The 71,215-nt window shown below is 40.8% G+C and overlaps 5 protein-coding genes, 1 non-coding gene and 1 pseudogene across 6 annotated transcripts in view; 5 read left to right on the top strand and 2 right to left on the bottom strand.

Annotated features, from left to right (window-relative positions):
• The window catches only part of LOC126030006 (uncharacterized), a 13,134-nt gene extending 1,905 nt beyond the window's left edge, over positions 1-11,229 (top strand). The window contains exons 2-12 of the mRNA XM_049788220.1: positions 1,104-1,164; positions 4,812-4,895; positions 4,980-5,127; positions 5,547-5,635; positions 6,590-6,639; positions 7,250-7,314; positions 8,335-8,376; positions 9,893-9,970; positions 10,338-10,467; positions 10,604-10,638; positions 11,011-11,229. Coding sequence (XP_049644177.1) covers positions 1,104-1,164; positions 4,812-4,895; positions 4,980-5,127; positions 5,547-5,635; positions 6,590-6,639; positions 7,250-7,314; positions 8,335-8,376; positions 9,893-9,970; positions 10,338-10,467; positions 10,604-10,638; positions 11,011-11,229 — 1,001 coding nt within the window. The remainder of the gene's footprint in view (positions 1-1,103; positions 1,165-4,811; positions 4,896-4,979; positions 5,128-5,546; positions 5,636-6,589; positions 6,640-7,249; positions 7,315-8,334; positions 8,377-9,892; positions 9,971-10,337; positions 10,468-10,603; positions 10,639-11,010) is intronic.
• Positions 11,230-11,765: 536 nt separating this feature from the next.
• On the top strand, positions 11,766-13,537 carry TLE6 (TLE family member 6, subcortical maternal complex member). The gene is made up of 6 exons (XM_049788219.1): positions 11,766-12,044; positions 12,124-12,374; positions 12,496-12,637; positions 12,882-13,032; positions 13,271-13,347; positions 13,433-13,537. The coding sequence occupies exons 1-6, from the start codon at positions 11,766-11,768 to the stop codon at positions 13,535-13,537; spliced, it is 1,005 nt and encodes a 334-aa protein (XP_049644176.1).
• Positions 13,538-19,047: 5,510 nt separating this feature from the next.
• On the top strand, positions 19,048-19,894 carry LOC126030003 (olfactory receptor 7A10-like; annotated as a pseudogene).
• Positions 19,895-24,244: 4,350 nt separating this feature from the next.
• On the top strand, positions 24,245-25,093 carry LOC126030002 (olfactory receptor 7A10-like). Its single transcript, XM_049788218.1, has 2 exons — positions 24,245-24,599; positions 24,885-25,093. Exons 1-2 carry the CDS (start codon positions 24,245-24,247, stop codon positions 25,091-25,093), a joined length of 564 nt encoding a protein of 187 aa, XP_049644175.1.
• A 17,937-nt stretch (positions 25,094-43,030) lies between these two features.
• LOC126030001 (putative gustatory receptor clone PTE01) lies at positions 43,031-44,107 on the bottom strand. The gene has a single exon (XM_049788217.1). The coding sequence runs from the start codon at positions 44,105-44,107 to the stop codon at positions 43,031-43,033; it is 1,077 nt and encodes a 358-aa protein (XP_049644174.1).
• Positions 44,108-56,038: 11,931 nt separating this feature from the next.
• LOC126030000 (olfactory receptor 7D4-like) lies at positions 56,039-56,980 on the top strand. The gene has a single exon (XM_049788216.1). The coding sequence runs from the start codon at positions 56,042-56,044 to the stop codon at positions 56,978-56,980; it is 939 nt and encodes a 312-aa protein (XP_049644173.1). The 5' UTR covers positions 56,039-56,041.
• A 778-nt stretch (positions 56,981-57,758) lies between these two features.
• Positions 57,759-57,865, bottom strand: LOC126031650 (U6 spliceosomal RNA). Its single transcript, XR_007503482.1, has one exon. It is a non-coding gene; the product is annotated as a U6 spliceosomal RNA (small nuclear RNA).
• Between the last annotated feature and the right edge of the window lie 13,350 nt (positions 57,866-71,215).

The raw sequence follows: 71,215 nt of genomic DNA, 5'->3' as shown, positions 1-71,215 counted from the left end.
TTCCAGTTCCAGTGATAAAAACCATATCTAGTTATAAAAGTATGTATGTTTCATAAATTGTAATTTATGTCATTATTTTGTTCTCAAGGTTTCTTCTTGTTTAGGATTGAATAAAATGTTTCTCTTGGCCTGCACAACATTATTACTATGTCTTAATATAAATCACCAACAGGGATTTTCTGTGACAAAAGCAATGTGTGAACAGGAAGGACAGTGTTCAGGAAGCCATGTGATGCAGGCATTGAGTCTGCCCCTCCTGCAGGAAAAGTCCTTTGACTCATCCTAGGTCCCAAATATTATTTACCATAAAGGAATGCATGACTATTTTAGTGAAGCACAGGGCTTAAGCATTTTTTTCATCTTGTTCCTCACATCTTTACAAGATGAATACAACAGAAGAATGGAGTAAATGTCAAAGAGTTCTAACAGAACACTTGCAACAAGCAAGAAATATAGCTAAATGGTATGAGACCTCAAGTGTGGTTACTGTATTAATCTTTTGTTTAGGGACTCAGCAAAACTCTGGGTTTATTCCTGGTTCTGAGTTTGGGAATGACCCCTGGGGTGATTAGGAGACCATATGGGATTCGGGGATTGAACCTAGGTTCAATGCAGACAAGACAAGCAAGCACCCTACCTGCTGCATTATCTTTCCAGCTCCCTTATCATATTTTCAAAATGCTTAAACTAAAAAACAAATAGACAATCCTGGACTGCGCCCAGGATCATTGATTTTCCCAAAGGTAACTCTACCTAGAGGTTCACACAATGTAACAGGGGCTGTGGAATTCTTCCCGCTGTAGCTCAGCTAATCCACAAGTTCAGCCTCTATTCTGCCTCTTCCTGTCCATGTACCTGGTCACCATCACAGGAAATCTGGTCATCACCTCTGACATCCACCTATACACCTCTATATATTTCCTCCTTTCCATCCTATCCATTGCTAATATTGGCTTTACCTCCACCAGTCTTTAATATGATTTAAAACATTCACACTCAGAACAAAACCATTTCTCATTCAGGCAAACTGGTGCAATTATTTTGTTTTTACCTTTTTGCATATTTGGACAGTTCACTGATGATTTTGTATGATTGCTTTGTAGTTATCTGTCGCACCCTGTACTACCTTGTCATCATGATCCTTCATCTCTGTGGCCTGCTTCTGTAACATCTGTTTTCATAAGCCTATTGGACTCCCAACTGAATTGTATGATCGTGTTACTTAGTTTTTGCAGCACAAATTCCTCACTACTTCTGTGAACTCCCTTAAATCCTCAAGCTTGCCTGGGATGGGAGGCTACCTTCACTGAAAATCTATTACTGTATTTGTTCATTGCCATATTTGCTGGTATACAGATCTCAGAAATCCTTGTACTCTTATTCCAAATTTGTGTCCTATGTTGTTTGGTTTTGGGGGGTTGGGTCACACCTGGTGATGCTCAGGGGTTACTCTTGTTTATGCACTCAGAAATCACTCCTGGCTTGGGGGCCATATGGGACACCGAGGGATTGAACTGACTGCAGTTCGTCCTAGGCTAGTTCGGGGCAACACTTGCACCACCACTCCAACCCGTGTCCTCTGTTTTTTTTTTTCTCTTGGTTTTTTTTTGTTTGTTTGTTTGTTTGTTTTTGGGTCACACCCAGCAGTGCTCAGGGGCTACTCCTGGCTCTATGCCCAGAAATCACTCTTGGCAGGCTTTAGGGACCATATGGGATGTCGGGATTCGAACCACCATCCTTCTGCATGCAAGGCAAATGTCCTATCTTCATGCTATCTCTCTGGCCCCTGTGTCCTCTGTTTTTAAAAATCTCATCCACTGGTGGGAGGTACAAAGCTTTCACCTGTGGCTCTCACCTATTGTTTACTTATATTATAGAACAGGTATTGGGATGTACTTCAGCTCAGCTGTCACCCATTCTCCCAGGAGGAGGGGGTGTCTTCTGTGGAGTACATAATTCTTGTCCCCAGCTGAATCCCTTCATCAGCCTTAGAAACAAGACATCAAGAGGGCTTCTGGAAGCTTCTCATTAGGATAGCCTAATCACTTTAATGTGTTGTTTTTTTATTTTTAATTGCGTTATTTAAGTACTGCAGTTACAAAATTGTTCATTGTTGGGTTTCAGTCACACAATGTACACCATCTTTCACCAGTGCACTATTCCCATCACCAGTCTCCCATTTACCTCCCATCTCTGCGTTGCAAACAAATTGCTTCTCTCTCACTCTCTCGCTTTCACTCTCTTTCTCTTTCCTTTTTGACACTGTAGTTTGCCTATTGTTAATGGAGTGGTGCTTTGCCTATTAGTTTCTCCCCTTTCAGTGCCAAGTTATTGTCCAAGAAATTAGTTTCATCTATCATTGTCCTAGTAGACCCTTCTTTACTCTAGCTACATTCACCACTCTGTGGCAAGCTTTCTACCCTGAGCTAGATCTCATGACCTCTGTCTTTATTGTCTCTAGGTATTATTACCATACTATCTCTTGTTTTTTCTTGTTTTTGGGCCACACCCGGTGACGCTAAGGGGTTACTCCTGGCTATGCGCTCAGAAGTCGCTCCTGGCTTGGGGGACCATATGGGACGCCGGGGGATCGAACCGAGGTCCGTCTCCTAGGCTAGCGCAGGTAAGGCAGGCACCTTACCTCCAGCGCCACCGCCCGGCCCCCTCTTGTTTTTTCTTATATCCCAAAAATGAGTGGCATTATCCTATGTCTATTTCTTTCCCTCCTGCTCATTTCACTCAGCATAATAGTCTCCATGTCCATCTATGTATAAGCAAATTTCATGACTTTATTTTTCCTAGTGGCTGCATAGTATTATATTATATAAATATATCACATTTTCTTTAGCCATTCATCTGTTGTCAGCAAGGTTCAAGCCCAATTCTGTAGCAAGCTTCCTGTTAAAGCTATTGGAAACAGAGTCCAACGAATGCTACATTGCTCAAGATAGCCATGCACTGAAAAAAAGAAAAAAAGAAAAAGTATTAAAGTTGGACTGATAATACAGTGATCAGGGCACTTGCCTTGCATGTGGGCCAACATGAAAGGATCAATCCATGACATGCCATATGGTCCCCTCTAGCACTGCCAGGAGTAATTCCTGAAGCACAGAACCTTGGGCACCACAGGGTGTAACCCAAAAATCAAATATAATAACAAAAGTAATAATAAAGTATAAACCAATAAAAATTGATCTGATTGCAGGTTTAAGACTCTCAGAAGGTGACCACAGCCAGTGTTCCATTTTCCTGTTTCCAGTTGAGATTCCATATGCATGGAAGGGGGCCAGATTAGCCTATACTCCTGGCTTACTCCTGACTGTACACTCAGGCATCGCATCAGACCCACTAGAGGGCCCTCCAGGCATGCAGTCCAGGACAGGCCAATGGAAGGTGCCAGAAATAACAGAGACACCTGGATGCCCAGAAGTGAATCCAGCCCTCCATGTACACGCAAAGATCATGCTGTCCCATCAATTCAGTATCTACAGGAACCAGGGCTGTTCCCCAGGCTTTCTAGGGGCCTCAAAGTGGAGACAACTGGAATTGGGTGCCTATCCCATTCAGCCCAGCGCACCATCCCTGTGGCTATCCCTACAGTCAGACACTCAGTAGGGGTTTGTCCTTCTAGAAGCTTCTTGGCTATGCTCTGACATTTGGTGGTTGACACCTGCTCAAGGGGCTTTCTGGGGATGAGGGTACAAGGGGGGAATTAAGTTTCCTTACTACCAGCTATCACCTTCCTGTAACCCTCATGCAACCTGTCTGCACTCATATTTCTCTGGGAATCTACCTGGCCCTTGCACACATCCCTTGGTCTTACAGGTACACAGAATAGAGTCTCACCAACGGTTTTGTTGGGTTTTGTTTGCTTGTTTGTGTTGTGGTGCTTGGGCATGCTCCTGACTCTGTGCTCAATCATAATACCTGGAGGGCTCAGGGGAGCCTGTGAGGTTCTGGGAATTGGAACCAGGTTTGTTGTGAAGGTGAGTGCCCCCATCTGCTCTTCTATCACTCAGGCCTGTTCCTCCCCTCTGCTCCTCTTCCCTTACCTTTCCTCCCCTCCTCTCTCTTTCTCTCTCTTCCTCTTACGCTCCTGTTCCTCCCTCTTTCTCCCTCCCTCTCTCTCCCCCCACCATTATAGTGGCTAGATACACCTATACACTCACACAGAGTAAATAAAAGATGACTAACAGGAATAAAGGGGCAAGATTAAGTGATACAATACAGCAGGCAGGAAATTATCCTTAAATGCAGCCAACACAAAAACACAGATTTGATTCCTGGCATCCCATATGGTCCCCACCAAGCACAACTAGAAGTGACCCTGAGCACCTCTGAATGTGACCCAAAAATCAAAACCAACAAATAAAAAAAAAAACCATGAATAAGACTGCTGTAGTTTTTTTGGGGGGGAGGCATGTACTTGAGGCTGATTAGAGGTTAAGAGGTTACTCCTCACTTTGCGCTCAGTGGTGGTGCTCAGAAGACATGTGGAGTGCAGGCAGGCTTGTAAGGCAAAGGGTTTTCCCCTGACTAATGCTTAATGCTCTGGTCCCAGACAAGGAACATTTTTGTTTGAATTTTGGGCCACACCTGGTGGTAGTCAACACTTAATTCTAGCTAAGCACTCAGGAGATCCTATAGGGTGCCAGGGATTTTAACCCTTGGCAGAGCAAGCACCATCTCTTCTCCACTGGTTTATGAGTCTGGTTGGGCATTTTCCTTCCTGAGACCCAGGGTTGATGTGGGTGGTCGGGTGACGTGGCCTGTACAGGCCTGGAGGTTCACCCTCATTCCTTTTCATCCAGATACCGCAGGTCCCAGGGCCTTGAAGAGCAGATAGCCTTTGGTAAACTGGTGCCTGGGCTGCAATTTTACAACCGCAGAGCTGAGTGCCAAGTACACAGAGGGAGGCAATTAGCAGGCTGGCCCATAAATAACACAGACTTCAATTAAGGGTCAGCTGCCCATTGCAGGTGGCAGCGAGGTTGCCTCGTGGACCAGGGCGGGGCCGAGGAGTCAAAAGGACCCCGGATAGGGTGGCCAGGGGAAGGCGTTTCTAGGGTCCTGAACTTGGCCAAAACCCTGCAGTTCCTGCCTGGCTTTTCCAAGGGCCTCAGAAAGGTGGGTAAGTTGGGACCTGTTCGTGGAGGTCACCAGGGAGAGAAAAGGTTGAGCTGGGGGGCTCAGGAAAGTTGAGAAGCTTGACCATGCAGGGGGTTGGAGCTGCTAAAGAGAAGCTTCAACAGGGATGCAGGGAGAGTTCATTCCTCCCGGCTCCTCACCTCCTTGCCAACTTCTATTCATCCTTCAAAACCCAGTCAGTAACTCAAGGTCAACTCAGGTATCATAACTCCAGCCCAGCAGCCCTGGAATGTCTGTCCCCCACACCACCTCCTGGGGGTTCTACCATTAACTAGTGTTCATCTGTGAATGAGATTTGTAGAGGAGGGCTGGAGTGTGCTTGTAGGGGTGCAGAGTGCTGAAAGGGGAGGGGACCTGTCTGGCTCTGGACCTGCCCTTCTTCCTTCTCTAACCTCCAGCTAAAGCCTCGTGACTCCTGCATAAAGATGGCCTCTCAGGAGCCCCCAGAGTACCACAAAGTGCCGGTGAGGTTACAGGATCTTTTCTGGTAATCCTTGAGGGAGGGGGCTCGCCAGCTCCCGGCAGAGGGAGGGCCACAGGGTTGGGGCTGTAGGTAGGGTTTGGGGCACTAACCCCAACCAGATGGGGCACCATGTTTAATTCAGCATCTCATGGGTTCCTAGTTCATCAACAGAAATCCCCCCCCAAACCCAGGTCTTTTCAAATAAGACCATTTCTCTGCTTCCTTTTGGGGGTACAGAGGCTTGTGCTATGGGGTCACTCCCGGAGATGCTCCAGGAAGTGGCCCTGAGGACTGACTCAACCCTACACTTGTGCAAAGCCCAGGATGGCTTTGCCCTGATGGCATCTTCACAGCCCCTCAGAGAGAACCAGTGTGTTTGTATGGGGGACCACCCAGCAGTGCTCTGCTCAGGGCTGATTCCTGGCTCTGTACTAAGTAAGGGATCCCTCCTGGTGGGGCTCAGGAGACCATAGAGGTGCCAGGGTTCAAGCCCAGATGGGCCTTGTGCAAGGCAAGTACCTTCCCCACTTTATTTTATCTTAGGTTCCAAAGAGACCATTTCTGAGCCAGAGATAGCCCATAGGTTAGGGTGCTTCCTTTGCACACTGTGTGATTCCTGGCCCTGCTGTGTGTACCTCACCTACAGAAATAAAGTTGAGAAAGATTGTTTCTAAGAAACCAGAGTGAGTCTTCTCATCCAAGAGGCCCTAGAGGTCACACAGGGGTTATAGTGCTTGTTTTGCACCAGGGACACCCCAGGTCTGTCCCTGGCACTACATAGAGTCTGCTGAGCTGCAGTACACCCGAGTAAGTTCAGGGCACTGCTGGGGTGAGCCAATTTACCCCATACCCCCCCAAAAAAGTAAATTACCTTTAGGATTTAGGAGAGCTCATCCCACCTGGGTATTATTAGTAGACCTGGGGGCTTCCTGGAGGCAGTGACAGGTGTGAGTTTTAACTCTCCATGACTTTTTCCAGGCTTCGCCTGAACCTGCAGACACGAATGAGACTGAAATGGAATTCTCCAGGTGAGACTGATTCTTGGGACCTGAGGGCCCCGTGAAGGGTCAAGTCAGAATTTCACCTGGTCCCCTGACCCAGGTGGCAGGATGGTTATTGTAAAGGGGGAAACTGAGTCCGAGAAAAAGAAGGAAAGCCTCTGCTGGTGTTTCTCCTCTGGTTCCTGCATTCTGAGAATGGCTTTGTTTACATTCAATTGTGGCTTAAACCCAGGGCATTACAGCTGTGCTTCCTGGGCCAGGAGCTAGGCCTGCAGATACTTAGGTGCTGTCTGAGCACTCTGGTGTTTCCCAGAACATGTGCACACGTGTGTGCCAGTGTGAAGCCCAGGCTTGGTCTCCAGCACCACAGTACTGTACTCTGCAGTACAGCAGAGGCAGGCATTGAACAATTTACTGGCCTGTGGCCTGATAGTTGCTGGTGCACCCCCCAACCCCCTGCGCACCTCACAAAATCTTGTTCCTGAAAATGTGACATTGAGCTCCTTGTTCTCTTGGGGAATGGGGACCATAGATCATAGGGGGCAGGCCCAGATCTACTGGAGGGCTAGATCTGGGGCCAGGACCCATCTAGGGGCAAGCTATGGACCTCCCCAATCTTCTGGAACTTACTCTTCAGCTCGCTCCAGCAGGTTTTTCTCCTCTCTCAGGTTAAGTGCACAAGTCCAGAATATTCAGAATTCGGTGAGTCTCACCTGCAGCCCTCCTCTCCCTCCTGTTGGGCCTTAGCAGCCCAAATGGGCAAACACCTTCTCTCCTTGTTGCCACATACTTTGGTCCCCAAGGCCTTCCTGTGAGTTTTTCCAATTCGTGCAGAAGTTCACGTGTAAAGGAGCTGGTTCTTTGGTCCTGAACTGGCGCTTCCAGGTTTGAGCCCAGGCCTGGATTCCCTGCACAGGAGAATGCATGCCATAATGGGCTGCTGTCTTCTAAAATATTCTTGCCTGTAGGAATGTTCTCTGTCTACATTGGCCAGCCTGGCTCCTGCTGGCCTCAGGGTACATTCATCCAATTAACTTCAGTTGTGACCTCATTAGAGACTGCTTGGGGCGGGGGGGGGGGGGGGAGAATAAGAGGGAATGGAGTGAGAGCTCAGCAGGTTGGGTGCCTGCCTTGCAGGCAGCCAATCCAGATTCGATTCGATCCCTGGCATCTCATATGGTCCCCCACTGCCAGGAGTAATTCCTGAGTGCAAAGTCAGGAGAAGTAACCCCTGAACATCACCAGGTGTGGCCTTGAAAGAGAACTAAGTGGAAGAAGGTGCAGATGGAGTGTCTGCAGGATAAAGGGAACAGAGAAAGTGTGAGGGTGAAAATGAGCTGTCGGGAGGGTCTGCTGCTGTCTGGAGGCTTAGAGACAGACTTGGACTGGGGGTTCTGCACCCCAAAACCTCAGATAATGAGGGAAGGTTGAGCATTAGGGGCCATAGGCACAGATTGAGCTAAGGCCCTGGGTAGGACCCAGACTGGTGGGTTGGGGCAGGAGATGGGACAGTGTGCTGGGCTGAGCAGGGGTAAACAGTGAGCGTCCAAGACTATCTTTGCCCTTGCTGGTGAGAATGATGTCAAACTCCTAAGTCACATGAGTGGTGAACAGAACCCCCAGATGTATCCAGGGCCCAGAGAAGCAGAATGACCCACCACAGGTCACACAGCATTCAGTCTTTCCCCTAATTGATTTCCATCTTCCCTGCTTTCTTCTCAGTTTCAGAAGATTAATGACAGTGTGGGTCACCTTACTTCAAAGGTGAGTGATATTGGGCACTCGAGGACCTTGGGCAGGGGGTTGACCAGGCAGGTGTTGGGGTGTCCTGTACCATGAGGAAAATGGGACCCTGTGACATCTCAGAGTTATCTACCCCCTCCCTCAGCCTCTTCCCGCCACCACCACCACCTCCCCCCAACCTGTTTCCAGGCTCCATGCAAGTGCTTGGAGTTTGATTGCTTGGGGGCCACATCTGGCAGTGCTCAGGGCTGACTCCTGGCTCTGCATTTATGAATCCCTGCTGGTGCACTGAGGACTCTGAGATCCAGGGATGAACCTGGGTCAGTCACTTGGAAGGCAAGAGCCCTACTACTGTATTATCTAGTCCCAAAGGCAGCGGTTTGAGGGGTTTTTTTTGGATTTTTCATTTGGGGGGGCTACACCCAGTGTGGTTATGGATTATTCCTGGCTCTGTACTCAGAAATTCTGGCAGGCTCGATGAACCATATAGATACCAGGGATAGAACATGGGTCAGTTTCATGCAAGGCAGATGCTCTCCCCATTATTTTATATCCAAACACTGCATTTTAACAGCAGGGAGGTCACTTGCATGAAGCTGACTTGGGTTCAATCCCCCAGTACAGCAGCATGTCCTGAGAAGCCCCTGGAAGTGATCTGTGAGTGCAGAGCTGGGGCTAAAATCTGAGCATGGTCAGATGAGGCCAAAAAAAAAGAAAAGAAAAAGAAAAAAAATTTACCTTTGAAAAAGCAGGTAATTGGACTGGAGTGAGTGTGAATATAGTTAAGGCATTTGGTGCTAGTGCTGAGGCTGAGCTCTGTTAGGTTCCCCAGTCTGCAAGGTCCCCTAGCATTTATGGTTCTGAGCCCTGATCCCCCACAGAGTGTGATACAATCCCCAAATCAGGCACACTGGGCAGGGTTTGAAGGTCTCAGGGCACAGATCCAGCTCTGGAAGAGGAAGGGCTGGACAGTCCTGGGCTCCAGCCTGCTGGCTCTGGGCTCTGCCCTGGCTGCTAGCCCTTCTGTCACCTGGCCCCTTCCTCCTTGCTGCTGGTAGAACTTTCTGCCGGTGCCAGATGTGCCTGGCAAGGGGTCAAACTCACATCTAAGACGAAGAGGATCATGAGGTGTCAGCTCAGGCACAGAGATGGTTCCAAATTGGTGGCAGGGGGCCTGGCCAGGAAGCCCCAGTAACATGATTCTTTATTCAACAGATATTTCTCCATCTTCTTGCCAAGTGTGAATGTAGGTGCCAGGGAAATAGCAAAGAGCTAAGACAAGCCCTGGGACACAGGAGGGACTGAAACGTACGTGTGTGTGTGTGTGTGTGTGTGTGTGTGTGTGTGTGTGTGTGTGTGAGAGAGAGAGAGAGAGAGAGAGAGAGAGAGAGAGAGAGCAGGGGAGGGGGAAACTGGGATGTACGCCCAGATTATCTCTCTCCATAGTTTCAGCACCCAGGGCTGCCCACATGTGAGGCGAACACCCTCACACTGGATTCACTCTGGCCCCTTGAGTGCTTACCCTCCCCTCATCTAGGTAGAAGAGTTGGTACTTCACTTGACAGCTCGTAAAAGGCAACTGGAGGATGAGGATCAGGATCGTCAGTCCAGACTGGTAAGTTCTGGGGTCCCCTGGAGGCAAGGGGCAGGCTGAAGGCAAAGGCCTGGACATTTCTCAGGGCTGCAGGGACAGGCACTAGCCAGGCCACTCCCCCAGGGAATAGACCAACAACTTGGGGTCGCAGGGGCCACCTTGGCTTCACAGCACTTGAGGACTCAGGGTCCTGCTGCCACCAGCCTCAGCTGCCAGATTTCTTTTCTTTTTTTGGCGAGGGGACATGGAGAGGCTGGTGCTCAGGGATTATTCCTGGCTTAGTGCTCAGGGGTCTCTGCTGGTAGGCTCAGGGGAACTTACCTGCAGGGGATCAAACCTGGGTCAGCTGTGTGCAAGGCAAGCACCCTATAGCTGTGCTATCTCTCAGGTTCCTCAGCCACTTGATTATGACATAGAAGAGGCCCTAGAAGAATTCAGCTTGTATGAGCAGCCACTCAGAGAAGTCAAGGCTGGGGACCCGCAGCCAGAAGTCCAGCCCGACGAGAAGCAGCAGCTGGGTCAGAATCTTCCTGCAGTTTCCAACCAGGATGCACAGACAAAGAGTTGAGTAGCCCCCAGAATAAAGGGGGGAGAGCCGGGGTTCTCCTGGGGCAATGGGAGGGCTGAACTGTGTCCTCCTACCTCTGACCCTAGGTCCATCCTCAGTGTCCGAACAGGAACTGACCCTGGTAAGTCCATAGTCCCAAGGGCCAAGAGTCACATGGCCCCGCCCTCATCAGGCCCCACCCCTGAGTCAGCCCCGCCCGCCTAGATGGTCCCGCCCCTTGAACATGCCCCTTGAACATGCATCTCCACTACCCAGTTGACTTGCCCCCTTGGTTTGTAGCCCCACCCCAAGGATTTGGCCCTGGTCATGCCCCTCGCCCTCAGCAGGACACCCTACCTGGACCTCCATAGGGTTTTCTAGTCTGAGACCAGTCTAGGGCAGGTGCTCAGGCTGAACCCCAGGCCCTTCTGAAATCTCTCCAAGGTAGTAAGGCCAAGTCTTTGGATCTTCCTGAGCTGCAAAGCTGTCAGTACTCTGGCACCTTCATTGACAGCGTTGCTGGGTGGGGATCCAGCCAGCATCTTGTCCTCTTCAGGCTCCCCACCCAGCACCCATAGAGGCAGCACAGAAGGGGGTGGCCAAAACTAAGGGATTTACCTGCCCTCTCCACCCATCCACAGGAGCCGCCTTGGAATTACCAGCAGCTCATAACGTCCATGTGAGTTCTCCCCCTGTGGCACCTGGCTTCTGGGCAGGGAAAGCAGCTAAGTAAAGTGTGGCATTCCTTCTGCACAGCGGAGGAGCCTTCAGCCATTGTGGCTGAGAGTTAAGTTCACACCGGTGCCTCCTCCATGCCCACATTAGTTAGCTCTGGGCTCAAGAGTTTTGAAAAAGGAATGTTTGCGGAAGGATGGAGTCAGGTGTGTCAGAACTTGGTGCAGAGTGTCCCAACCTTTTAGTGTGAAGTTTGGAACAGGGGAAGATGGAAGTGAATAAGGAACATGACAGCTAGGGTTTTGAAGGCTGAACTGGAGTTTGCTGACATAGGGCAAAGGTTTCTGTGATTGCCCATGCCGTACTCAGTGGTGCTCAGGGCTTACTCTGGACTTTGTGCTCAGGATCAGACTACCCCTGTTATCTCTCTGGCCCCAGTTTTCTAGGCAGAAGGGAAGCAGTTATGGGAGAGTACAGTATTTGTAAATGTATACATAGGGCAAGTGTAGTATGATATCCAAAGGGGTCTAAGAGAGGACCCTAAAATCTGAATTAAAATCTCCTGAGGGTGAGTAGATGCCTCACTCTGGCAGCATGACCCCAAGTCCTCCCCTTCATAGATGCTGGGACTCTGAAGACTTTGAAGACACGTGGCAGATACCGCATTCTGTCTGCTGGCAGTCAGAGAAGATGGATGTACCCCGGAGCCTGCAGAAGATGTGGACACTCAAACATGGGGCACCCGTAACAGCGACTGCTCTCAGCAGCTTTCTCCGCCACGCATTTACCTGTGGCAGGGACGGCGTCAAGGTGTGGAGCCTGGTGGGCCAGGTGGTGGAGAGAGGATCCCTGGAAAGTCACCTGTGTGTGCAGGTGAGAGGCAGGGTAGAGAGGTCTCAGAGGGTGGTGTGGACTCAAGAGGCGCGCTTGAGCCACCTTGACTCTGTTCCAGAACCCGGGTGCTCTTGTTCGCACCAGTCACCTTTTGTCAGACAACACAGCCTTGCTGATGGCAGGCAACAGCCTGGCAGGAGTGAGCGTGTGGGACCTGAAGGCACCCACCCTGCATATGAAGAGCACCTTGCCCTGTTCTGGCCTCTCCTGCCAGACCCTGGCCTCCAGCCTCCTGGACACTCTGGCACTCGGTGGCTTCTCTGATGGCACCATCCGAATCTGGGACTTCAGGCAGAAGCAAAGGGTCAGGTAGCGTCCCAGGCATGAACCAGATCCCCATTCTGTCCCCTGGAATGAGGTGGTTGTGGGTGTCTGCCTCCACGTAAGCCTTAAGGTCTGGACCAGCCACTGACTGGGACTCTCCTGGCAGAGACTTGAGCAATACTCATGGTGCAGCCACTAGGCTGCTGGTGAAGGAGCAACAGGTGTGGGCAGGAAGCCTGGAGGGCACCCTGCAGTGCTGGGACCTACGAAACCCCTCGGAGCCCCAGAAGTACCAGTTGGATTCCCAGGTGTGTGAGTCACAGTAGAGGAGGAGGTGGAAAATGGGGACTCAAATTCCTAGAGATGGGCCCTAGTCCAGACCCTACTGCCAGGAAGCAGGAGCTGCCCAGGTATCACTGGGCTTTGTCCCCCAGTATTGAAACTGATTCCTCAGGACAGATGAGAGACTGAGAACAAACACCAGTGTATCAGTGAATCCCACAATTCCTGAGGTTGGTGAGGACTAAATGCCTGTCTCCCCTGTCTCTGCAGATCATGGGCCTTTCCCCCCATCCCCATGAGAATTTTATACTGGTGGGTCTGGGCAACGGGCAGCAGTGGCTACAGCCAACATCAGGGGACTTGAAGCAGATGGTGGGGTGCAGGGAGAACACCATCCTGGACCTTGCCTTCTCCCCAAGAGGTGAGAAGCTGATTGGGGGACCAGGCGGGGGGTGGAGTTTCTATGGCCCCTTTCTCGCCCCTCCTGGCCCTACTCTCTCTGATGCCTTAGTCAACTCCCCCAAAGCCTTTTCCAGCAGGATCCACAAGGGTAAGAGACTTCTTCAGAGTCCAGACCTAAGGGGCTCCTATTTTCCTGGAATTCTGGGAGCCTCAGTCCCAGCTTTCACCCATAACTGGCACCTCTCTGTACCCCACAGGCCACTGGTGGCTGAGTGTGGGGATGGACAGACTGGTCAGCATCCACAGCATGCCTGAAGGAAGGGCCTGCCTCCAGGTACCTCAGGCGCTAGTAGGGAGGCAAGCAGGACTGGAAGGGGAGATTAGGAGGTTCACCCCAATGTCCACTCTGTCCTGCTCAGGTGCCGGAATCCACTGGCATTATGTGCTGTGATGTGGCTCAGAATGACCGATTGATCATCACGGGGTCCTACGACAGTGCCACCGTGTACCAGGTGTTGTATTGAGGCTCTGTAGGCCACGTGACTATGTAATAAAGCATCGAAAAAGCAATGCTGGGTCTCTGTGCTGCCATCCTTCACCTTCTTGCTGGTGGGAAGGTCCCGCTACACTGAATCCTCTCCAGGGTTCACCATCCTTATAGACACACAAAGGCTCCATGCTATGGGCACATTAGGTCCTTGCAGACTTACCCACTCCTGCTCTCTGGTGCTCACCATGGCTGTGCTCCTGGAAACCAGGAACCTTGTGAGATTATTCATGGCAGAGCTTCATCCCCAGAGCCAGGCAGGTCTTTAGCCTCTGGGTCATTTCCTGGACATCCCAACCCCCAACTTTCAGACCCATGTTCAGAGAAGTTTTCTGTGGGGGTCCACACCTGGTCGTGCTCAGGGTTTACTCCTGGCTCTGCACTCAGGGATCACTTCTGGTGGGCCCTCCCCACTGTCCTATGGCTCTGGCCTAAGAGTTTTGAGAATCTGACCCAAGCCACCTGCCCCCCAAGTCTCCTCCACATCCTCACAGCCTCCTCATTCCTGTTTACACAGGACCAACCAGCTGCTACAGTTGGGTTTCCTGTACACAGAACAGGTGGGGGCAGGTGTGCTGTTCACAGTATACTGAGACTGGGGGGTCCATACCTGATATTGTCACGTACAACCCCTGATTCCCAGATGGGCTTCCCACAGTGAGCGTGATCCTGCCCCCCTGCCAGATCCCATCCCCCAAGACCTGATTTCTCCTGTCAGGTCCCACATACAGCTATAATGTCACACACAGCTGGACCCCTGTATGCTGCTCAGTTGCACCCAATTCAACTGAAGGGCATCTGTGATAAATGCATTGCCCCCAAAGAACCCCCTACACCTCGAGCCTCAAACCCAGCAAGGGAAGCTGAGGGGGTTCCCCAGGAGGGGAGATGTAGAGTAATTGATTACTTATGTGGCCTGAGAAAGAAAATTTGGGGTGTTGTCCAGGAGAAAGGACCTTGTACTTTTCCTACATTTATAGGCTTTTAAGGTCTGACTTAAGCAGTCATAGGCTTAGGGGTAATGACATATGGTTTTCTTTTTTTTTTTTTTGACATGGTTTTCTAAAATCCATCACCAAAGGACCCTGCAGCCCCACTTTACTGTCCATATTATTAGGGTAATTTTAATTTTTTTCATTTTTAAAAAACTTTCTGCTGATTATCATAATGAAGGAAAAAATGATATTTCTCTGTAAACCCCAAGCATCTTTAAATGTTTTGTTTATATTCTGCTACTATTGGGAGGTGTTCTAGGAGATGCTAGGGGCCAGACTATACCATCACTTTAGCTCCAAATAAAGAGATCCTGATAAACTGTCTTCTGAAGTTCATTTCTACAAGGAGCAACAAAGAACTTGGGACAGGGGCAGAAACTTAAATCTGCCTTTCCTTTACTTCCAAAGAGCATCTCTTTTCTTTAGCCTGAGGACCACCCATCCCTGAAAATTCAGCCAACTCCCCTGCCATGTAAATCAAGTAGGTCTCAGGGTATAGCTCAATGTTACTGTAGTGACACTAGTGAAACTTTAATATGTCTGGTGATAAGCACATACAACCATCTACCTTCCTGACTTCTTCAGCATTCACTTCACCAGCAAGATCTTGGCATCCAGAAAGGAACAGCAGTGTTTTCTGTTGAGATTACTTCTTCGTCTATCACTCCCATTTGCAGTCACTGGCAAAATACAATCCTTTTAAAGAAACAGGAAAGAGAATAATACTCAAGGACAATAGAAAAGCAAGGAGGGCTGGCTTGCCAGATGAGAGAAGGCAAATAGGTCAGAGAGGAGACCATTATGACAATAGTAGGAGTTGTTCTTAGACAAGAACTGGATGCTGAAAGAAGATAACTTGACATGCCTACTACCACTACTATCAGTAACTACTGCAAACCAGTTTCTAAAAGGGAAAGAAAGGCACTTTTAAAGGATGGTGTACAGCTTATGAATGAAACCTCAATAGTGAGCAATTTTGTAACCACATTGCTCAAATAAAGCAATAAAAATAAAAGGAAAGAAAAGTATCTGTCAAAGAGGCAGGCTGGGGTCATGGGAGGAAATTGGAGACATTAGCAAAGGAACAGAAGTAGATGCACATTGTATGACTGAAACTCAATCATGAACAACATTATACCTTTGTACCCACATTAATTCAATGAGCAAAAAAATATGTAAAGAATCATCCTAGGGGCTGGAGTGATAACACAGTTGGAGGGCATTTGCCTTGCACATGGCCAACCCAGATTTGGTCCCCAGCATTCCCTGAGTGCTTCTAGGTGTATCCCAAAAACCAAAAATAAAAAAGGAAGGGCTGAGATAGCACAGCGGTAGGGTGTTTGCCTTAGACACTGAAGGACGATGGTTTGAATCCCAGCATCCCTTATGGTCCCCCGAGCCTGCCAGGAGTGATTTCTGAGCATAGAGCCAGGAGTAACCCTTGAGTGCTGCCGGGTGTGACCCAAAAACCAAATAAAATAAAAAAGGAAAAATATTCCACATCTCACTTTTGATTATAAAGTCAAATGAATATAAACTATCTTAAAAGAGTTCTGCAATCCAATTTATAACAGTCAAGTTTGAGAATTTCAGGTCCATCTTTAGATGGCTTGACAAAGAATGGGATTTATCTCTATAGAAGTTCAAGTAACATGCAGAGAAAATTAGAGATATGAGACAGGTGGATTCATTGAGAAGAAGCAAAAAAAAAAATTGGTCTGACTCAATTTCTACCCTCTAAGGAACAGCACACCAGTAGGAACAATTGTCTGACTGTCCAGAGGCACTTGCCATGGGGAAATCACATGTTTAGAGGTTGTGGAACAGAGTGGAAATAGAATTAATGAGCACAGAGCAGGAGCAATAAATATCTTCTTGACACAAGACTCTCAGAATATGCTGGGCTGGAAGGGACATGAGTGCTTTGTGTTTCATTTGGTTTGTCCTGATTCTGACCAGAAAACTCATGATTCAGGTACATCTTCTGGGAGAAGAACTGTAGTTTCCATCTCTTTCCATCCAGGGAGATATTCTGGCTTCCACTCAGAGATCCTCCTCTCAAAGTTTTCTTCCAGGTGAGTCCAAACACCTAGATAACTTTTCAGGAGAGAGGCTGAGAGAATAAATACTAAAAGCATCAACCTGTGATTTCCTGAAAGCCAGGGCAATTCAAAGTCAAGAAATCACAGTGGGGCCGGGCGGTGGCGCTGGAGGTAAGGTGCCTGCCTTGCCTGCGCTAGCCTAGGACGGACCGCGGTTCGATCCCCCGGCGTCCCATATGGTCCCCCAAGCCAGGAGCAACTTCTGAGCGCATAGCCAGGAGTAACCCCTGAGCGTCACAGGGTGTGGCCCAAAAACCAAAAAAACAAAAAAACAAACAAAAAAAAAAAAAAAAAAAAAAAAAAAAAAAAAAAAAGAAATCACACAGTGTTTGCTTGAATGTAAAGGCTCAAATTTTGACAACCTCTGTGTAATATTCTTTCATAAAATGTGGGTCTATCGCTTGGTTCATTTTCTTGGTGTGCAAAATGAAAGAACAAGAGATCTCCCAATTGTCTTGTGCATATGTTTATTTTGGGAAATATTATTTTTGCTGGGCAAGAAGGTCACACACTTAGTCATGTATTATCACCAGAACTAACAATATTTTTCTTCCTTAGTTTTGTAGGGAGTCACTTGACCTTATTAATTTTTGATCTTCTTTATCTATATAAACCCTCCCTCTCATCTTATACTGAGCAATTTTGGGAGGTATTTTGATACAAGATAAAAAATTTTCTGTGTTTATTTGTTTACCAGAGGGTTTAGAATTGAAATTTCTGGGATATGTCTGCATTATCTGCTACTCTGGCCATGAGAATTGTATCTCTTTCTACTTTTATAATATTTTCTGGAGCTGGCAAAGACATGGACTCAATCCTCCACATGGCCACAGTATCATTTGCCTGTGTGTGGATGTATGAATGTGTGTGTATGCACAAGTGTAGAAAAGGGACACAAGACACAATATTACAAAGTGACTCACAATTAGGGCCAGAATGCATCAAGTGACCGTGCGTTCAGGAATTACACAGGAAGAGACTGTGTCATTCCTGGGACAACTTGGTAACAAGAGCAAGAAACTATTATATTCAGAGAAAGTTTCTGAGGTTTGGGCTACAACAGGCAGAATGCCCTCAGATTTCTCAGCTCTCATTATCTCTCCTCAGCACTCCTCAGGCTCATTCACTTTGTTTGCAACATGGATTCACTTTCTCCAACCTGAGCAATTGAAGTCAGCATCTTCCTCCCAGATTCTTTATCACCTGTTCCCTAGACTAATCCTCAACTCCTTCATAATCTTGCATGTCTCACCCTCTTGATCTGTCACTTTATTTTCATGTCCCTGACACGTGCAGGGACTGCTAGAGACTCATGGAAATAGAGCACAAGTCTTTCCCCTTTGGAGAAGTTTCTGTTCTCTCTTGAACATCTCTCTCTTTCATTTCTTTCTCCTTACCTTTCTCTAAGAAAATTCCTTTAAAGCTCGCCAGGAAGAGTAGTGAGAGCATTTCAAGTACAGAAGGATCTACTAGGACAATAAAAGTTGGAATTAATTGCTCTGGACAAGAACTTGGTGCTGAAAGGAGAGAAAGTGACAGTCAAGGCACCCCTCCTTTATAATAGTGCAAACCACAGTCTCAAAAAGGAACTAGAAAGAGATAGAAGCAAATTGCCTTCCCCAGTAACAGACAGCTGTGGGGGTACTGGGAGAGAATGGGAGACATCAGTGGCAAAAAGGGTGCACTGATGAAGGATGGTGTACATTGTATGACTAAAACCAAACAGTGAACAATGTTATGACCACAGAGCTTAAATAAAGAATTAATAAAAATTAGAATAAAATGGAAAAACCCTAAAAAAGGAAATTCCTTTCTAGAAGCATTTATTTCATCAAAAATATAAAACAGCAAACATGTTTTCTTAAACATTCCTGTTTTCCTCTCTTAAACATCACCTGTCACTATCTAAAAGGTTCAGTTTGAAATTGTAGCTTAGATGGTCATTTGCTTTCCTTCCGTTGAATTTAGGAATGTTTGTTCCTCTGCATATAATACTTACTGCAAAGACAGTGCCCAGAACAAAGCCATGGCTTTCTGTGTATTTCTCATTGGCATGAATAATTACCATTAACATATTAAAACAGAGAATATTGGGCTCATTGGAACCAAAATTCTATACTGAAAGTAGCATGAGAGCATACCAAAAGGGAGTCAAATGCATCCAAAATATTAAAAGTAGTTTACTAACTGCAGGAAAGAAATAGAAAGATGTCAAATATGTGAACAATGCAAGTTTGTGAGAATTTTGATCATGTTGCTTCTTTTTGTTTTTCTTAAGTCCTGTCCACCCCATGGATCGAGGCAATGGTACACACACGTCAGGATTTCTTCTCCTGGGATTGTCTGAACAAAAAGAACTGCAACCCCTCATATTTGGGAGTTTCCTCACTATGTACCTCATCAATGTGTTTGGAAACCTGCTCATCATTCTTGCCATCAGCTCAGACTCCCATCTCCACACACCCATGTACTTCTTCATTGCCAACCTGTCTTTTGTGGACATCTGCTTCACTTCCACCATCGTTCCTAAGGTGCTACAGAACATTCAGACAGAAGACAAAAGCATCACTTATGCTGGCTGCGTTGCACAAATACACTTTTACCTCCTCTTTGTCGGACTGGATGACTTTCTCCTGACTGTGATGGCCTATGACCGCTTTGTGGCCATCTGCCATCCCCTAACTACTCGGTCATTATGAACTCCCGACTCTGTGTATTGCTGGTTCTGGTGTCTTGGGTTATTAGTGATATGAATGCTTTATTAGAAAGCTTAACATTGTTACGACTGTCCTTCTGTACCAATAGGGAAATCCCCCACTTTTTCTGTGAACTTGGGCAGGTGGTGCAACTTGCTTGCTCTGATGTATTTATTAATAATATCTTTTTGTACGCTGCAACTCCCTGCTAGGTGGTGGACTATTTGTGGGGATCCTTTACTCCTACTCTAAGATTGTCTCTTCCATACGTAGCATCTCATCAGCTCAGGGCAAGTATAAAGCTTTTTCCACTTGTGCGTCTCATCTCCTGGTTGTCTTTTTATTTTATAGCTCAGTCCTGGGAGTGTACCTGAGCTCCGCTGCTACCCACAACTCACACTTTGGTGCCACTGCCTCCATGATGTACACAGTGGTCACCCCTATGCTGAACCCATTCATCTACAGTCTCAGGAACAAAGACATCAAGAGGGCTCTGAAAAGATTCTTTGTGAAGGAAACCACAAAAGGGCGCATGGCATAGGACCCAAGAGGTGCCCCTAGCTGCAGAGCTTGGAAACAAAAATTCAAAAATGAAACTTGCCTCTATTTTTCTAGCAAACATTTTATTTATTTATTTATTTATTTATTTATTTATTTATTTATTTTATTTTATTTTATTTTTTGGTTTTTAGCACCTGGCAGTGCTCAGGGGTTACTCCTGGCTGTCTGCTCAGAAATAGCTCCTGGCAGGCACAGGGGACCATATGGGACACCGGGATTCGAACCAACCACCTTTGGTCCTGGATCGGCTGCTTGCAAGGCAAACGCCACTGTGCTATCTCTCCGGGCCCTAGCAAACATTTTCTAATTATTCCACTTTACCTATGCTGTTTTGGTCTTTATTTTCCATGTATGGAATCCACACATATCAATTTTTTTCTTTGTTTCTCTACTTTCCCAAACTTAGCTTCAAGTGCAACTAAATGACATTTGGAAATTTCGTGGGGCTAACGGTAGAATGTTTTTAAAAATAAACTTGACAATAATTTATCTAATTTGAGCTTATCATGCCAATAGCATTTCTGTTACTTGAAAGAACTGTTATGAGCTACCCTAGTTACTCTGAAACACTTGGAGACAAATGTGGGAAATCTTACTCCACTGACTGACATTTTTAGCTCTAAAGTTCCTATGTGTATTGCTCTCACCCTTGTTGTGTATATTTGAACATTAGAGTGTATTAAAGTGCAGTGTGTATAGCTGGTCTCAGGGTTTTGTTTGCATCATAATTCTATCCTCTTTCAGAATTCATTAAGGTTTCCTAGGTCACTGGAACTATGATATTAAATGACAGATTTTAAGAGGAGTCTTCACTATAAGAAAAATTGTAAAGTATTGTTTCAATTCATGTGGATCTCTCAATTAGTTTTAGGGAGCCTGGAGTCTCTATGAATTATCAGCCAAAGGCTGGTGATTGGGTTTGACGATCTAAAGATGTGCTGCTTCTCAGGGTCTGCAGTGCTAATCCACTGCACCCTGACAGTGATGCTAGAGGAGCCAGTGAAATACTGGGACTTGAATCAAACATGGTGGCATGCAAAACATGTGTCTTAGAGTAGAAGTGATGTCACAGTGGAGAAGGTTCCATCTCAAGCATTCCTAAGATCCACCAAGCTTATTAGGAGTAATTTTTAGGCACAGAGCAAGGGGTAATACCTGAATGTCATCAAGTGAGCCCCCCAAAAAAGAAACAAAGAAAATAAAAAATTGTATAATTTGCTTTTGATATACAACCAAATAAATGAATATAAACTCTCTTGAAAAGATTGTGCAATTCAATTTATAACAGTCAATGTGAGAGGAAAATTGGAGGTCCGTATTTATTTGGATGGCATGACCAAAAAAGGGGGAGTTTGTGTATATGGAAGTTGAAGTATTATGCAGAGAGAATTAGCGATATGAGACAGAGATGAATTCATGAGGAAGAAGTGAAAAGCTTTGGACTAACACAACTTCTACCCTCAAGGGAACAGAGCACCAGTAGGAACTATCGGCTGTCCAGAGGCACCTGCCAGGGGAAATCATATGCTGAGAGGTTGAGGCACAGAGTGGAAATAAAATTAATGAGCAGCAAGAGAGAGTTGTAAATATTTTCTTGACACAGGACTCTCCATATATGCTGGGTTGGAAGGGGCATATATGTGCTGTGTTTCATTTGGTTTGTCCTGATTCTGTCCAGGGAACTCATTATTTAGATGCATCGTCTGGGAGCAGAATTTTAGTTTCCATCTCTTTCCATCTAGGGAGATATTCTCAATTCCACTCAGAGATTCTCCTTTCAGTGTTTCCTTCCAGGTGAGTCCAAACACCTAGATGACTTTTCAGGAGAGAGGCTGAGATAAGAGATGCTAAGAGGATCAACATGTGATTTTCTGAGAGCCAGTGCAATTCAACTCAAAGGCAAGAGATCACACAGTGTTTGCTTGAGTGTAAAGGCTCAAATTGTGAGGACCTCTGTGTAATTTTCTTTATGAAATGTGGGTCTATCACGTTATTCATTTTCTTGGTGTGCAAGATGAAAGATCAAGAGATCTCCCTATTGCCTTGTGTATATTTATTTTGGAAAAACTTTTTTTTTTTGCTGGGCAACAAGGTCACATCAAATTGTAAGGACCTCTGTGTAATTTTCTTTCATGAAATGTGGGTCTATCACTTTGTTCATTTTCTTGGTGTGCAAGATAAAAGATCAAGAGCTCTCCCAATTGTCTTGTGCATATGTTTATTTTGGGAAATATCTTATTTGCTGGGCAACAAGGTCACACACTCAGTAATAAAATATCACCAGAACTAGTCTCTTAGAAGTCTCCTTAGTCTCTTAGAAGTCATCTGATTTTATTGATTTTTATCCTCTTTGCCCATTTAATTCCTCCACCCCCCTCTTTTATACTGAATAATTTTTAAAGGTATTTTGATACAAGGGAAAAGATTTCTGTTTTTTGTTTGCCAGAGGGTTAAGAATTAAAATTTCTGGGATGTATCTGCATTATCCATGTGATTATCATTCCTCTGGCCACCTGAATTGTGTCTCTTTCTACTTTTATCATATATTTGGGACTGACAAAGTCATGAACTCAGTCCTCCATGTGGCCACAGTATCATTGGCTGTGTATGAATGTGTGAATGTGTGTATGGTCAAGTACAGGAAAGGACCACAAGACCCAATATTCCAAAGTGACTCATAGGTAGGACCACAATACTTCAAGAGGTAGTGCATTCAAGAATTACACAGGAAGAGAAAATTATTTCTGGGGCACTCTGATTACAAGAGCAAGAAACTATGAGAGCTTCATCATATTCAGAGAAAGTGACTCTTGTTTTGGCTGTAGCAGGTAGAATGCCCTCTGCCCTCCCAGCTCTGATCATCTCTCCTCAGCATTCCTCGGGCTCATTCACTTTGTTTGCAAGAACATAGATTCATTTTCTCAAACCTAAGCAATTGAAGTCAGCAACTTTCTCCTGGATTCTGTATCACCAGTCCCTTAGACTTACACCCAATCACTTCCATAATATTGCATATTCCACCCTCTAAATTTCTCACTATATTTTTTATGTCCCTGACATTTTCAGGGTCTCCTAGAGATTCATGGAAAAAAGCTACATGCCTTTCTCCTTTGGACAGCTTCTGTTCTCTCTTAAACATTTCTCTTTCTCTTTCTGTCTCCTTATATGTATCCAAGGAAATTTATTTAAACAAAACTTTATTTCAAAAAAAATAGCACATATATATTCTTAAACATTCCTGTTTTCCTCTCTTAAATATCACCTATCACTATCTAAAATGTTCAGTTTGAATTTGTAGCTTATATGGTCTTTTGTTTTCCTTCCATTGAATTTAAGAATGTTTGTTCCTCTGCATATAATACTTATGGCAAAGACATTGCACAGAACAATGCCAGTGCTATATATTTCTCATTGGCATGATTAGTTACCATTAACATTTTAAGACAGGGAATACTGGGCTCCTTCTGACAGAAATTCATTGGAACTAACATTCTTTTTTTTTTTTTTGTCTTTATGTAAAAAGTGTCTCTTTTTTTCATTTTTTTCTCTTTATTTGAATATCTTGATTACATAAATGATTGTGATAAGGTTTCAGTCATATAAAGATCACCCCTCTTCACCAGTGCAACATTCCCACCACCAAAGTCCCAAATCTCCCTCCATCCCACCCCACCCCCACCTGTACTCCAAACAGGCTTTCCAGTTCCCTCATTCATTCACTTGATTATGGTAGTTCTCAGTGTAGTTATTTCTATAACTGTGCTCACCACTCTTGTGGTGGGCTTCATGGAGTGAGCTGGTGTTCCAGCTCTCCTCTAATTGTCTCTGAGGATTGTTACAAAAATGACTTTTATTTTTCTTAAAATCCATAGATGAGTGAGACTATTCTGCGTCTCTCTCTCTCCCTCTGACTTATTTCACTGAGCATGATAGATTCCATGTACATCCATGTATAGGAAAATTTCATGACTTCATCTCTCCTGACGGCTGCATAATATTCCATTGTGTATATGTACCAGAGTTTCTTTAGCCGTTCGTGGAACTAACATTCTATATTGAAAGTAGCATTTAAGCACCCCAAAAGGGAGCCAAATGCATCTAAAATATAAAAAGTACTTTATTGATTGCAGGAAAGAAATAGAAACATGTCAAATATGTGAACAATGCAAGTTTGTATGAATATCGGTCATGTCACTTTTTATTTGTTTGTTTTTCTTGTCACATTCAGCCCATGGATCAAGGCAATGGTACACACATGCCAGGATTTCTTCTCCTGGGATTGTCTGAACAAGAAGAACTGCAGCCCCTCATATTTGGGAGTTTTCTCTCCATGTATCTCATCAATGTGTTTGGGAATCTGCTCATCATCCTCGCCATCAGCTCAGACTCCCACCTCCACACACCCATGTATTTCTTCATTGCCAATCTGTCCTTTGTAGACATTTGCTTCACTTCCACCACTGTCCCCAAGATGCTGGTGAACAGCCAAACAGGAAACAAAGGCATCACCTATTCTGGTTGTATCGCACAAATACACTTTTACCTCCTTTTTGCTGGACTGGATGACTTTCTCCTGACTGTGATGGCCTATGACCGCTTTGTGGCCATCTGCCATCCCCTACACTACTCGGTCATCATGAACTCCCGACTCTGTGTATTGCTGGTCCTGGTGTCTTGGATTATTAGTGATATGAATGCTTTATTAGAAAGCTTAATGTTGTTACAACTGTCCTTCTGTACCAATAGGGAAATCCCCCACTTTTTCTGTGAACTTGGGCAGGTGGTGCAACTTGCATGCTCTGATGTATTTATTAATAATATTGTTTTATATGCTGCAACTCTCCTGCTAGGTGGTGGACCATTTGTGGGGATCCTTTACTCCTACTCTAAGATTGTTTCTTCCATACGTAGCATCTCATCAGCTCAGGGCAAGTATAAAGCCTTTTCCACTTGTGTGTCTCATCTCCTGGTTGTCTTTTTATTTTATAGCTCAATCCTTGGAGTGTACCTGAGCTCCGCTGCTACCCACAACTCACTCTTTGGTGCCACCGCTTCCATGATGTACACAGTGGTTACCCCTATGCTGAACCCCTTCATCTACAGTCTCAGGAACAAAGACATCAAGAGGGCTCTGAAAAGATTCTTTGTGAAGAAAACCACAAAGGGGCGCGTGTCCTAGGACCCAAGTGGTGCCCCTAGCTGCAGAGCTTGGAAACATAAATTCAGAATTGAAACTTGCCTCTTTCTAGCATTTTCTGGTTCTTCCACTTTTCCTTTACCATTCCATGTATGGAGCTCACTTGAGTCAACTTGCTTTCTCAAATCAAACAGATTTTCCCTTTTGTTTGCCTATTTTCCCAAATTTATCTTCAAGTGTAACTAAATGACATTTGGAATTTCCTGGATTTAATGGTAGAATATTAAAAAAAATAAACTTGACAATAGTTTATCCAATGTGAGCTTATCATGCCAATAGCATTTCTGTTACTTGAAAGAATTGTCATAAGCTACTCCAGTTACTCTGAAAAAAGTGTGGACAAATGTGGAAAATCTTACTCCACTGTCTGACACTTTATTTCTAAAACTCCTATGTGTATTGTCCTGATCATGGAACTGCCTCATTATATATATTTGAACATTAGAGTATATTTAAGTGGTGTATGTGTAGGTGGTCTTGAGTTTTATTTGCATCATAGTTCTGTGCTCTTTCAACTCAGAATTCACCAAGGTTTCCTAGGTCACTGGAACTATGATATTGAATGACAATTTTAAGAGGATTCTTCACTAGAAGAAAAAGTGTATGTTATTGATTTGATTTGTTTTGGTCTCTCCAGTGTTTCTAGAGGGCCTGATGTCCCTGATAGGGATTCTCAGTCAAAAGGGTGGTCCTGAGTGTGAGGGTCTGTGGATGTGGTGCTGTTCATTGTCTGCAGTGCTAGATAATCCAATGTACCATGGCAGTGATACTAATGGTGCTAATATGGTACTAGGATTTGAACCATGCATGGTAGCAGACAAGTCATATTTGTAAGGGCCAAAGCAATCACACAGTGATTAGTGTGTTTGTTTTGCATGCAGCTAATCCAGGTTCCATATAAGGTCCCTGCTAGCCTTTCAGGAGTAATTTCTGAGCACAGACCCAGTAGTAAACCCTCAGCACTACTGAGTGTGGCTCAAAACTAAACAAACAGAAAGAAACAATATGTGGGGGCCGGGCGGTGGCACAAGAGGTAAGGTACCTGCCTTGCCTGTGCTAGCCTTGGACGGACCACAGTTTGATCCCCCGGCGTCCCATATGGTCCCCCAAGCCAGGAGCAACTTCTGAGCTCATAGCCAGGAGTAATCCCTGAGCATTACTGGGTGTGACCCAAAAACCAAAAAAAAAAGAAAGAAAGAAACAATATGTGTCTTAACCTCAGTAAAAAAGTTCTAATCCTATAAGACATAGTTCTAATATCAGAACTATAAACATTAATACTGATTGTAACATAAAATTAAATTTTAATTATAATATAAACGAGTGAGATTTATATGACCTGAGAGTCACAAGTGAACTTAATGTGCTGTGATTAATCTTCAGTTTATGCATTATATTTTATAAATGTCTTTATCATAATTCACATGCATTGGACTACAGAGAGCTGATGTCTATCTGTGATTTATTTTAAAATATTGGGGGTTTCCATCCATGACCATATGATTGACTCTCTTAACCCATTTTCAATTACCCTTTAATATCTCTCTTACCTGATAATCTTCAATCTGTTTGCAAATATTGTAATTAATTTGTATGTTTGTTTGGGTAAAATGGCCCTTTCCTTCTGGTTCATTATTAGAGTTGATTAAGGGACATTGTTTTTGTGGGTTGTTGTTTTTTTGTTTTTTGTTTTGTTTTTTTTTTTTTGGATCACACCTGGAGGTACTTAGAAATTATTCCTGGAAGGCATGGGGATGATATTGGATGCCGAGGATCCAACCTGGATTGACCACTGGCAAGGCAAATGCCCAATCTTCTGTGCTATTTCTCTGGCCCACGTTAAAGTACTTTAGTACAGAATTTGGCAAGATTAAAATTGCATCATAAATTTAATTGATGGGTATTTCCAATTTCAGAATTCAGCTTTTCCACAAAATCTTTCCACTTTATCTTTATTTATGTTCCAATACATAGGAAATTCTTCCCCTTTCCTGTTTTTCTCCTTCCTTTAAATTTTCACAGTGGGAGTTTGGAGCAATAGCACAGCGGTAAGGCATTTGCTTTGCACACAGCCAACACAGGACGGACCCCCCGGTTCGATCCCAGTTCAATCTCCAGCATCCCATATGGTCCCCTGAGCCTGACAGGAGTGATTTCTGAGCTCAGATCCAGGAGTAATCTCTTAGTGCTGCCAGGTGTGGCCTCCAAAATTTTTTTTACACTGGAACAGATTTTGTGGTTATGTTTACATCTATTAAAATTTAACTTTTAGGGGCTGGAGAGATGGCATAGAGGTGGAGCGCTTACCTTGCATACAGAAGGACGGTGGTTTAAATCCCGGCACCCCTAAGGTCCTCTGAGCCTGTCAGGAACGATTTCTGAGTATAGACCCAGGAGTGACCCCTGAGCACTGCCGGGTGTGACCCCCCCCCAAAATTTTACTTTTAAAAGAATTTCCCTTCATTTTACTGCAAGAACATTCATGAGTTGACTTGGTTACATGGAACCCTCTACACTTAACAGCTAAGTCATTAGGCATTTCCATATTTCATGTGATAATCTGAACTATATTTTCATGCTGATTCCCCCAATTCTTAGAATTCCTCTTTTTTTACATTATATGACATTAGCTTTTCTACTGCTAATATAGACCTTACATGATGCTATAGTTTTTTTTTAAAAGCCCTCCAGGTTTTCTTTTTTAATGAAGACAATGTGCAGTAAGCTATGTTATTTCCTCTCTAACAAGGAAATTGGTGATACGATGTGTCTGTTGTGGAATGAGCAAGAGTCCAAGTTTGATCATCATACTCACTCTAATAATGTCACAGAATTCAGAATATGAAAAAACAGAATTATATCACATTTTATTCCTAAGCAAACAGGCACTTCTTATACAGTAATTTATTCCTAATGTATAGAAACTGGTGTCTATGAGTAAAAGCTTTTATTTTGGGAAGAAAAGATCTGACTGGTGTGTTACTGATTTATTACCTTCTAGTGATACCTAGAAATATGACTTCTCTAAGCCAATTACCTTCCAATTTGTGAATTTTTGGTCAAGTATGGGAGAGAAGTAAAAGAACAAACAACATTTTCTTCTTGTCTTTCATGGTCATGAGCCTTTGATCTTCATAATGATATGAAGAACCATCAAGTCATATTAATTTAGGGTAAATTTCATTTTTCATAACTGTGATTTTCAAATATCTACTCATTTCCTGAAATAGAAGCTCACTATGTGTTACTCAGTATAGTTATCAGCAATAAAGTTGAATAATGTAGGGGCCATAGAGATAGCATGAAAGCAGGGTGTCTGCCTTGCATGCAGAAGGACAGTGTTTCGAATCCTGGCATCCCATATGGTCCCCCGAGCCTGCCAGGAGCAATTTCTGAGCATAGAGCCAGAAGTAACTCCTGAGCGCTGCAAGGTATGGCCCAAAAACAAGCAAACAAAAGTTTAATAATGTAATGCTCATGAATTCTGACTATATAATATATTCCAAAAAATAAAATTATAAGTTTACTATAATTGCCCTTTTATTATTGCACCAGCTAACCAAAATTGCATGCCCACCTGTCCTAGTGAAAAGTAATATATATATTATGCTTAAGTACTAACAAGACTACAATTAGAAAAGCACAGATTTTTGCTTCAAAACTCAAGTATTTTGAGGCTAGGTTGTATAGTAGGTAGGGTACTTGCATTGTACACAGCCAAGCTGGGTTCAATCACCAGCACACTATGTGGTCCTAATGAGCTGACCTCTGAGCACAAAACCAATACTAATCCCTGAACCTTTCTGTGTATAGCCCAAAAACAAAGGAAAAAAAAGAAGTTCAGGATTAAGGAATAACTTTGCTCTGCTTTTATATAATATGAAGCTGTCAATGGAAAGAATATAAAAGTATTTTTCACAAACAAATCATCATTCATACATTCAATTTTGGTGCAGGTGAATAGACCAAACAATTTTAGTTTGATCTAATTCCAAATTCAAAATCTCACAAATTATGCATGATTATGACTCAAAGAACAATTATATGAAAGCAATCAAAAAGTAAAATCACTTTCTCACAAAGAAATGCCAAAACATGCAAGAAAATTGTGAAATACTTGATACAATCATTATGCACGTGTGTATAGAAATTACATTAATAGCTGATTAATTTGCTGTTTTATTATAATCTCACTTTTTATATTCTTATGATGTCATAAAATATTCAATTGGTCTTAATAATAGACCAAGTAAAACTCAAAGAGAAAGAATCAGTTGTGACTTCTCATATGACTAATACAGAAAAGAGAAGTTGAAAGCCCAGTCCTTTTTTAAAAATATGTATTTTGGTTTTGTTTTTGAGTCAGCAATGCTTAGACTACAAGAATGAAATTCTACATTTAACATGTTTCAGTCAAGATATATAAACATTGGAGCTGAAGCAATAGCACAGCAGGAAAGGATTTTGCCTTACACAGCCAACCTAAATTCGATCTCTGGCATCCTATAGGCTCCCCTGAGCCTCTGAGTGCAAAGCCAGGAGTAACTTCCTAAGAACTGCTGGATGTGGCAAAAAGATATATAGGCAAGTGCTGTGTGCTTGTACTGAAACCCAAAGACTGTTCACATGGTATTATTTATGTGACATACATTCTCTCTATGTATATTTTTGTCAATGAACTTGTTCCCTTTAATTATGTTTCTCTGATGTAACTGAGTGTATCTGAGCTACATTTTAAACAACCATCCCCAGAAAACTTTTGAAATAAAAAGCTTTAATAGAAGCTTTTTTATATATTTGTGCAAGTATTTTGACTACTAGCCAGCTTTTTTATATATTCGTGCAAGTATTTTGACTACTAGCCATCTTGCACAATAAACTAAGGCTTAGATGCTGAGGTATAAACATCTATATTGGAGAAAGGCTATGAGGAAATAACTATGATCTGTGTTGGGTGCTAATAAATACCATAAGAACACCAAAAAATGAGCATAGTTTATCCTTTTCTTCATTTCTGTGAATTAAGGAAGATCTTATCCACAAGATGACAGTTTCATAGAAATCTGTAAAAGAAAAGATTATGTGGAAAACACGCGCTCATAAGGGAGACATGTGTCCTGTTGGAAAAGGGGTCAGTGCAAAGATATTTAGCACTCAAATCTCACATGAAATACACAGAATGAGCATGAAAGTGATGGATGAGAGATGGAGTCAGAAAACGGGGGGGGGGGGCAGAGAGATAGCATGGAGGTAGAGCGTTTGCTTTGCATGCCAGGAGCGATTTCTGAGCAGAGAGCCAGGAGTAACCCCTGAGCACCTTCGGGTGTGATCCAAAAACCAAAAACCAAAAAAAAAAAAAAAAAAAAAAAAAGAAAAGAAAAGAAAGAAAGAAAGAAAGAAAACAGAGAGAGTGAGAGAGAAGCAGAATGCCTGTCCCAGAGACAGGCAAGTGGGCGGGGGGGGGGGGGGCCTTGGAGGAAAATGGGAGACATTGGTGGCAAGAAGGTTGCACTGGTGAAGGGAAGAGTACATCCTATGACTGAAACCCTATTATAAACATTTTTATGAACTAGTAATCAGGATGCTTAAATAAACTAATTTTAAAAAACATAGAATAAGCATTTTTTTTGGCTATTGTCAAGACTTAAAGAGAAAAGGAGTCCCTTCTCAATTGTTTGTGCTTGTACCTTATTCTTTTTTGTCCCTTCTTAATTCCAACATTTTAGTCAATATTTTGACTAAATACATACATAGAATTACTAAATAAAATACGACACATAGAAAGAGAGGTGAAGAGTATACAGAGAGAGAGTGAGAGAGTGAAGTAAAATGTGTGCCACCAGAAGCAGGCAGGAGGGTAGGTTGGAAGGAAGAGGGCATCATGGAGGGTGAGAAGGAAACTCTTATGACATTGATGGTGGGAAATGCACACTGGTGAAGTTTACTGTACATTGTATGACTTTAACTCAATCATGAACAACTTTATCTGTGGAAAAAACTGTAGTATTAACAACCTTGTTACCATGGTGTTTAAATAAAAATAAGAAATCCAAAATAAGACTCAGACAAAAATTATATATATATATTAAAAAAATTGGGGAGTCATAGTCAGTAATGCTCAAGGGACCATATGGGATGCCAGAGATTGAACCCAGGTAGACCACAAGCAAGGCAAATGTCCTACGACTATATTATAGCTCTGTCTCCTCAGAGTACTTTTGTTTAATTTACATTTTCTTTTTCTTTTTCTGCTTTGGTATTAGTATTTTATTGCATCATAAGATGATTACAAAAGGGTTAATTCTCAAAATAATTTATATAGTACTGATTTTATTTCCTTCTTGAATGCTTGTTAAAAATCACAAGTGGGGCCAACAGGGCCTAGAACTTTTTCTGTGGGAAGATTTCAAAAAACAGTGGCTCAATCATGTAGTATATACTTTGCATATATATGATATTGCCCTGGAGTTTATTCCTAACACTTTACTTTTACATTTTTTTATATTTTGAAGGAAATGAAAATAAAAACTTTTATTTTTATAACCTGAATATTGTGATTACAAACATGTTCATAATTGAGTTTCAGCCATAAAATGCACACCCCACTTCACCAGTGCAATTTTCCCATTACCAATATCCCCATTTTCCTCTTTCCCCCACCCCCTACCTGTCTTCAATAATATAAAAGTATAATATAAAATATGTCTTATATTATATTCATAATATAAAATATTCTGACTGAGTTTTGTGAGTCATATTTTGGAGTACTGAGCTTCTAGGTATTATTACTAAACTTAGTACCATTCATAATCTGTGATAAACACACATCACCTGCTGGATTCCTGACATCAAATAGTTCTTGTTTTTCTCAATATCAATAAGTCCAACTTTGAAGAGAATGGAAAAAGACAGGCTGCCAACTTCCAATTATCTTTACCCAAAAGAATATAAATTAAGTTGGTGAAACTCCTATAGGCATCTAAACTGGAGGATGCATCATATTATGGTCATTTTGTGTTAGTCATTTAAAGAAACATGAACAAAGTAATGCAAATAAATGAGAGAAGAAATAAATGGCACAAGGGAGAAAAGACTAACAAGCTGATGGTCTCAAGAGACAATGATGAGAAAACTTCCTTGGTCCTATTTTGGAGCCATTCCAAGTGTATTCTCTGCATACCCAGAAGGACTAATAAGGCAGCAATACAGCAAATTATCCAGATTAGAACAGAGTGATGTTTTTATGTGCAAAGACAACTAATGACTAAATATATTTTAAGAAATATAGCCCAAGAGAATAAACACTGTATTTGTAATAGAAAGTGGAGCTTACACTCATATGGGGATTTAAGAAAAATAAAAGACAGTATAATAACACCCAGAGACAATAGAGATGAGGGCTGGAAAAACCAGCTTATCACAAAGAGTGGTAAGTGCAGTTAGAGAAATAGCTACACTAACAGCTACCATGACAATAATAGAGAAATAAAATACCTATTTTGAAGACAGCCATGGGGTGGAGGAGGTAAAAAAAAAATAGAGGACAATATTGATGGGAAAGTTGCAGTGGTGAAGGGGGTGTGCATTTTGTGGCTGAAATCCAATTACAAACATGTTTGTCACCATTGTGCTTAAATTATTTTTTTAAATGGAGCCTAGACATATGTTCATTATTTGAACCATACGGTCTGTCTTTTTCTCTCATACCTTGCCTAATGTTAAACTAATATCTAAAAATCCTGAGTTACATTTTAATGTAAGTTGGAAATAGGAAGTAAAATTATTTATCTTAATTGCATTGTCAGTGCTGGTAAATTCATCAGGCCAATGCAGTGGGTTATGGGGAATTCCAATTTGCAACCAGTAAGTCATTATGCAGGAAACAACATTCAGGTGGATGTCTGAGATCTAATTGGAGGACCTATTCTCTCTCTCTCTCTCTCTCTCTCTCTCTCTCTCTCTCTCTCTCTCTCTCTCTCTCTCTCTCTCTCTCTCTCTCTTTCTCTCTCTCTCTCTCTCTCTCTCCCTTTTTCTGTGTTATTAGCTTGCCTAGTATTTAATATACTACATCTTCCCCAGGGTCCTCAGTAATAAACCTGTCTTATAAAATTCCCAGATGACTTTTGCTGAGATAAATCTTGAATAATCATGATCAGATTATTATTATCTGGAATTATTATTATCTTATAATATTTTATAATAATCTTATTAATAATATTATTGAATAATCATGATAAGCTAAATCATGATAAAAATTACGTGGACCAGATGGCCAAAGCATAAGCTCAGTCAGGGAACTGTTGAAGAGTCTTCCCGTTAGTAGATTGCCCCAGTAAGTACCACAGTAGGCCAATCAATGCTAACTTCTATTTTCTCAGGAAAAACAGTGAAGTTAGTGGACAAATAGGAAGACAAACTTAAAGAGCAAAATATGTTTTCATATTATTTCTTTAAATGAAAACAAATAAAAAAACTTTAAATTGTGTATTTTATATCAGTAATGTAGTTCATATTTCTTGTTTCAGGAAATAATCTGGGCAAATGATTTGACATAATTTTTACCTTGGGAAAAGAAATGCTTACAAATCCAGGTTGTGCCAAAAGAATAACAAAAATTTCAAACTATTTTTTAATTATTTTATTGTGATCAAAGTGAATTACTATTTGTTCACAGTACATAATGACAAATAATTAGGGCCATTCCTACCACCAGTGTTGACCTTCCTCCACCCCTGTTAGCTGCATGCACCCCATACCTCCCCCATTTGCCCCATGGACTGCTAGCATTAACAAGTCTCCTTTGTGTATAGATTGCTGTAGATTGAGTATCGATTCTGGTGTCATTGACTTTGGGTTTGGTGCTTAAGTCTGATCATTTTTTTATTTCCACTCAATGTTCAGATGACTGGTTACTCCTGGTACCATCCATTTTTCTCCCCTCAATTTATGAGGGAAAACAAGATGATTCAAGTTTTATGGTTCTGTTGGAAAAAGAAAAGAATAAAGAAAAACAAGCTGGGAGGAATCTATCTAGAGTCTATAAATATCAATTCAAAAGAAGAAAGGAAAAAAACAAACACAAAGCAAAAAAAGCAAGATCAAAACAAACAAAAAAGAAAAACGAAATACAGTTTCTCCACCCTTGAAGCATACTGTCATGGGAGTAACTACAGGTTCCATACATGCTCATTATTGAACCCCAAGGTCTTTTGGGGGAGGGGGTCACATCTGGCAGTGCTCAGGGGTTCCTCCTGGTTCTACTATGCTCAGAAATCGCTCCTGGCAGGCTCGGGGACCATATGAGATGCCATGATTCGAACCACCATCCTTCTGCATGCAAGGCAAATGCCCTACCTCAATGCTATCTCTCCGGTCCCATACCCCAAGGTCTTTTTATGGTGCCAGAAAACTTTCTGCTCGGTTGTGAATGACAAAATCAGTCCTCTGTACCTAGACATCTTGGTATTTCAATGGGCCATAAGACAAAGTCTAGGATAGAGTCGAATGGTTCTAGAAGATCTGTTCAGTCACGTTTGTTGTAATGAGTCTTCTGTAATTAGTGATCTTGTTTTTTGTATAGATCCTAGATCAAAGCCTAGGATAGAGTCTTTCCTTATCGTTCCAGAAGTTCTGCTCCACCGTGGTTGTCAAAGTCAGAACTTTGGAATTAGAGGTCTTGGTTTGTGTACAAATCCTAGGCCAAAGCCTAGGCTAGGATCTTTTTTATTGGTCCCAGGAAAAGTTCTGCCTAGTCACAGTTGTCAAAGTTCATCTTCTGTAATTAGTGATCTTGGTTTTTGCACAGGACAAAGGATAACATGTCTTCTGATTTCATCTTACCATTGGGTGATGAGATAGAGCAACCTGCTCTTGGGTCAAGTTTTTGCTGCTTCCTCATTGTCAGGTTGTTGTATCAACTTGTCACAAGTTGGTGCCAGAGCGGTATAAAGGGATTCCCCAGGTGGAGTTTGATTCCTGGTGCTTTGTAGGAAAGCTGTGTCAGATCGTGATTTGGGATCTAAGGTTTGGGGTTGAATGGTCGTTGTCTGATCATATGGAGACGAGTCCTCATGACATATGTTCAGTGTGAGAGATGCCCCTGTATTATAAAATATAAGGGCTCTTACCTCTAATAGATAAGAGTTTGATTCTATACATAAACTTTCCCCCTTTTTAGTGTGCCGATGCAAAAGGGAATGGTGCCATGTTTTTGATGCATTTACTGGTAAAAATGACAGACTATAGAGTCGCTGTGCCCTGTTTTTGACCTGAGTTTTTATCCCAAGCAAGACGTTTTTCTTTTAGAATTTTGTACCAAGCAGAACCAAAACAAGTGAAATTAACAAATATATATAAAAATAAAAAGGCTTTAAAAATTAATCATTCAAAAAGAATGGAAGAGGCTACCTATTCCTTTGAAAATGAACACACTAAGAGGTATAACTATTATGCCGGAGAGATAGCATAGTGGTAGGGCATTTGCCTTGCATGCTGAAGGATGGTGGTTCAAATCTCGGCCTCCCATATGGTTCCCCCAAACCTGCCGGGGGCAATTTCTGAGCGTAGAGCCAAGAGTAGCCCCTGAGCGCTGCCGGGTGTTACCCAAAAAACAAAAAAAAAGGTATTAAACATACAAGAAAAATATAGAGATCCCCATTAAGTCTTTTGAGATAGTCTTGCATGGGGGGAGGTCCAGAGCAGATTTTCATCCCACACCGTAGTCTTGTTGAGTTTGAGAAGTGGTTTGCAGCAGTAAGGGATCAGGTAGTGCCCTTTGACTGGGGGTTCTTCTGGAACTGAATCTGGTAGCATGTATCAGTCCACATTTGGGGGGACTGAGAAGAAGGGCCACATAAAATGAATCAGCAGGAGTAGTGATTGTAGCTTCTTGCTGGGGCACAATATTTGGGACCGAGAAGGTGTCCTTTCACTTTGGGAGCTGGGTAGTGGTTTATTGGGGCAGGTGGTTGGACTCAGTACTTACTGAGTTAAGAGCTGAGGGTAAAGAGGGTTATATAGGGAGGGGTTATGAATAACTATTAGGAATGAGAGTTCTGAAAGGGGGAGGAATGATATATAAGAGGGGCTATATACACTGTAAGCATGGATTGTTTACAATATAGGTTTGGCTGACAAAGAGGAGTCCATTGTATACAAACTCATGCTCACATATAGACAGACATTAGAGATTTCTTCATAAGTTGTTATTGGAAGCCTGGTACTCATAGGATGGGTCTTAATTCAATTATTAAGAAATAATTATGTTAAATGTTTTAAGTAATTTATTAATAATAGATTATTAATCCAAATATTAAGACATAATTGGATTTAAAAAAGATAAATAATTAGCCAAACATAGATTAGGAGATAAAGGAAAAAAGGGTAAGACATAAAAAATAAAGAAAAATAAGTGAAAGAAAAAGAGAAAAAAGGGGCTGGAGAAGTGGCACAGAACACAAGGCTTATGCCTTGTGCGTGCTACCCCAGGATAAACTGCAGTTCTATCCTCCAGTGTCCCATATGGTCCCCCAAGCCAGGAGCGATTTCTGAGTGTATAGCCGGGAGTAACCCCTGAGTGTCACCGGGTGTGCCCCCCCCAAAAAAATAAGAGAAAAAAGAAAAAGAAGTTGAAAAAAGAGGCCAGAGAGATGGCACTAGAGGTTAGGTGTCTGCCTTGCAAGCGCTAGCCAAGGAAGGAACGTGGTTCGATCCCCCAGAGTCCCAAATGGTCCCCCAAGCCAGGCACAATTTCTAAGCGTTTAGCCAGGAGTAACCCCTGAGCATCAAACAGGTGTGGCCCCCCCAAAAAAGTTAAAAAAGAAAAAAGAAAAAAAGCCAGTGCCTCCGGGTTGGGAAGTTTTCCCATTTCTAGGCACTTCATCAATGACAAGGGTTAACTATTCTAAATGAAGTTTTCAGAGTTAGATAGTGTCTGAAGCATTTTAGGATAACCATAGTTTCATATCTATAGTGCTACGCAATGGGTGGTGAGGACTATAGAGGTGTCTTCCCTGTGTAGTATCATCAGCCGCATCTTATGTATTGAGGTTCCTTTCCTAAAAAGAAACTGATAGCATGGGCTTTATGTAACATAGGTTGAATAGAAGAAGTTGAAGAAGCAGAAGAAGAAGCAGAAGCAGCAGCAGCAGCAGCAACAGAAGAAGAAGAAGAAGAAGAAGAAGAAGAAGAAGAAGAAGAAGAAGAAGAAGAAGAAGAAGAAGAAGAAGAAGAAGGAGGAGGAGGAGGAGGAGGAGGAGGAGGAGGAGGAGGAGGAGGAGAAAGAGAAGAAGGAGAAGAAGAAGAAGAAGAAGAAGAAGAAGAAGAAGAAGAAGAAGAAGAAGAAGAAGGAGGAGGAGGAGGAGGAGGAGGAGGAGGAGAAGGAGGAGGAGGAGGAGGAGGAAGAGGAGAAGAAGAAGAAGGAGGAGGAGGAAGAGGCAGAGGAGGAGGAGGCAGAGGAGGAAAGAAGGGAGGAAGTAGTAGGAAAAAGTAAAGAAAAGGAAATGGGATAATAAGAATTTGGGAAAATGTATTCGATGAGAGAGATCTATAACATAAGTCTGTGGTGTGCAGTTGTCTGTTTCTGTTGTCTTAATGGTCATATGTTTTGGGTTCAAATAGAAGACATAAACAAAAAGAAATGGGAGTATTTTATCAATACATTGTCATAATGTGCACTGTATCTGGTATCTAGTATGATTGTGTACCGAGTTGCAACATTAGGGTATCCACTCTATTTTTCCAGGGATCACTGTGAACAAAGAAGATGAAGGGTTATTTTATGCCCAATAAAAGTAAGGCATTAAAACTTTGTTAGTAATTACTGCAGTGGTAGTCACTGGCTTGCTTTCATATTCTGCACCTGGTTCTGTGGATCAATACATTAAAGCATTATTATAGGCCTTTGTAGTGAGAGGTTGAATGGACACCTGTTTACTCTAAATCACTGTTCCCTTGTTGCTGGTTTCTTTATGGTATAAAAGATAGTCAAGGCTCTGTGTTTCCCCTCTTCTTCTTGATTTGATAACTTCTTCTCACTATACCTTGATACCCATGGTGTTTGGAGTTTCTACCATTTAGACCATTATGTTTCTTCATGCCTCAGATGCGAGCTATCATTCTGTATTTATCCTTTTTCTTCTGGCTTACTTTATTTAATGTAATATTTTCTAGTTCCATCCATGTTGTTGCAAAATCCATGATTGTATCATTTCTAACTGCTATGTAGTATTCCATGTGTGTAAGTAACACATCTTCATGTTGTTGGACATTTAAGTTGATTCAAAATGTTGGCTATTGTTCTGAGTACTGCCATAATTCGTGGAATGCATACATACTTTGAGATAAATGTCCTTCTGTCTTGGGGATAGATACCCAGGAGTGCGATTGCTGAGTCATGGCAGCTCAATTCTGAGTTTACTGATAACCCTTCATACTGTTTTCCATAGAGATTGGACCAAGGAGCATTCTCACCAGCAGTGGATGCGATTTCCTTTCTTACCACATCACCACCACAGAGATTGGTCCTGTTATTTTTGATGTATGCCATTCTTTACTGTTCAAGGTGGTACCTCATTGTTGACTTGATTTGGATATCCCTAATGATGAGTGATGGTGAACATGTTTTCATGTGTCTATTGGCCATCTGCTGGTCTTCCTCAGAGAAGTGTCTATTTATTTCTCCCCCCCCCCCAATTTTTCTATAGCTTCATTAGATTTTGTGGAGCTAACGTTTCTGAGTGCTTTGTATATACTGGATATCAACCAGTGTTGAGTGCAAAAAAAATTTTCCCATTCTGTTCACTGTATTCTAGTTTTAACCAGTGTTTCTTTTGCCATGCAGAAACTTTTTAGTTTGATGTAGTCCCATTTATTTCGGTTTGATGCTATAACTCTAGCCATTGACATTCCACCATCAAAGACTTTCTTTGAGGTATAAGTCTTGAAGTGTCCTTCCTATTTTTCCTCGGTGAACTTTATAGATTCAGGTCTGATTTCAAGGTCTTTAATTCATTTTGAGTTGAGTTTTGTGTAAGTTGTGAGGTATGAATCAATCTTTACTTTCTTACAGGTTATTATCCAGTTTTTTTCAACACCATTTGTTGAAGACTGTCTTTGTTCCATTTCTTGGCACCTTTTCAAATATTAGTTGACTTTATATTTGGGGGTGTCACTGAATATTCTATTCTGATCTATTAGTCTGAGATTTGTTTATGATTTCTTATTTTTTTTGGTTAGTGATTCTTTGAATTCCATTGCTAAGACATTAAATACTGATTTTAGATCTTCATCTATTGAGTTTATACATTTTGGAGGGCTTTAAAATTTTTTAAAGTTTATTTCCTGCTCTCCAGCTATTGATGTTTTCCTTAGTTTCCCCGTTGTTCTTTGCATAAGGTGGGTTGGTGTGTTGGAATTTCAAGGTGTTTTTAAGTGGTCTATATGGCTGGAGAACTCCTTGCCCTGAGGATTCTGAGCAGGATTATTGCGGATTAGCGGTGGGGGTTGGTCTCCCTCCCTGCTAACTCACCTGTGTGTGGCACGACCCACCCAGAGCAAAAATTTCAAAATATTCCTGAGCCAAGTCTTTGGGGAAAACACAGGAAAATAAAGAAACAATAATATATAAGAATCAGGGGCTGGAGTAATAGCACAGTGGTAGGGCATTTGCCATGTAGGTGACTGCCCAGAACAGACTTGGGTTCAATCCCTAGCATCCCATATGATCCCCGAGACAGGAGCAATTTCTTTTCTGGCTATCTGCTCAGAAGTAGCTCCTGGCAGGCACAAGGGACCATATGGGATGCCGGGATTCGAACGAACCACCTTAGGTCCTGGATCGATTGCTTGCAAGGCAAACACCACTGTGCTATCTCTTCGGCCCCTACAGGAGCAATTTCTGAGCACATAGCCAGGAGTAACCCCCTAGCATCACAGGGTGTGGCCCAAGCCCCCAAATAAAATCAGGTGGAACCAAAAGTTTAGTAAACTCACTTATGTGTGCACTGAAGTAAAATTTTTAATGTAAATAATTAAAGAAATGAATAAATGAAATGATTAATATAAGGAGATAACTAAAAGAACAACATTTAACTGATATAGTCAAAGATAAGCAACTGGGGCACTGAAATTTTATGACCTACTGATCATAGACACCTGACCTCAAACAATCATCTCCCACATTCAAAAGACTCCTAAAAGAGCCCTTCTTATGTCTTTTTTCCTCACAATGTCATTAAAGGGGTTCTATGTGGGTGTAAACAGTGTAAATCACAAAGACTGTTGCACTGAAGTGTGTATTTGGGGTAGTTATAGAGCTCAGTTTCATACTGAAGGCTATGCAGTAGACAAGGAGACCACAGAAAGGTGAGATAGACAGGTAGGAAATGCTTTATACTACCTCTAAGCTTAAGAGATTTAATGTAAGGAAGAAATGATTTTAAAATAAGAAAAAAGGAGCCCAGCCAATGAACCACTGCCCAACAGCCCAACTCCAAAATAGTTCCCACTGTCATTAAGAAAGATGTCCTAAGTGGCAAGTTGGACCACCTGTCTGATTTACAGAAAAAGTGGGAAATCCTCACATTTGTACAGAAGGAAGCTCACCACACTATCAAGCTTTTTAGTAAGATGTACACAAATCTCAGGATCCAGGGTGCTAGACAGGATGCTAGAAGGAACAAGCAATCCACAGAACTGAAGGTTCTTGATGTCATGTTGTATAGATGGTGGGTGGCAGATGGCCACAAAGTGTCATTGGTCCTCACAGCCAGGAAGTAATTATCCATTACAAGTTATATTGTGAAATAATACTTCTGGGTGAGGCAGTCTCCAAAAGTAATGACTTTTCAGTGAGTCTGAATGTTCTCCAACATTTTGGGGATGGTGGTGGAGGTGAAGCAGATATCTACGAAGAGGCTGGAGAGGAAGAAGTACATGGGGATGTTAAGATGGGAGGTCTACGGTAAGGACCAGGATGCTGAGTAGATTTCCGAGCATAGTGATAACATATAAGATGAGAAAAATCACAAATATGAGAGGCTGTAATTCTGCTTTTTCTGACAATCCCATAAGAAGAAATTGAGCAATTTCATGTTATGTTGCCTGATTCTATTCAGGGGTCCTCAAACTTTTTAAACAGGGGGCCAGGTCACTGTCCCTCAGACCATTGGAGGGTCTGACTATAGTAAAAACAAAACTTATGAACGAATTCTTTTTTTTTTTTTTGGTTTTTGGGCCACACCCGTTTGACGCTCAGGGGTTACTCCTGGCTATGTGCTCAGAAATCGCCCCTGGCTTGGGGTGACCATATGGGACGCCGGGGGATCGAACCGCGGTCCTTCCTTGGCTAGTGCTTGCAAGGCAGACACCTTACCTCCAGCGCCACCTACCCGGCCCCATGAACGAATTCTTATGCACACTGCATATATCTTATTTTGCAATGAATAAACAAAACATATACAAATACAATATGTGGCCCGCGGGCCATAGTTTGAGGACCACTGTTCTATATGATGGAAAGGACTCAGGAGAGTGAGTAAAGCACATAATTTTCCTAACACAAACAGCCTTAATTTTGTTTGTGTTGAGAGAATATTAGATTTCATGACTATTTATGTGAATAACACAATTTTAATATCTACTTCAAGGATGTTACCATATTACAATCAACATAAACATTACTATTAGAGTTTGTGAGGGTTTTTTTTTTTGGCATCCTAAACAAAAAAAACTCATTTCAATATATTCTGAAATTAAACTTTCCTTTCCTAGGCTTTCCTTGTAACAGCTTTGTTTGTGAATTTTGGTCTTGATTTCAGGGTTTTTCCTAATATTTTCCATCATCATTTTTTATTTCAATTCCTCAAGCATTTTGAAAATGAATGCATTATAGTAGTGCAGAGATTTTATAGGACATACATCTATAATGCTGGAATAAAATATTTGATGAGAGAGGCTGTGATAACAAAGGAAAAGTTTCAAAGAGAAAGTATACATAAGAGTGACTTCTTACTCACATTTAGGTGAGACCTAAACATGAGTAAAGCTGGTGGCATTGGAGCAGAGATTAAAAGGAAAGTTACCATCAGGCTATCAGCAGAAAATGTGCTTTAATATAGAACCTCAAATATGCACACTGGGATGAAGAAATCTGTTACAGTAAATGTGGGAAAGGAATAAGCAGGATGAAGGTAATGAGAAATGATATCAGAAAATAAGGTCTTCCTACAACTGTAGAATCTTCACTTTAGAGGAAAACCCTCACCCACACCTTAATCCTCTTCCACCATCAGCAACTGTGTTACAGAAGTTTCTCACAAATAGAATGGGCTCTCCTTGGTGCTTGCTTGCTGCTGACTGATTTTCTACATCTGTCATGTTGAGAGTCTCATAGGAATATCGGAGCCCAGGTTTCTTGGTATTTTTAGGAACAAGGAAAACAGGAGAGTGATATTAGGAATATAACCCATAAACAAAGGAATCACTTGGCATAGATGTTCACAAAGGAGGCCCAAGGAGTGCCTGATCATCTGATGAACTAGCTCCTGCTGGATGTGGACACCAGAAGAGAACCATGTCAATATAGTCTCCCCTGTTTTACTGGCTCAGATTCTTGGAGCATAATAAAGAGAGGCTCACCCACCCACCTCTGTTAATAAGTTATCCTGTTTTAGAAAATCCATCCCACCATCTGGGAGCTTCCCTGTTTTACTATCCTTCTTTTGCCTTTCCCTAAATGAAGTCTCTTAATGTGGCCCTTTTTACTCTAGTCCCTCACTTTCAATTTTGACTGCTTGAGGACAAGATCATCCTCACCCTCTACAACATGATGAGGGAGGTTTTCAATCCCTTGTCATATGAGATATGAAAACGTGACTGTTTTTCCGATCATAGCTATGACAAAAATCACAAGTACTGAGATTAGGCTGTTCTTCTGAGAAGCTTCTGGAAAGCTCTCTGGAGATCCTTGTTTCTCAGGCTGTAGATGAAGGGGTTTAGCAAGGGCACCACCATTGAATACACTATTGAAGTCAGTGCAACATTTCTTGGAGAATGGGAGACAGCATAACTGAGGTAAACCCCAACAGCTGTTCCATAAAATAAGCAAACAATGGACAGGTGAGAGCCACAAGTGGAGAAGGCTTTGTACCTCCCACCTGTAGAGGAGACTCTCATAACAGAGGACACAATTCTTGTATACGAGTAAAAAATCCCTGAGACTGGCACACCACCAAAGATGGCAGCAATAAGACACAGGAGTAAGTTAGCAGTGGAGGTGTCCCCACAGGCAAGCCTGAGAAGTTGAGGGGGGTCACAGAAGAAATGAGGGATTTCCACATGGGCACAGAAAGTGAGCATTGATATCATTAAGCAATGCAGCTGGGAGTCCAGCAGGCTGATGCCAACAGACAACAGAAGCAGTAGATAACAGAAATGGGGGTTCATGATGACTGAGTAGTGAAGAGGGTGGCAAATAGCGACAAAGCGATCATAAGCCATCACTGTAAGAATGACACTGTCCAAACATACAAAACTGTAAAAGAGTGAAAACTGCACCAGGCAGCCTGCATAAGAGATGATTCGGCTTTGAGTGTTAATGTCCCAAATAACCTTTGGGACAGTGGTGGAGGTAAAACCAATGTCAGCCACGGATAGGTTGGAGAGGAAGAAGTACATGGGGATGTGGAGGTGGGAGTCAGAGATGACAACCAGGATGATGAGCAGGTTCCCAGTAATGGTGACCAGGTACATGGACAGGAAGAGGCAGGAGAGGAGAAGCTGAACTTGTGGATCATCTGAGAATCCCAGGAGGAGGAATTCCACAGTTCCTGTTCTATTGTGTGGGTCCACAGGACAGAGACACCTATGAGAAAATAAATGAAAGTGGGTACAGGTGTGTTGAATATCAGCCCTGGATGGGGGTGAATGGTGATGGGATGGATAGAGGGACCTTTCTCTGCTGGCCCAGGCCATGCGTCTGCAACCCTCTCCAGCCATCGGGTCTGAGGGTTCAGGATAGCGGCGAGGAAATGCTCCACAGACAGGTTTCAGGTGACATCAGCTTTATTCAATGGAAGAAGACCGAAGAATCAGCCCCAGAATCAGCCCCGACCTTCCTCAGACCCTTGATTTTATACACGAGTCAGGTACCACCCTAGGGTGGGAGCAGAATACCAAGTAAGAAATAATCCAATATACTATTACCGGGTCACACCCTAGAGTGGGGCACAATAATTGATTAGGGGAGGATCAGTAACACAACACAGGTTCTATTCACTGTGTAAATATCAGATTTAAGCAATTCATTAACAGAGTCATTGCTTGTTATATGCAAGGGAATCAGTGATGGATGCCAGATAGTTGATTTCCTGCAGCCTGAATGTCCAGGGGATACTACTGCCATAATTTAAGGAAAGTTAATAATATCGGAAGGCTCGCTGGGCTCCCCCAGTGTGGATTGCTGAGAAGACCTCAAAGAGAGGTCACTTCCTTGAAAAGTGAGGGTGGTATTTCTCAAGCTTCGTAATAGTTTCAAGGAATAGTTTCATATATATATTCGGCCTAATAAGAATCTCCCTGTTGCTGTGCCAACACAACATACATATATAGTTGAACATGTATTTCTAGATGACAAAATTAGTACACACAAATATGGCCTTGATTAAATATCACTTTACCTGTGAAAATCAGCATCAAGAGAAACATAAAAAATGACTTTGTAATTCTCAAAGTAAAGTTAGTCTTTTAAAAGATATTCTGCTCAGATGAAAGGAGCCCTTTGTAGGAACACCTGGAAAACTTGCTAATCTTTTAATTTATATCAAAATTGGCAACCAAGGTCCAGCCTACGAGTAAAATCTTTGAAGTGTTAAAGTTTGCCTTTAGAGACCAGAGAAGCCTCTGGCTCAACTCCCTCTGTCTTTTAATTGGAACTTATCATTCAGAAGATTTGTAACCCACACTAAAGGTCTGTGAATTATTTGTTGTGAATAAACTTATAGATCAAAAAGTATATACTGATAACTTTGTTTTCTAACAAAGAAGTATAGTTTTTTAACCTTGCAGGAAAGCAGATGTAGGCAATCTCTCACATGTAAAACTCATGTTTAAATACACCCCTGTAGAATTCAATAAACAGACACATAATTATGATCCACCACAACAAATGAGTGTGTCTCCTTCCTTAGCCGAACCCTGCACCTACTTTCCTGGGGACCCTGAGAAGTCCCTGAAGTGTTCAGACAAACAGGCTGTGGCAAGGGGGGATCCTGGGGAAAGAAAGGAAAGTTAAGGGGCTGAAGAGATAGCATGGAGGTAAGGTTTTCATGCAGAAGGTCATCAGTTCGAATCCCGGCATTTCATATGGTCCCCCGTGCCTGCCAGGAGCAATTTCTGAGCCTGGAGCCAGGAATAACCCCTGAGCACTACCGGGTCTGACCCAAAAACTACAAAAAATAAAAATAAAATAAAAAAAGAGAAAGAAAGGAAAGTTAAATTGTGGGTGTATATTCAGGTTCAAAACTGACATTATCTAATTTTTAATATAGACAAACAGGTTAAAATGGTGATAAAGTAACATTGTCCCACTAAAAATCAGAAACACTTGCATTCTTCTAGCCAACACTGCCTCAATTAATTAAAAAAATAAAAAAATCCTTTCTTTTTTCTCAACTGTGGAATATTAAAGTATAAAATGATAATGCTACCTTACATGTTGTGGGTGAGTATTCAGAGAACATTATAATAATTACATGCATAACTATAAAAGATTGTCAAGAGGAAACCACCAGTAATGATCATTATGTTACTGTTATTCATTCCTCAACATAATAAGGAACATGACCTGTTCTGCAAACATTTTGGTTTGTCTGCATAAGAGTTGGGAAAGATTCTTTGTCAGCCCATTTGGCAAGGCCAATGGAAGCTAAACATGCAGGTAGGGAAAGCAGGAGACACCCAAATCTCCAAGACCAGACTGTGTGTCTGCATAAAACCAGGCACATGGTGTCCCCATGTCTGCCTTCATGTCCCTCTTTTCAGATGAAGAGTCAAGAGTCAGAAGCAGCCTCCCACATCTACCAACTCCCTCACCACTCACTGGTCTCTGCTCGATCTCTGCTGAATCATGCTTGGACCTGGGGCCCACAGCTCTCTCCTTTCTAGTGAACAATCAAAGCTGAGGCTCTGTGCTCAGGATGGGGAGGAAGACAGAGTCAGGCATGAACCTTGAATGGGAGATGATGGTACAAGAGAGACAGGTATGAGCCTCACTGAGAAATGACCACCAGGGCTACAGGTCTGACTCCCTATTACTTATTACTCCATGGCCTTGAGGGATCAATAACAGGATGAATAGTGAGAGTCGGTGTTTCTTGTCAGCTCAGTCCCTAAAGACCTCCTAATAGGGAAAGATAAGTAAAGGAGTAATACAATAATGTAATTAGGAGGTGTGGATGGACTTTCTTCTCAAAGAAGTTCACTTGGCTTCTGAGGTCCAATCTTAAATATCTCAATATCAAGTCCCTTTTAATATTGAATCTATGACCTTTCAACTCAGACACCTCAAGTGTTGTATTAATCATGTAAACTAATCAAAAATATACATTTAAATACATATATACATTTACACTAAGAACCTAAACCTATATATTTCTCAGTGAATACAAACCTTTTCATTTCCTACTGAGGAGCTTTTCCTTAGTCAATGAATTCCCCCTGTAAATTGGTTCCTTTAATTAGATAGATGCTGATATTTGATAGTTAGTATAGTAGATCAATGCTATTTATCTATTTACCTAATAAGAATATATAGGATTTCAACATTACAATCTATTGTAATAAATTTATATTTTCATAAATATATATTTATATATTATATTATTTATATTTATATATATTTAGGGGCCAGAGTGATAGCACAGCTGGTAGTGCATTGGCCTTGCATCTAGCCAACCCAGGTTCAATCCCCAGCATCCTGTATGGTTCCCCAAACCTACCAGGATTGATTTCTGAGCACAGAGTGAGGAGTAACCCTGAGTGCCTCTGAGTGTGTCCCAAAAACAAAGAATATAAATAAAATAAAAATATATTTATAAATAAAAATATTATTAGAAATTGCATTATTATTAGAAAATATTAGGAGGGGCCAGAGAGATAGCATAGCAGTAAGACATTTGCCTTAGATGCAGAAGGATGATGGTTCAAATCCTGGCATCCCATATTGTCCCTTGAGCCTGCCAGGAGCTATTTTTGAGCATAGATCCAGGAGTAACCCCTGAGTGCTGCCGGGTATGACCCAAAAACAAACAAACAAACAAAAAAATATATATAATATATATATTAGGATAGCTTGTTTATGCAAAGGAATAAGTAATGAAAGCCAGATAGTTGCTTTCTTGCAGGTAGTATGTTCAGGGAGCTCTGGGGAAAGAAAGGGAAGTTGAGTTGTGGGTGCCTACTCAGGTTCAAAACCTAAATAGGTTAATATTCTAATATTAATAATATAATAATATATATTAATATATTATAATATATACTGCTCTAATATTAAAATACTAAATAACATTTGCATTACTTAATTATTTGTTGCAGGTACTTTGAAAATAGAGTAGAGCATCTTCATAGTATGGGGAAAAAATTAATTGGTACCTTTTTCAAATCATTTTCCCCAGTTTAGAAGCAAACAGTAGACTAGGATGCAGTAAAGGGATAAGTCTACAAAATCCCATGACTGGAGGAGATAATATGGGAAGAATATCAACATCTTTCATCTATGCAGGTTTCACTTATCTCTGCTACCTCATTCCTGAGTTTGTGGGTTCTTGAGTAGTATATCAAAGACAAAACTCAAAAACTTAAAAAGTTAGAGCATATGGTACAATTTAAAGAGATGTGCTGGTTCTCTCCCTAATGTCCAGACCTCTCCTTTGACCCAGGTCCATGTTACCTGCCCTGTCCTCCCATGCCTGGACCAGGCTATGATGACTTGGGCCTGTCCCTGTGCTGCCTGCCTGCTTTCAGCATAAGATAGCCTAGTCTTGCCTCTATAGCATTCGCTGCAATTATATGTGACCCTGGTGTGAAAAATGCAGCTGAATTCTGTCCGCTGTGTTCCCTTGCTTGGGTCTGCTTCTCCACACTCTGTCACTGAGCCCTTCTAGTACTATACAGTGGCACAGTAAAGAAGTGGGGTATCCACCTGCTCTGATGGTCAGTAACAAATGCCTTGGAAGGACCCCAAACCCTTGAGAGCTCTCTTGTCTCCCAGATGAGGATTTCAAATGATGAGTCACTGAATGAAGAAGACAATAGATGAGATTTCCAGCAAGGAAAGAGAAAAAAGAGAGAAAACTCTGATCACAGATTACCAATCTGTAGAGCCCAGTAGGAGAACTGAAAAGCACAACAGAGGGAAAAATTAATACAATGGCACAGGGGGAACAATCAGATGCCTAGAAGACAAGATACACAAATTCATCATAAGTTGGCAAACATTTCCTTTTGCATGGGCTGAAATAAATAACAGTTACTGGATGGAGAGAACCAGGATTGATGGGGAAAATGGAGGCCTTTTGGGTACTTTGATGACACTGGAACTTTAGTGTATGGTGGGAGTCTTAGTCCCATAAAAGGAGGTATTAAGGTAGACCCTTGGATTTATGAGCATAGTAACCAATGCTAAGTCAACTAAGAAGTTGATGTCCATGTAAGGTTTGTCATACACTTTTGTTGTCACTTTTGTAGTCACCAGTCTTTTTACAGATTGTGATTTTTAGATTTAGATAAGCAAATTATATGCTTATCATTTGTAGCTAACTTAAAATCCACAGATACGTGTAGCCGTTCAAGTATGAATTTTCTTTTTTAATTTATATTTCTTAAAACACTACCTTGGGGGGAACAAAAAAGCAAAAAAAAAACAACACTGTACCTTACAAAGTTATTCATAATAGTTGTTCAGGCATATAATGTTCCAGTCCTACCACCAATATGACCTTCCCTCGAACAATGTACCCAATTTCCCTTCCATCTCCCAGTCTACCCCCCCCAACCTTAGCAGGCACCTAACAAATTTATTTCACATTTCTTGCTCCAAGGTATCTTAAAGAAATAGCAAGTAGAATTCTCAGAAAATGAATTAATAAAATTTCTTTTGTGGTTATTGATTGCTGTACAATTTTTTTAACTTCGGTTAATAAAAATTTCAACTTATTTGATACAACATAATATAATTATTTCTTTTTTTAATATATTTATTTAAACACCATGATTACAAACATGATTGTGGTTTGGGTTTCAGTCATGTAAAGAACACCTCCCTTCAGCAGTGCAACATTCCCATTACCAATGTCCCAAATCTTGCTCCTCCCCACCCCACCCCTGCCTGTACTCTAGACAGGCTTTCTACTTCCCTCATTTATTCACATTATTATGATGATTCTCAATGTAGTTATTTCTCTAATTGCACTCATCACTTTTGTCTCTGAAAATTATTGCAAGAATGTCTTTCATTTTTCTTAAAACCCATAGATGAGTAAGATTATTCTGCATCTCTCTCCCTCTGACTTATTTCACTCAACATGATATATTCCATGTACATCCATGTATAGGAAAATTTCACGACTTCATCTCTCCTGACAGCTTCATAATACTCCATTGTGTATACATACCACAGTCTCTTTAGCCATTCATCTGTTGAAGGGCATCTTGGTTGTTTACAGAGTCTGGCTATTGTAAATAGTGCTGCAATGAATATAGGTGTAAGGAAGGGATTTTTGTATTGCATTTTTGTGTTCCTAGGTTATATCCCTAGGAGTGGTATAGCTGATTTAAATGGGAGTTTAATTTTCAGCTTTTAGAGAAATCTTGAGTTGAGGTGCATGGCTCAACTCAAAATATCACTTAAAGTATAGAATTTAGGGGCAGGAGTGGTGGTTCAAGTGGTAGGGCATTTTCCTTGCATATGCTAACCTAGGACTGACCGTGGTTCGTTCCCTGGCATCCTATATGGTCCCCCAAGCCAGGAACGATTTCTGAGCATATAGCCAGTAGTAACCAGGTGTGGCCCAAAACAACAACAACAACAACAACAACAAAGTATAGAACTTTCTATTAAGTCACCTTTAAATTAGAAATTATATGGCATGTCATGGATTGCTATAAATCTTACATAGGCTAAAAATGATGGCGAGTTTGATATGTAGTATATTGTTGCATGTAATTATATTTAAATATGCTCTAGCAAGTCTTTATTATAAGGTACCTCGGAAACTTAGCAGGCCAACAGCAATTGCCATTATATTACCTATGATTGTCAAGGAACAAGTAACTTAATCACTAATATTTTTTAGAGAGAATCCTTCATACCTGGGGGAAAGTCCCAAATTTAAGAAAATTATTGTGGCAGGCACACAAATTTCTCATATTGCTGTGAGGGTAATTCGGGGTGGGTGGGGTCTCAGCTTGCAGTTTCACACAAGAAATCAGAGAGTCACAGAGAAATTTTATTTTCAGCCATGGGTTGTTGAATAGCTTCTTCGGTCTTATCTGAATCTGCCAAACTGCTTCTTCTGCTGCTTTCCCTGCCACTTTTACTAGCCAGAGTTACTTGTGCTAATTAACTCTGTAAATTTTTTCTGCCTTTCATGATTTTACATGTGTTTTGCATGATTTTACATGTGTATGACAACACATATGGAGTCAAGTATTTCCATTTTATGGTGATTTTTTTCTCCCAAGAAACTAATTTGTTCAGAAATAGATGAATACTTTTTAATTGGAAATTAGCCCCTTGGAGAATTAGCCCCTGGATCTGCCTATTGAGATAAATGATCCTTGTCTATATTTATTCCCAGATCACTGACCTACAAAGAAGACATGTTTTCTCTGATCCCACTGATTTGATTCCACCACTAATGTGACATCTCTGCATTTGCTTTCATCTTGCTCTCATCCTTCCATCCCTTGGTACAAGCAGATGGTTACCCCAGACCATCCATATAGTTCCTTGGGCTGAGTATTTCATTCTTTTTTAAAAAATGACTGTAGGTAGGAGCACATGCAAAAAGAACTCAGGCATTCCAGGAGGTGAGTGGTCATTGGTAATAATCCCCAAATATTTTAGGTTTGTGGCATCGAAGAGGACTTCAGAATGTAGATTTCATAAGACAGTGATTATTGCTGGGTGACATTTCTAATATACAATTTATTGCTTTATCGACTTCCACTTAAATACAGTATAATATTACTGATTTACTTTATAGGAGATATTATTTTTCTTTTTTTGGTATTTTGTGGGGGAGTGTTGAAGGAGAACACCCAGTGGTGCTTGGGACTTTCAACTGGCTCTGTTCTCAGGAATATTGCCTGGTGGTGTTCAGGGGACTATATGGAGCGCCAGCAATTGAGTCTGGATCAGCCTCGTGCAAGACAAGGCCATCCCTACTGTACTATCTCTTCAGCTCCAATCTCTTCAGCTTCATATGGCATTATGTTATTGGTTGAAAGGAGTTATTTTTTGTTTTAAGTAATTTTATTGAGGTAACATTGCTTAATAACAAAATTCCCAATATTTGGCACAAGAAGTGTTGATGTCATAATCTCTGTCAAAGTGAATTTTCAATCATCATTATACCACCTCCCCCTTTGAATTATGCATTATCTAGAGAAATAGTCTTTAAATGTGTGTATGTTCTTACAGTAATGTCCCTTTTATTGTAAACTCCCTCTGCTCTGTAGCTTTTTACTTACACATAATTTTAAATTTTTTTCAGTGTTTTATCTTTTTTGACATGCTTTTATGTATGTGCATTTATGAATCTGTATGTACGTTTCTCCCATGGATGGAACCTGGGTCAACAACATGTAATCCAAGATCCCCACTATACATTTGCTGTAGTGCTTCATTATGTTTCTTAGCCAGGAAAGACTTCAACTCTTTAACTGATTACTTCTTTCTGGAAACTCCATTGCCATTTTCTTTTTTGTAATTTTTCTTTTAGCTCTTTGTGTTATATTGTCTTACAGCATCAGTAAACTAATGCATACAAAAGTTTTATTGTGTCACATGTTCTTAAAGCCAGGTAACTCAAATAATTCCATTTATCACTTTACTTTTTCCTACCTTTAGTATGTATTAACACGTTTTCTTTTACTTTGTTAAGTGATTTTAATAATGTCATCAAGAGCAATATAATAGGTACTATTTAATAACTGCTACTTCATTTATACACACATGAAATTTTCTATCATGTTATACCATAACTATATTTCTCCTCCCCCAAATTTTCTTGTTTTAATTTAAGACTCTTGTGATTGGGGGTCGGAGAGATAACACAGCAGTAGTGTGTTTACCTTGCATGCAGCCAATCCAGCACTGATGGTGGTTTGAATCCTGGCATCCTACATGGTTCCCCAAGCCTGCCAGGAGCAATTTCTGAGCACAGAGCCATTAGTAACCCCTGAGCACTGCCAGGTGTTCCCCCCAAAAAAAACAAACAAGCAAACAAACAAACAAAAAAGACTCTTGAAATCATTGAAGTAACATAGTTGCAATAGAGCTAATGCTGATGCTTCCAGTGTACAAAGTTACTGCTCTGCTACAATTAACAAAATGCTCAAGATCCTTCACCATTATCCTTATAAATCACCTCTATAGTGATGAAATGATATAATTTCCATGATTCTGATAACAGCACAACACCTCTCCTTGTCCCAACACTACCTCTCCTGCCTTGGTAACCTCAGTTCTGTCATCAGAGTCCATGAGTTTTCTTTTGTTGCTCGTTGACCCTTCCCTTTCTTTGTTTCTTTATATACCAATATGAGCAAGATTACCCAGCATATGTCCTTATGTCTTTGTTTTATTTACCTTAACACACCATAGTCTTTCCATTTCAATTGTAGCCAAAGGAAAAAATCAATCTTTCCTCATAGTCTCATTGTGCATATAGCTCACAAATTTTTTGTCCACTTATCTGGTTTGTCTCTGTTCTGGCTATTTTACATAACACTGCAATGAACAAAACTGTGCGCTGTTCTTTTGAATTCTTTGTGTGTGTGGGGGGGGGTATTTGGACAGATGCCCAGAATGGGAATTCTATTATAATTGCTTGAGAGACTTCTTACCATTTTCCAGAAATTCAATCGGATCATTTTTCTTGTGATGGTCTATGAATGTTTCCTTCTCATCACATCTCCACCAGCACTAGTTGTTTCCAAAATTTTTGATATAAGTCATTCTATCTCTTGTGAAATGATATCTCATTGTCATTTTAATTTGTATATTAATCAATGATGGTGAACGTTTTTTCCAAATACCTATTGGTCACCTGTATGTTTTTAAGTACATGACTTTTCAGTTCTCTCAACACTTTTGGATGGGTTCTTCCATTGTTGTTGAGTTTTGTGAGCAACTTCCATAGCTCAAAAACTAGCCCTTTGTCAAAGGTACTGTGCGCAACAATTTCATTCTGTTCAACAAGGTTCATTGTTTTAACCATAGCCATAGACTCATTTTATGTGTTTTCATCAGGTAAAGAAAGATGGAAGTTTTAAGATTATGAATAATTGAGCAACATCACCTTGCCAAATAACAATCAGAAACCAGTTAAATTGGAAATGTCTCATAACTGTGTTTGCTGACAAAAGAATACCCTGTGGAAAGCAAGGATGGTAAGCTGGCATTTCTAATGAGGAATAATTAGTTGTAATTTACTACTGACCATGGTTGGTTGTTTCATCACACAGGGTCATTAAAAAAATAATTCTGAGTCTAGAGATGGCTCTAAACTGAAATTCATGTGACTAAATAAATCAAAATTAATAATTGCCCTTCACTGAACAGCTATTGTGTGTTAAGTTCTATGCATTCATGATGGCTCTGTTTCATTATGTCTTCCCAAAACTTAGAGAGCAAATGCACCTTTTCACGGTTATAAAGTTTAGAAGGAATGGAGCACAATCCAATCCACATTAATGTGAGTCATAACAGTACTTTTAATGGCAGGACCAACCTTGCTCCTCTGAAGGAATATTTAAAAATAAATAATTCTAGGCCAGAATGATAGTACAGCAGGTAGGCATTTGCCCTGCACAAGCCAGACCTGGGGTTAACCACCAGCACCACACGTGGTACCCCAACACTGCCAAAAGTGATCCATGAGCACAAAACCAAGAGTAAGTCCCGAATGTCACTGAGTGTGGTCCAAAACTAAAACACAAGATTACTATGGCTTGGGGAAACCTGTATCATTTGGTCATGACTACATATATCTCCATATCAAAAATTAAAATGTATGAAAATCAGCCATGTACTACATGTACCTGGAAATAATTTATGTTTATTTATTTAATTGTGAATATTGTATCAGTAAGTCATTCATCTTTTCCTCAACCCTCTTTTATCATACAGCTCACCATCATGTACACATTTACATATGAACACATGCTCTCCCAAAAGCTTTTCTTTTAATATCTGCTTTTTCTTCTTTCTCCCACTTCACCATGTAGTATGTGCACTCTCTCCTCTTCTTGAAAGCATCTGCCTTGCAGACCATCACAGAGACAGGGAACCACAGGGATTTTTGTTAAGCTCAAGTGCTACATGGTAGGTAGTACATGCAGGTAATACATGTGCTGTGTCTGTACTGTCATACTTCATCCTTGACAGATGCCCTGGTTTAAGGAAATCCTAAAAGGGAGCCATGTAAGAGATAACTGTTTTCTTATCTCAATGGAATTGCATAGTTATTAAGTTTTATGCGGTCATTCCACAAACCACAGCAGAAAAATAATATGCAATATCTCATTTAATTCACTTGCCATAGCATATCGAGTATAGAGTTCATCTGCTATCAGAGAGGTAAAGATCTGTGGCTGAGATTGCTTAAAGTCTTGGAATAGTTATCAGGATATTTTCACAGATAGTTCATTGTGATCCAAATTTCTATTCTAGCTCGGGATTCCTCTTTCTAACTCCTAGTTCAACACTGTGCTTTGGAAGAGTTATCCATTCGGAGTTGTCATTAATGAATAAAAACAGGGTTACTGTTATCTATCAATTATGAGTTCCTACTATGCTCAAAGGAATTTTTGATACCACAAAGAAGGTAGGAATAATAACTCCATTTTTAGGGACAAAATACATAGAAGACATGAGAGTTAAATATCATGTCAACACAAATACTAGATTCTGGGTTGATATGTGTTATTGATAAACCTTTGTCTTCACTATTTTTGAGTTATCACAAATATGAAAGGATGGGGGCTAGGAGGCAAGTGGTCTCAGGTGCATAACCTGAGTGGTCTCAAGACATAACCAAATATCCAAGCCAAAGTCAATAACGATGAAATCAAGAGACCCAAAGTCAATAACAATAAAATCAAGAGATCCAGACTCTCACACTTAAACTTTAACTGGGCCTATTATACTGGCAGACTGAGGAACAAAGGGTGGTGGTTCAGATATACTCTGGTGGAAGGAGGTTAATATTAGCAGTGGATGTGACCCTGATTCATTGTGTCTGAAACTCAACAAGAAAGATCTTTGTAAATAACAATGCTTTCAGCAAAATAAAATTAAATTTATAAAAAAAAGATATTTAGAGAAATATTAAGGGGGAATACTTTAAATGTCTTTAATTAATCTAGAAAATGGGTAGCTCTGTAGATGAATAGAATTAGAGCCAATGACTAGGAGATTAAGAAATTTCACTCAGGTGAAGAAATCTGTAGAATTGTATACTGTGAAATAGCATACACTGGAAATAGGCTGACAATTGACTGAGTAACTAAATGTCTCAAAGAAAAACAAAATAGTGGGTAGAACATGCCAATGCAATGATGACTGAAAGGGTAAAGAGTAGCGCAGGAGATAATTGACCACACATCGGCTGTGGGTTTATTGTCTTCCCTGGCAGATATCCAAATTCCATGGAAGCAGAAAACCAGACAGAAGCATCACAGTTTCTACTCCTGGGACTCTCCGAAGATCTGGACATGCAACCTGTCCTCTTTTGCATGTTCCTGTCCATGTATCTGGTCACTGTTCTGGGGAACCTGCTCATCATCCTGGCCAGCATATCTGATCCTCACCTTCACACCCCCATGTACTTCTTCCTCTCCAACCTGTCATTTGTGGACATCTGCTTCATCTCCACCACCATCCCCAAGATGCTGGTGAACATTCAGACTCAGAGCAAAACCATCTCCTACATCGGCTGCCTCACTCAGGTCTACTTTTTCATGGTATTTGCTGGAATGGACAATTGTCTCTTGACCGTGATGGCCTATGACCGCTTTGTGGCCATCTGCCACCCCCTGCACTACACAGTCATCATGAACCCTCAGCTTTGTGGACTGCTGGTTCTTTCGAGTTGGCTTGTCATTTCCTTAGTTGACCTGTTTCATATACTTCTGATGGCACGACTGACTTTCTGCATGGACACTGAAATCCCACATTTCTTCTGTGAACTAGCTCAGGTGCTCAAAGCAGCCTGCTCAGACACCTTCATAGATCATGCTGCCATGTATGTGTCCGTTGCCTTACTGGTGATGATTCCTCTTAGTGGAATTCTGTATTCTTACTCTCAGATCATCTCCTCCTTAGTACGCATGTCCTCCAGTAAGGGCAAGTACAAAGCCTTCTCCACCTGCAGTTCTCACCTCTATGTGGTCTCCTTGTTCTATGGCACAGGCCTGGGTGTCTACCTGAGTTCTACAGCCACTCGTGTTTCTGAGAAAAATGCAATTGCCTCTGTGATGTATACGGTGGTCACCCCCATGCTGAACCCCTTCATCTACAGTCTGAGAAACAGGGATGTCAAAGGGGCTTTAGGGAGGCTCCTCAGCCGAGCAATCTCTTGTCAGTGAAGAGTTCCTGGACTCATCACTAAAGAACATTGTGGGCTCCAAGGTTGGTCCAATGCAGAATTGAATTATACTTGTTCATTTGTTCTCCTAAAATACTGGCTTCATTTCTACTATGTGGATGGTGTACATGACATAAGAATGAAATGCTTTTTATTTGCTAGTATCCTGCCAGTGATGGCTTTCTAAGCAAAGGTATACTGTGACTCCAAGGCCTCTACTGAGTTTAATTCTATCTGTATTATGCCTGAGCAAATGATTAGGGGGTTAATGAGAGGAACAATTCCATAACCACAATAAAAGTGATTGCAATGGAGTCAGGGGTTTCCATTGACATGAATGAGCATGTTTTCTTTCTTTTTTTTTTAATTTAAACACTGTGGTTACAGGGTTTTCATAATACAGTTTTTTTTTCACAGATAAAGTAGTTCATGTTGAGTTACAGTCAGACAATGTACAATAATCTTCATCAGTGCACATTTTCTATCACCAATGTCCCCAGTTTCCCTTTCACTCTCCTCGATGCAGTCTCCCCTTTCTGTATCTGGGGCATACATTTTTCTTCTAACTCTCACTCTCTCTCTCCATTTAGTTCTTTCTCTTCCTTTGAAACACTTTGATTTGCAGTTTAGTGCACATTTCCCACCCACCATCAATGTCCCATTTCCCTCTAGCCCACCCTTCCTCTCTGCCTTCTGCCTCTGGTACAAACATTTTACTTCTCTCTCTCTCTCTCTCTCTCTCTCTCTCTCTCTCTCTCTCTCTCTCTCTCTCTCTCTCTCTAAATATGGAACACTTCATGAATTTGCATCTCATCCTTGTGTAGGGGCCATGCTAATCTTCTCTGTATCATTCCAATTTTAGTATATGTGCTGCCGAAGCGAGCACTCTCTCTTTCCTTATTGGACACTGTGGTTTGCATTATTGTTTATGAACTAGTGCCATACATGTCACTTTGTCCCCTTTCAGAGCCCAGTTCTTGTCCAGAGTGATCATTTTCAACTATCATTGTCATAATAGATCCTTCTCTACTCTAACTGTATTCACCACTCCTTGTAGAAAGCTTCCTACCATGAAAACCAGGCGCTCCTGATCCTCATCTCTATTGTCTCTGGATAGTATTATATTATTTCTTATATCCCAAGATAATTCTATGTCAACCGTTCTCCCACTGACTTATTTCACTCGGCATAAGCTCGATGTCCATCTATGTATAAGCAAACTTCATAAATTCATTTTCCTAACAGTTACATAGTATTCCATTGCATAGATGTACCATAGTTTCTTCAGCCACTCATCTGTTGTCAGGAACCTGGGTTGTTTCCAGATTCTGGCGATTGTAAATAGAGCTGCAATGATCATAGGAGTGTATAGGACATTTTAGTATTGTGTTTCTGTGTTCCTAGGGTATATCTCTAGGAGTGGTATTGCAAGATCATATGGAATTTCAATTTTCTCAATTTTTTGAGGAATGTCCAAATTGTTTTCCAGAAAGTTTGAACTAGACAATGCCATTCACAGCAGCAGTGAATGAGAATCCCTTTCTCCCCACATCCATGCAGCACTAGTTATTCTTGTTCTTTGTGATGTGTGCTCCTCTTCTCTCATTGAGAAGATAAGTGTCAGAAGAAGTGTCTTGCACATACTCTCTCACATTCTCTGCTGGGTCTTTTCTGACTTATGCTTGGGGTTGGAGCCCATGACTTTCTTTTTCCTAGTAAGTAATTAGAGATGAATCTCTGTGCTCAGGATGAGTAGGAAAACAGAGTAGGTATAAACCTTGAATGGGGGGGGTGATGGTAAAATGGGTATACAGGTATGAGCCACACTGGTAAATATCCTCCAGATCTGTGGACTTATTCCTTATTAATATCCATGGCCTTGAGAAATCAGTACAATGAGAGTAAAAATAATGATTAAAGTAATTTTTATTATCAACCCAGTCTCTGAGGGCCTCTTAGTAGATACAGATGAAGAAAGTGGACAATTGAGAAAACTCACCTGTTCCTTTGAGTCACTGGTTCACTCTTGAAGATCTTAGACTAAATTTTAGCTTTTGAATTTTAATTTTTCTGCTCTTAGACTGTCATCTATCAATAAAATAATGTTTATAAAAATTTAGGATTAGTTTCTATATCCTAGCTATTGTGCTCGGTGCTGCAATGAACATAACTGCACATATATTTAATTAATATATTTGTGTCTTGGAATAGATCACAAGAAGTGGGATTGCTGAGTCATATCAAAGTTTTGTTCTGACATTTCTAAAATTTTTCCATAGTGTTTTCCATAATGGCTAATCAAATGCCATTTCCATCAACTATGAAAGAGAATCTTTTTCACCACATATTTTTTAACATTGGTTGTTTATAGCCTTTTTTAATTTTTGGTACTTGAGTCACACCCAGAACTTACTCCTAGGTCTATACTCAGGATAAGTTCTGACAGGCTCAAGGTACCAAATGGGGTACTGGAGATTAAATCCGGGTTGACAATGTGCAAGGCAAATGTCCTACTGAATATACTAGTGCCCACCCTATAGTAGCTTAAGTATATACTATTTTTACAGGTGCGTCATTATATCTCATTGTCATTTTTATTTTCATTTCTATTTTTTTTTTCACTTTATTCATTCTCAAATTGTACTCCAGCAAGACCATCTCTATCCTGGAGATGGTCTGTATAAAATAAAGAAGATTGTGTAATCAAATTTGGAGGTTGAGGGCCCTGTGTATGTCTGTTAATCCCTGTTTTCCACTCCTTGTTTAGGACTCTAGTTCCATATCTGTCTAATGAAGAGGGTGTTAAAGTCTCCACTACAATTGTATTGTTGTTACTGTGTCTCCTCAGATCCAGCTGCTCATAAACTTTTCTTCCCTTTCATTTCCACAGTGAATATTAAAGATTTAAGTCCTCTTGATATAGTGATCTCTTAATGTTCATGTCATTCTCTCACTACTGTATTTAGCTTAAACTCTTTCATCTAATTCAAGTATGACTGTCCCTGCTTTTTTTAATTTATATTAGCCTGTATGATTAGCTATATAATATTAAGGATGCCTCTTGTAAGCACCTGACACTTGAATAGTTTATTTATTCAGCCTCTCTATGCCTTTTGATAGAAAAGTTCAGTCTACTGAAGTTAACATAACCCTTTACAATGACCAAATTTGTTGCCATTTTAAAGAAGATTTGGTTGCTTTGTCATTTATTCTTTTGCGGTGGGGTTGTTGTTCTTGTTTTGTTTTTTAATTTTATTTTATTGAGACAATTGTGATCTACAGAATCCTTCATAGTTAAATTTCAGATATACAATGAAATAGGGTCCATCTCACCACTACTGTCAACTTCCCTCCACTAATGGACCCAGAGTGCATCCTATACCACCGTTCTTTGATCCCCTGGCTACCAGTATAACAGGCCCCTTTAAGTTTACATTGTTGGGCCTGGAGAGATAGCACAGCGGCGTTTGCCTTGCAAGCAGCCGATCCAGGACCAAAGGTGGTTGGTTCGAATACCGGTGTCCCATATGGTCCCCCGTGCCTGCCAGGAGCTATTTCTGAGCAGATAGCCAGGAGTAACCCCTGAGCACCGCCGGGTGTGGCCCAAAAACAAACAAACAAATGAAAAAAAAGTTTACATTGTTAATGTTTAGTTCCCTTGATTCTATTATCATTGACTTTGGATTGGATACTTAGTTCTGTCCTTATTTATTTCCCCACCAATGCACTGTCCTCCAGCCTTTCTTTGTCCCTTTCTTCTTAGCTTTATAGAAAAATGTGGGAATATGTGGTAAAATAAAGTAATCTATATCCCAAGGTTATATGAAAAAGGTGGAAGCCCCAATTTAAAAGATAAAAAATAGTGTGGAAAAAGGAAAAGAAACAAATGAGCTCACTTATCTGAGGTAAGCAGAGAAATTAGACAGCATCCAAAAAGGGGTTTGAATTTTGTCCTTGATTTTGTCTGTACCTCTGAGTTTAATGGAAGAGTCTTGGGCAATAAATTTGTACCACAAAAACAGAGACATTAACCCTATTGCCTTAACAACTACAAGACCAAGTCATAACTTTTCATCCCAAATAGTCTTATTTGTTGTACATCCACTTTCACACACACACACACACACACACACACACACACACACACAGAGTCTCTGGACGGTTGTTTTCTGAGGAGGGCTGTTGTGGTTTGGTTTGGTTTTAGCATTGTTTTTGGAGACCACATCTGACCATGATCAGGAGTTACTCATGGCAATATTCTTACTTTAATAAAAATTCCTTAAATAGTGGGAAAAAAAGTCCTGTTCGTTTCGGGTTTCAGTGCTCAGGGCTTACTCCTTTCTCTGTGCATAGCTATCATTTCTGATAGGTCAGGAAAAAATATGGCATTCCAGGGATAATTCTTAGTCAGTTACATGCAATTTACCCACTCTTTTGTCTTTTTCTCCAACCACCTCCTCCATTCCAAATAATCTTAATTCTAGGAGGAATTCTCTTTCTAGATGATGTCACACTTTATTTTCATGTTCCTCATTTATTTCTTTTTAAAATATCATCTCTTGTCATCTTCTTTTGCAAGATTAAAAATTATACCTCATAGGGTATTATAGATGAGAAATGTTTTATTTGTAATTAATAACATTATTTAAACACTGTGATTACAAGGTTGTTCAAAATACAATTAGTTGTTCTTGGTTCTATGGATTGCAAATTTGTTCTTGATTGAGTTTCAATCATACAATATACACCTTTCAAGAGTGCACATTTTCCAACATCAATGTCCTCAATTACCCTCTCCCTTTCCATGCCTGCCTCTAGGACATTTTTCTCTCTCTTTCTCTCTCTATCTCTGAAAAAATATTATTTTTCCAATTATTGTGCTTCCACTTGACATCTATTTGAATCTATAATGTTCCCAAAGTACAGTGCTGAGCTAGAAGTTAGAAAAAAAGAAAGTGGAGGGGCTGGAGAGATAGCATGGAGGTAAGGCGTTTACCTTTCATGCAGAAGGTCATCGGTTCAAATTCCGATGTCCCATATGGTCCCCCGTGCCTGCCAGGAGAAATTTCTGAGCACGGAGCCAGGAAAAACCCCTGAGCACTGCCGGGTGTGACCCAAAAACCACAAAAACAAACAAACAAAAAAGAAAGTGGAGGCAGATTTCCTAGAATAAAATTTTGGACCATAATGAATGACCTGAGTGACCCTAAAAATGTAACCTGTCTCATTTGAAAACACATCCATCTCCTACTTGAGATAAGATGGTAAGCAAATTCAGGGCTGGTGAGATACTACAATGCATACAGCCCTTACCTTGTTAATAGCTGACCCAGGTTCAATCCCTGGCACCCTATATGGTCCCCTGAACACAACCAAGAGTGAATCCTAAGTTCAGAATGAACTTAGGGCCACTAGGTGTGGCCCATAAACAAAGCATAAAAAAGGTAAACTATTAATTGAGATGCTATTTGTCATTTTTCTGGTGTGGTTCCTGCAACAACTACAGCATGCAGAATAACTTTGAACCTCTGTGTGGAAGAGGACAGCAGTTGTCTCTTTCATGGTTCCATTATCTCCATGTTTTCTTAAGCCAGAGCATCTATCAAGAATGGACACAGCACACGTATTACCTGTGTACACTGCCATCCAGCACTTCAGCTTAATGAGGATTCCTGTGTCTCCCTCTCTCAGAGACACCTGCAAGAATAGTAGAAACCATAGGAGCTTCAGAGATAGTTGGAAGAAAGAACACACAAATAAATAAAATAAATTATAAACACGAAAATAGGAGTAGAGAGCAAAACAGAACTGCTCTGGCCTTTGTTGTTTGTTTGTTTGTTTGTTTGTTTGTTTGGAGTCTATACTCAGAAGTGCTAAGAGGTTAATCACTCCTGGAAGTGCTCAAGAGATCATATGCAATGCCATGGATTGAACCCGGACCAGCTGTGTTCAAGGTAAATGCCTTAACTGCTATACTATCTCTCTATTTCTTGGCCATTACTTTTTATTAATATACGTATTCCAATGACATGGTTTTTAATTCAAAGCCATCTGTCATCTCTAGATTCAGAATTACTTATGACATATTGGGGGGGTTGGGGGGAGGTCACATCCGACAGTGCTCAGGGGCTACTCCTGGTTCTATGCTCAGAAATCACTCCTGGCAGGCTCAGGGGACCACATGGGATGCCAGGATTCGAACCACTGTCCTTCTGCATGCAAGGCAAATGCCCCACCTCCATGCTATCTCTCCGGTCCCACTTATGCCATTTTTAATGAGAGCACCATCAGTAATTATAAAAAGTCAATGGCAGGAGACCCAAACTATAACAATCTAAACTTAAAATGGACCTGTTGGGGCTGGAGAGATAGTAAAGCAGTAAGGCATTTGTCTTGCACACAGACTATCCAGGACAGAGAGTGGTTTGAATCTTGGCATCCCATAAGGTCCCCGGTGCCTGCTAGTTCTGAGCACAGAGCCAGTAGTAACCCCTGAGTGCCATCAGATGTGACAAAAAATAAATAAATACATAAATAAATACATGAATGAAATGGACTTGTTACACTGGCAGGCCAGGGAGCTAAGTGAGGAGGTATGGTATGCACACTGGGAAATTCGGTGGAGGGAGGTCAACACTAATGGTGAGAATGGCCCTATTTCACTGTCACTATGCCTAAAATCCAACTATGAAGGACTTGTAATTCATAATGATATCAATAAAAAAATTTAAGTAGGAAAATAAAGTCAATGGTAGTAAACTGCAACTGGTCGATCATTTGCAGTGTAGAAATAACAGCAAATTATTCATAATTTCCACATGATAAGTCTGTCAAGGGAATTGTCCAATATTTAGTTCAAGTAATAGCCTATTGTTAGTTGACAAAATGGCACTGCTCGCTATTATTGAGAACATTAAAATCATCTCCGTATCTATCTACTTTATGAAGACAAATAGAATGAAGTTTGTCACAAGTCTATGGTGTTGATATAAATCCTGGTTCTTCTCTATGAAAGATGTTATTAAAATAAAATGAAAGCAGGAATCAGAGTAATAGGACAGCAGGTGAACATTTTTGCCTTGTATGTGACATCCAAAGGTTCAATCCTGGCACCCCAGATCATTCCCTGAGCACCACCAGGAGTGATCTATGAGCAATGCTCAGGGTTTCTCCTGGTTCTGCCTTCAGAAATTATTCCTGGCAGGCTCAGGAGACCATATGGGATGCTGGAATAGAACCCTGGTAGGCCACATACAAGGCTACTGTGCACTCAGGTTGCAACTTAGGAATGTTCTAGTCAAACTAAACTTTGTTTTGCTCATAAAAAAATTTTCATCAAACTAGTTTTGAGCCTCCCAAGAAGCAATCAGGAGGCCTGGGCCCCTAACTAGTGATTTTTAACTAATCAGATTGATACTTCAAAGACAACATGCTGATCAAACCCTACAGTTTTGGGGATCCCTGTATTACTGTAATGGTGCGAGAGACCTCCAAGGGCTACACACGGTGATGCTTGGGGGGATCTTGTGGTGCTCAGGACAAACCCCAGCCAGAAACATAGGCAACCTGGACCTTAACCACTGAGTTATCTCCTGCCCCATCATCAAACCCTTTAATAAGTTAGCAAAGTGCCCTAAATATGAATAGTTCAATCCAACACAATTTTAAGTTGTGAAGCACTTCCCTTTTCTCTCTCCAGCTCTTTTTCATTAAATTGCTGTCATTGGCTAAAATAAAACAATGCTAGATATGCTCAAACATTTTCCTCAAAATAACATGCAAATGTGAACTAAAATTCAAATGTGCACTACTCTTTTATTCAGCATTCCTCTCACTTGGCTTTGGTAAGTGATGTTGATGTTTTGAGATTTTACTATTTAAAATATCTTTTGCATAGTATAAAAGTAGAAAGAAACCTGAATGATGTTTTTCTGCTGTGGAAAAGCATAGGGAAATGGTCTACTTCACTATATTTCAGGATTTTGTAAGAAAAGAATATCCTCCAGGACCGGAGCAGTGGCAATGGAGCTGTAGGGCAATTGCCTTGCATATGCTAAGCTAGGACAGACTGCGGTTCTATCCCCTAGTGTCCCATACAGTCCCCCCAAGTCAGGGGCAATTTCTAAGTGCATAGCCAGGAGTAACCCCTGAGCGTCACTGAATGTGGCCCAAAAACAAAAACAAAAACTAAAAATGAAAAGAATATCCTCCAAGTCCAGATACCCTGGCCTCCTTATTCAGAACAAGGAAAATCTATAAAATAATGGATGGTCACCTGATACATTCAAAAGATGGGTACCATGTCTATCTCCTGATTTTTATTTGACTATTTGAATGTTCACAAACCACCTTGTAATTCTCAGACCTCACCAAGATAGTGGATGCCAGGAAGTCATGCTTCATAGGTTAGGTCTTTTTGTTTTATTGAAACCACTGTGCCTAGAAGGTCCTTCATAGATGAATTTCAGATATACAGTGAGTCAGGGTCATTCCAACCACCAGTGTCAACCTCACTCCACCAGTGAACCCAGAATACATCCTATACCACCAACCTTTGTCCATTGGCCTGCCATTATAAGAGGCCCATTTAAGTTTAGATTGCTAAAGTTTAGGTCTCTTGATTCTGTTGCTGTTGACTTTGGATTGGATATTTAGTTCTGTTCTTATATTTTCCCTACCAATGCATCTGAGACCACTTGACTCCTGGCCCCCAGCCTTCTTTTTTTCCTTTCTTCTTAGTTTTATAAAAAAAATGTGATAAAACAAAGTAATCTGTGTCCGAGTTAGTCTTTGTGGGATTGACTTTAGGTATAAGCTGAATGTATAAAAAATAAAAAACAGTTGTTAGGTGGAAAAGCAATTCCTTAGACTCCCCCCACAGCTTGGGTCTCTCCCTGCCAGTTAAGAGGAACATATGGAATGAAAATGGTTGTTTTGGGGGGTGTTCTTTTAGTACCTTTTCTGTATGTCTTGGAGCTACTTGCAGCCTTCACCTTTATTTTCCCCTAAAAAAAAAGTGTGGAAGACTTTTTCCCCCTCCACAATCTCTGGCTATTATAGCCTTGATCTTCCTGCCACTCCTGGTGCTGGAACAGAAGACAATTCTCTTCTTATCTAAACATAGTGACTTCTGCATCTATATTTATCACAGATAGTTTAATGAACTTGAGCAAGATAAATTCACTTATTACTGACCACAACTCTGGGTCTTAGATGATAGTTTTGCCTCTGCTGTATTGAGGTATATGGAACTAAAGAGTTTGAAAACGTATAGCACTCACTAAGACTGGTAGTAGAGAATTAGCACCCAGCATGCTGAATTGTCTCTCCCATACACATGAAAAAGTTTAGTAAGCATCAAAGAGTTTACACTGTTCCTAAAGTTAATTGTGAAGAGAAACCATGAATTCTCCTTTTGATTTCTGTAAGTATGCTTATTTTTAAATACAGAACTATCAAATTTATCAATTATATGTCTAGGGAAAGGACACATTGTTCAAACAGTAACAGCTTAAAGAAAATGAGAAAATCATGTTAAATGACTAGATACCAAACAGATACCAAATAGAATTTTATATCATTGTATTCTTTGGGGTTCCCATTTTATTTCTTATTATTTGCATTTCCAAATATGTAATACTATATTTTCCCTTAATTAAACCATGAAGAAGTTAAATTATTAGAAGAGATTCAGAGTCACTTAAAAAGTCTTAGAAAATAAGTAAATGAAAGAAGCAGGCAGCAATATATAAAAGTATAAATCCAAGAATTTTGAAAATAGAGAATTACTATGTTAATTAAGAGGTCCATATTTCATATATAAAATTCAAAATAATGTCATATAAAATTTAAAATTTAAAAATCTAAATAAAAGTTAAAATAACAGAAATAAAATTCTGTAGACAAATTTAAATATATAACATCACTTAATTATTAAATTTTCATTAAATGTCTATATTTTTATTAAATTACTAAAATTTAAAAGAATTTGATTGTTTTTAAGAAAGAGGTATTAGTAGACAAATGCATACAGTTAGATTTCAAATACATCAATTAAAGGGGGAAATTAGAAAAGTGATCAAATATCTTTTTTTGAGGGTGAGATCTTTATTTTTTAATTTGTATTTTTATTTAAACAGCTTGATTACAAATATGATTGTAGTTGGGTTTCATGTAGAGAACACCCCCCTTCACCAGTGCAACATTCCCACCACAAATGTCCCAGATTTTCCTCCTCCCCACCCCCACTTCCCGCCTGTACTCCAGATAGGCTTTCTACTTCCCTCATTCATTCACATTCTTATGATAGTTCTCAGTGTAGTTAATTCTCTAACTGCACTCAACACTCTTTGTGGTGAGCTTCATGTCGTGAGCTGGACTTCCAGCCCTCCTCTCTTTTGTCTCTGAGAATTAATCAAATAATTTCTTTAGGTCACAACTCCTAAAACTTCTGGACTAAGTGAAACTTTTCAACATTAAGTTCATGATGCTATATCGTCATAATTCAGAGAGGTGGCAGTAAAGTAACAAATAAAGTCAAACTAAAATTTCCCCAAAATACTGGGTATCTGCAGGCTTAAAGACTTCCAAGTGATTAAGAAATATTCAATATAATCTATGTGCACAAGTCTACTTGTAGATTTTTAATGACACAGCCACTGACTGAACTTTGAAATTCTTGTACTTAAAATAGTGGTTCCAAGAAAAAGTTGTAAAAATTGGTAACAAGAACCTGCAAGTGCCTAAGGAAAAACTGTTTTTTCTAAATGATGCACAAATACAAGTTAGTGATGGATGCAGACGATATTTGTTAGGCCATGATCAGAATGTGGTACAAATGTCAGATTGTTGTATACACACCTGAGCATAATGTTACAAAGAATGCTACCTCAAAGAAAATAACTTTTATTTGGATTTTTGTTTGTTTGGAAGGGCACACCTAGTGACACTCAGGGCTTACTCAGGGCTCTCCTCTCAGGAGTTAGTCCTGGCAGGCTCAGGAAACCATATGGAGTGATGATGATAGAACCCAGGTCAGCAGTATGCAGAGTCTTACTATTACTCCGGCCCCTTCAATTAAAATAATTTTAAAATAAAAATAACATCTCTCTCAAATCAATAAGCAATATCATAAGTGGTAGTCATATGACCAATAGAGTTTAATTTCAGAGATGCCTGTCACTGCCTTCATTGCTTTGTGACATTTACATTTTGGATTCCTCTTCCATGTCACCACCTACAATGATTTGGGGTAACCACTCACCTTCTGGAGTGCCTGGAATCATGAGCTCCTGCCTATACTCAGCTCTCAAAAACATTGCCCAAGGAACCATCTGGATGGACCCAGGCAAACACTTGCTTGCACAGAAGGTTTAGAATGATACGTGTCCTCACATCCTTTGAAGAGCAGAGAAGTCGCAGCAGTGACAGAATCAAATGGACAAGGTCAGAGTGACAGGCAGGTGATTCATCTCATTCAAAGGTCAGTGAGCTGGGAGCAAAGGGAAAAGATAAGGAGCATTTATCCCCCTCAGGGACCAGCCAAGAGACTAATTCTCAAAACCCCCAATTAAAAGTTTCCTCTGGTTACTCACTTAACAACTTCATTTCTTGGGAGAGAGAAAGAATCACTTTTAAATGGAAACTTTGCTTGAAAACTCTTTTCCCAGATGGGAAATCTATGGACAGTCACATTTTCTCTTAATTTGTATCTTTCCTTCCCTTAGGAATGAGTTCAGAGTAAAAGATTCTTTCTAACAAATATCCTGTCCAAGGCTGTGTAACACGTTGACAAAAAAGTAATTATCTATGATCTGCTAAGTCCCTACAACACCTTACTTCAAAGACTTGCACTATCTAATTTAAATAGAGTCTACACAACAATCCCCACAAATACAATATTGTGTTCAAACGCTTCACCATTTTTATATTATTTAATGTGGACCAGTGACATATGAGAGACCATTTATTCTTTGAGGATGAGTAACATGTAAAAAGGTTGAGTAATTTTCTAAGACCCTATGCTTTAAACAGTGGATTATGAACTGGAGCATGCATGACTTCAAGTGATCAAAAATTGTTCTAAGGGAAATTTTGAAAAGTATGCTTTTAAAAAAATTACTTTGGAAAAGAAATGACAACATAGGTGGTAATTATAAAAATAGTTATAAATATGGGAAAAGCCAATTGTGATCTCCCATTCCCCCAGCCATCAAAATAGAAAATAAAACACACTTAAAAAAACAAACAGCTGGAGTAGATTTTAAGTAGAATATATTTGAACAATTACAGTCCTGTGGAAAATATGTTTGTTACAAATCATGGACAAGTAATTTCACCATGGATACAAATATCACACAAAAAAATCTGGGATGGACTCTAGGAAGATTGAGAGAAAAGTTGACACTAGTGGAGAGATTGTATGGCTGAAATTCAAACTATGAAAAACTTTGTAAACCACAACAGTTTAAATTTTTAAGAAGCAGCAACTTCAAATATATGCTCATTTATAATAAAACCTACATACATAATTTAATTTCTTTTGGACTGATTTATCAGTTATTTTTGAAACTGTAGAATTTCCAAGACATAACTAGTATTTATGACTACATCTCCACCAAAGATACAGCAATATTCCAGCACCAAAAGAGTCCTCTTCCCATCCCGCCCACTGCCCAAATTACTGCCAGTAACTATCTTTTTCATTAAGTCTGGATAAGTTTTTTTAACAGACAAAAATTACTTTTATTAAATATCATGCATTACATAGTTACTCTTAATACACTTGTTTCGTCTTAAGTGTGGACAACATAATTTAAAAAAGAAAAGAAAGAAAAAAGGAAGAGGAAAGAGTACAAAAACAAGAAAATTTGTTAAAATGATTGAAGTCATTAAGTCATTGTCAGAGGATTACTAATCTCTTCTTGCTAGTTGATCCTTTTTTTTTTTAAGTCTTTCATAGTTGTATTTCAGGCATATAGTGACAGTAAATTAAGGCCATTTTTAACACCAGTGTTGACCTCTCTGCACCATATTTTCGAAAAAACATCCCATATCTCCAACCTTAGCTCCCAGGTCCATTTTGTGTTTACCTTGGTATAGTACGGGTCTCTTTTTTTTTTCTTTTTTTTTTTAATTAATATCTTTATTTAAACACCTGGATTACAAACATGATTGTGCTTGGGATTCAGTCATGTAAAAAACACTCCCATTCACCAGTGCAACATTCCCATCACCAATGTCCCAAATCTCCCTCCTCCCCACCTGTACTCAAGACAGGCTTTCTACTTCCCTCATTCATTCACATTGCTATGATATTTATCAATGTAGTTATTTTTCTAACTGCACTAATCACTCTTTCTGGTGAGCTTCATGTCGTGAGCTGGGCCTTCCAGCCCTCCTCTCTTTTGTCTCTGAAAATTATTGTAAAAATGTCTTTCATTTTTCTTAAAACCCATAGATGAGTGAAACTATTCTGAGTCTATCTCTCTCCCTCTGAATTATTTCACTCAGCATAATAAATTCCATATACATCCATGTATAGGAAAATTTCATGACTTCATCTCTCCTGATGGCTGCATAATATTCCATTGTGTATATGTACCACAGTTTCCTTAGTCATTTATCTGTTGAAGGGTTTCTTGGTTGTTTCCAGAGTCTGACTGTTACAAATAGTGCGGCAATAAATATCAGTCTGAGGAAGAAATTTTTGTATTGTATTTTTGTGCTCCTAGGGCATATCCCTAGGATTGGTATAGTTGTATCATATGAGAGTTCAATTTCCAGTTTTTGGAGAAATCTTCATATCACTTTTCATAGAGATTGGACTAGAAGGCATTCCTACCATCAGTGAATAAGACTTCCTTTCTCTCCACATCCCCGCCAGCACTGTTTGTTCTCATTCCTTGTGACATACGCCAATCTCTATGACATGAGATGGACCTCATAGTTGTTTTGATTTGCATCTCCCTGATGATTAGTGATGTGGAGCATTTTTTCATGTGCCTTTTGGCCATTTGTATTTCTTTTTTTATCAAAGTGTCTGTTCATTTCTTCTCCCCATTTTTGGATGGGATTAGATGTTTTTATCTTGTAAAGTTCTGACAGTGCCTTGTATATTTTGGATATAAGCCCCTTATCTGATGGGTATTGGGTAAATAGTTTCTCCCACTCAGTGGGTGGCTCTTGTATACTGGGTATACTCTCCTTTGAGGAGGAGAAGCTTCTCAGCTTAATA

Source organism: Suncus etruscus, chromosome 15 (assembly GCF_024139225.1).
Source record: "Suncus etruscus isolate mSunEtr1 chromosome 15, mSunEtr1.pri.cur, whole genome shotgun sequence".
Taxonomy (NCBI): Eukaryota; Metazoa; Chordata; class Mammalia; order Eulipotyphla; family Soricidae; genus Suncus; species Suncus etruscus.
This window is presented reverse-complemented; position numbering and strand designations above follow the sequence as displayed.

What these genes read in the sequence shown, in the direction of transcription:
- TLE6 (XM_049788219.1), top strand. Translation starts at nt 11,766, where the DNA reads ATGACCCCAAGTCCTCCCCTTCATAGATGCTGGGACTCTGAAGACTTT. An exon ending in AAAGTCACCTGTGTGTGCAG is followed by an intron (nt 12,045 to 12,123) that starts GTGAGAGGCAGG and finishes ACTCTGTTCCAG; the next exon opens with AACCCGGGTGCTCTTGTTCG. An exon ending in AGGCAGAAGCAAAGGGTCAG is followed by an intron (nt 12,375 to 12,495) that starts GTAGCGTCCCAG and finishes CTCTCCTGGCAG; the next exon opens with AGACTTGAGCAATACTCATG.
- LOC126030002 (XM_049788218.1), top strand. Translation starts at nt 24,245, where the DNA reads ATGTATCTCATCAATGTGTTTGGGAATCTGCTCATCATCCTCGCCATC. An exon ending in CCTGGTGTCTTGGATTATTA is followed by an intron (nt 24,600 to 24,884) that starts GTGATATGAATG and finishes CTCATCTCCTGG; the next exon opens with TTGTCTTTTTATTTTATAGC.
- LOC126030001 (XM_049788217.1), bottom strand. Translation starts at nt 44,107, where the DNA reads ATGGCTGGAGAGGGTTGCAGACGCATGGCCTGGGCCAGCAGAGAAAGG.
- LOC126030000 (XM_049788216.1), top strand. Translation starts at nt 56,042, where the DNA reads ATGGAAGCAGAAAACCAGACAGAAGCATCACAGTTTCTACTCCTGGGA.